Source organism: Corvus moneduloides, chromosome 6, assembly GCF_009650955.1.
Source record: "Corvus moneduloides isolate bCorMon1 chromosome 6, bCorMon1.pri, whole genome shotgun sequence".
NCBI classification, from domain to species: Eukaryota; Metazoa; Chordata; class Aves; order Passeriformes; family Corvidae; genus Corvus; species Corvus moneduloides.
The window spans coordinates 19,313,636-19,385,724 of record NC_045481.1 but is presented as its reverse complement, the minus strand read 5'-3'; the positions used below and the strand labels follow the sequence as shown (position 1 = coordinate 19,385,724).

The following is a 72,089-nucleotide window of genomic DNA, read 5'->3' as shown; positions in this document are numbered from 1 at the left end:
GCTTCCCAGGCCTGGATTCAGATTTCTAATCATGAGCTGTGGTGTTGTCCTTGTACTGCAGTTTTGTTGTTTGGGAAAACAGTTTTGGGAAAGAAGCCATATATGTTCTTTGTTCTTGAAAATTATGATATTTGGGGCAAAACAGGAAAAAGAGTCTAGAGGTGCAGGGGGTGACAACATGACCCAAACCAAAAAGACATAGGAGAGTAACCCTAAAATTAAATGACCTTAAAATTAAAATGCTACCTTTTTCATTCAGTTAAAATAACATATAAACTGATTGAAGTTATTATATAGCAGGCCAATGAGAAAAAAATTCTTCAGTCTTCTCACCAGAGTAGAAACATCGAAGAATGAAATAATAGAGCTTGTTATTTTTAATGTTCATGTCCCTTTTAAAATGTCTTGTGCAGAAAAAGAGAAACACTAAAAATTTCCAACAGCATAGTTGAAGTTTATTTGGCCGTAAAAATTAAAATGTTCAGTAGTTTGGTACTCCTAGTATTTGTTCTTAATTTATAAAATAAATCACAGGAGCAGAGAATAAGCTGAGTTGGAAGGGACTTACAAGGATCATCGAGTCCAACTCCTGTCTCTGCACGGCACTATCTCAAGAGTCACACCATGTCCTTGAGAGCATTGTCCAAGCGCTTCTTGAACTCTGCCAGGCTCATGCTGTGACCACTTCCCTGGGGAGCCTGTTCCAGTGCCCAACCACCCTGTGGGTGAAGAACCCTTTTCTAATATCTGACCTAAACATCCCTTGACACAGCTTCAGGCCATTCCTTCAGGTCCTATCACTGGTCACCACAGAGAAGAGATCAGTGGAAAGGAGATCATGTTTGATAATAAGGACTTTTCTCTCATGAAGCCATGCTGGCTGTCAGCAATGACTGCCTTGTCTTTCAGGTGTTTTTCAATCTCAGGCATCACCAGAATAGTCTTTTCTATAACTTTACTGGGCACTGAAGTGAGACTGAGAGGCCTGTAGTTTCTAGGGTCATCCTTCTTGCCCTTCTTGAAAATCAGGACAACATTTGCCATCTTCAGTCAGTGGGGGCCTCTTCAGGTTCCCAAGATTGATCAAAAATCATTAAGAGAGGTTTTGCAATGATAAATCTACATCTAGGTCACCTTGTATGTTGTCTAATAGTTAAATTAATTACAAAAAATATTTCTGGGACAAAAATTCTCTTCTGGGAGCAAAATAACTGATAACGGCTCTGAAACTCCTCTTTGTCTCATGTTCCCTGCACTCCCACAAACTCACTCAATGTTAAACTGTATTGAGGATCTCAGCAGTAAATTTGAATCTCTTAATATTGATTTCAGGGATACATTTTCTGCAAACAAACCTAGCTGGCCTGAATTGTGGCTATATCTCTTCTTTATACTTGTCTTTCAGATGGTTCCTAAAAATGCAGATTATGGGATATAAATAGAAAAAACCCCTACTCAAATAATTATATATATTTAAATATTAACCAGTCATTAAATAGTGCTTGTTTGCATTTTTTTTTCTCAATTTGTAGAACAGACATTAAACTGTGTGAAATATGTCGACTGATGTTTCTAAGGAAACAGCATCTAAATAAACAAATTGAAGAATTCGAACACACCAGTCTGCAAAAATGAGCAGACCATGAAATCAAATCTTCTTTGTCTTTATTGGCTCAAGAAGAGTGAAGTGTGGCAGCAATCAGTGATGGGTTTATTGGAGTCTTTGCAGTGGCAAGTGTTTTTTGGTTTTTGTTTTTTTTTTTTTTTTACTTAGACACAATAATAATAAAAATAATAATAACAGCAGTAAAAATGGCTCTCTGATTTCCTGTCTTTACACCTGAACTATATGGAGACACGTTGATCCTAGTCAGCTTGCAGCCTGTCAGAAACAGAAACCAAGTTATGTGAATATGAGATGAGAAAAAATTGTAAGAAAGCTATAATCTGTAACTTTTTGGCTCTGAATTACCTTGTTACTTAACAGTTGCTTATATTGCTTGGGGTAAAATACTGATCAGCCTGAATAAGGTTGGGAGAATCTGGGGTCATTATCAGGGGAACACTTAGACCTTCTCAGCATCCCTGTTATTTGACAAGGAAGTAGATTGAAAACACTGAGAATCTTGAATGGGAGTTGCATCAGTGGGTCACTGTACAGATCTCATGCATGTTCTTTTTCACACACCTGGAAGACTAGGAGGAGGTTCTACCTTCATCAGGGAAAGAACCTAATGGAGCAAGGTTGTGACGCGTCTTGTGTTGCCATCTAAAACTCAGCTTTAAAAACTAACAGTGAAATCCAAATTTCTTCCCTTCCCCTTAAGGGCGAGTCATCACGCCTAAATAGGTTGGACTTGATAATGTCAAAGGTTTTTTCCAACTGAGTTCATTCTGTGATTCTGTGATTCTGTCTTGATTTTGGATGCAATTATTTTTAAAATAGGTAACTCCATTAAATGTAGATTTCACAAACCAAAAGCACTTCTGCTGTAGACTTCTCATCTGTGGTTCAGGAGAGCATGTTGCAACTCCTGTCTCAGTTGGGCTGATGGGTCACACTTAGGCCTCTGAGTGCAGTTGTCTGCACTGCTCTGCATCCTTCACACTTGGGGGTGGCAAGATCATAATGTAGAGAGCATTACCCTAAGCTAAACCCATATTTAAAATGCAAAAAAAAAGCCATGTTAGCTTTTTGGTGTGCCCACACTTTGTCTGGGACACCATTCATAGTCACCAGCATAGAATTATACCATATAGCCTGTTAACAGCTCTCCTTTGTTCCGCATTCTCAAAACTAGACAGAAATACAGTGTTTAAATATTTCTTCTTTAGATAGGACTGTATTGGCTTTCAATCTGATATATATTCCACGGTGATGCTGTCTTAAAAGCAACAGAAACCTTTTCTGAACAGTTAAATCTTCATGTAAGTTTTTGAGTTCAGTTTGATTCATGGTGTGAAACCATTTCCTCAAATCAGAAAAAGCCTTTATAATAGAAATAAAATACCATCACCTTCATATTAATAAGTTTAAAAGCTTAGATTCCATTGCTATTAATCTCAGACATAGGCAATTTGGATAAGTGTGAAGAATATACCTGATGGAACCTGATGGTTTATTCAAAGTATGCAGAACTCAATGCTTGCCCTAAAAGTTGCAAACATTCAGCCATAAAAAATTTGCTTTGTTTTGCAGGGTTATGTTGTAAATGGAACTTTTATTTGAATGTTTTTGAGGGAGAGAGTGTTGGTTGATTCAGCACCAAACTGATTGTAGACAAAGCTCTGTTTACTGTACAGTTAGAAAGAACATATTAATAATCTTAAGAAATCATCTAATAGTAAGAAATCATCTCATCAAGCCACTTCCTAGAAACTTAATACTTCCTCTCTGGCAAGTTAGACAAGGATGGCTCAAAAGAATCAAGGAATAAGATGTTCAAGGGTTTATATAGACACACAAAATAGTTCTCATAATTTGTGGTTCTGTAAAAGATAAAATTTATAGTACACTAAAATAAATGTTTTTTGTCTTGAAGGGGAAGAAACAAATTGCAAATTTGCAGCTGATGGTAACTGGAAAAAAGAAAGTGGATTGACCCAATTTTGGAGGGAACAATAAACAACTATAATATTTATATTGACTGTCTCAAGAACGACTGCTATGTATACTTTGATGTCGGGACAGTATGATGATGTCTTCTCTTTCTGCTAACGAATTGTAATAAACCACCACCAATAAACACCACCACCACCACCACCAATAAAATAACTGTATAATTGTTTTCCAGTTTCTTTAGAAAAGTTCTTTCTTCAGCTTCCTGCTTAAATAAGAAGGAACATATGAATTTTGCTAGAGATATGTCAGAACACAGAAATTACTTCAATTCTGTATACTTGTAGCCTAGTAAGTTCCTCAGAGTTTAGACTATATTTTACATGTCAAGCAAATAAAATCATTCCCAAGTTTAAAAAAACATTTTTTCTTCCTTTTGTGCCTTTGCCTATGCAATGTTGAAACAGCAGCTGATGTTTAATATTTCGACTGAACAAACTTGTTATGGTTTTCATCTGTTTTTTCATAATTTTCTACTTAATATTGCCTTTAAAATTGAGTTTTGAAACAGTGAATGGTTTGAAGTAAACTTGTTTCACAAAACTATATACCCTAATGGCTGGAAAGGAAATGTACTCTTGACTGTAAAAAGTAGGAAGTAGGAAGAATAATTTTTTGATATTTCCAAAAGAATGTTTCCCACATTGCATAGTTTGGGAACTGAGGGCACTGTTAAGCAAAGACTGTAAATATGGACTTCAAAGGAATGATTAAAAAAAAATTGTCTATTGAAAAGATACATAACCATTGTTCTCATCCTGAATATTCTTAAAAGTCATGGGTTTATAATAATCTAGTTAGGTTTGTCATGCTGTTTATAATATCAGTTTGTCATGGGTATTTCTCTGGCTCACTGCATTGAATTCAATGCCTCAAGAAACTCCATCTTTTGTTAAGATGACAATCTTTTGCTTTGTCCACTTTGAACCTCAACCACTTTAATTTCCTTATCCTTGCTTGTTTTTTTAGTTGGAGAGCTCTTCTTCAACTTTGAAATTCTACTTATTTTTACATATATACAGAAGTCAAGAGTTTCAATATGTAGATGAGCCAATAGGAAGACTGGATACACAGTAGGTTTTTAGACGCATTAGGAACTGTAGAACTTTATGGACAGAGGAACCTGAGTAGAAGGAAACCAGATGCAGCATCCTCATAATGGTAAAGTTACCCCAAAACCAAAATGCCCGAAAGGATTATTTAAATCAGAAGTTAATAGAAAGCCAGTTGTTGCAGAAGAACAGGAGTTTAGGCTGAAACAGTCTGCAGAAGTGATATCAAAACTATTGCTGAGTGTGCCTCTCAAAAGGGAGGAAGGAAATTCATAGGGTAAGCATAGTGCTTTATGTATAGAATATGCAACATTAGTCAGTGAAATAAGGCAAAACTTAGTAGTGCTTCCTTAATTATGCTGGGAGCCTGGAAAATAACATGAGGAATTATTTCAATTCTTGGAATCTAAACAATTACCCTAACATACCAGGTAACTCAGAGACTTGGTGGGAAGAGGATAAACCATGGAATGCTGTGTTGCCAGGCTTCGAGATTCATAGGAATTCTAGACTAGGACATAGTGCAGAAAGAATGTCACTGTGTGATGTATGAAACTTAAGGAACATTAAAATATTATGATCATAAATTAAAAGCATTATTCATTTTGGATGGAAATCTCATGTTATTAATAAAAATGTAGAACTAGTGTGGAAATATGCCTGCCCTTATCAGAACAATAAAAAATGCTGAGTGAGATGGAAAAATTTCCAAGTTTGGGAGAAGTACTAAGTGTGAGAAATTCTGATTATCTATCTAGAAATCTGATAGGGTTAAATGGCATGAGATGTAAACTTCCTTTTTTGCTATGATGAACAGTTTATTTCTAGAACAATATAAAGTCTTAGAATTCACAGGAAAAGATTCTGTTAAGAATTTGGTCTTGAGCCAGGAGGAACCATTTCAAGAGATATTATTAGGAGATTTGTTATGTGATAGTGACCATGCCAAAAGAAGTTTCAAAAGCAGGAAACAGGCCAAAAAAACCCCACCCCAAAATATGAGTTTTCAGTTTTCAGAAAGGAAGAAAGCTTTACAAAACAAATGGGTGAGCAAACCCTGGAAAAAAACCCCAAACAAATCAACCAATCTGCCAAACCAAATGTAAGAAGAAAACCCCAAACAACCCCCTAAAATCCTCTTTTCATCTTGAATTCTACCAAAAAATTATTACAGTGGAAGTCCAAGTAAATTAATGGGAATTCAAAATAAAGCAAAATAGACCTCAAAATCCTACATTAGTTCTCTAGCTCAAACTACAAGCTAACAATGATACTATAGATAAAAACTCAGCATTGAGGAAATTAAAAACACACTAAATACAACTGAACCAATAAAATATGCAGAACATAGATGAGCAGGAAACTAAAAAACCCTCAAAAATAATTTGAATAGCAGCTGGAAAAGTGTGCTTAGACTGATAGTAAAACTGTCTCTAAGCACATTAAAGCACTTCTGGTAGGGAACTGGTGAGACCACATTGTGACAAAATTGTGAAAAAAACCTCAGCTGTGACAAGGCTTTAGTAAATAAACACAATGAGTTCATTGAATTGGTCCTTACTGTGGAAGACATTGAATATATTCCCACATCTAAAGCCCTTTTGTAGCATATAGGTCAAAGGAATTCAATCACTTCTAAAAATATACAGGATATATTAGATAAAATATATAAATTAGGTGTTCATAAGTCAGCAGTACCAGATGATATTTCACCATGGTGTGCAACATCGTTGTGGGGCCATCACACATATGGTACAGGAAGACTGTCAAGATTGTCTATCTGTGATAAGACATCTAGCTAGGATAGTGGGAATTACAGGAGCAATGAGTCTGAGTCTATATGAGAAAAATAAGATCTTTAACATATCAATAAACAGAGTTGTTTGGGAAAGAGTCAGCATATCTTCTGTAAAGGGAAAGCTTTCCTCACTGACCTGCTGCAGTTCTGGAAGAATGACAATAAGCATGAGTATGAACAAGAGATAGTTGAACCAATGTATTTAGATTTTTTTAAAGGTTCACCAATGGCTGCTAAAGAAAATAAACATAGCATAGGATTGGATTTAACAGTTGCTTTCCAGGATGGGGAAGAATATGCAATGGGGTCCCATAGGGTAGGTGCTGGGACCAGTTCTTTTCATGATTTTAGAGACATGGAGAAGAAACTAACAATGAATCTGCAAATCTGTGGCTGCTACTAATCTCTTCTGTGGTGAAGAACACTGGTTTGGGATATTATTAATCCTGAAAACTAATAAGAAGCTGTTGTGTTAATCAAACTGCAATATTAGAAATAAGGGTTCTTCAAACTAGATGGAGGTTCTTTTCAAGCAGATAAAACACAGCCCTTCTTAAAACAGCAAGTAGCAAATTTACAGAGCTTACTGCACTATGTAGATAGAGGCACTCAGTAAGTTGAAAAAGAATTAGATGCTCATTTACTAAAACATCTAAATAAAAGGTACCATTTAACAACAGCCTGTGGCCATTGACAGAGTTTGGAGTGCAAAAAGCAACTAGATTGGTGTTCTTTCTCTAAACATCTGCTGCCTGTGTCAATGATTGGGCTCTAGGCTGGATGGACTGTTTGTTTGACATCATATATTCTTATGTTTTTAATTAATGCATGTAGCCCTCTTCTGATCACCTAAAAATTCCTCTGTGAATTCCTGCAATACCTGCCTAAGTTTCTGCCATGTGGTCTCTGCATAGGACACACAAGGACAATCATAGCTCTGATATCTTCTCACTGTTTGGCATTTTTCAGAAAATACTGTACGGCTGTGTTTTGACTTGTGCCTGAAAGTTAGATTGACATTTCCGGAAAACATAGTTTTAATGTATATTTATTGAGGAAATTATACCCCCTTGTCCAGGCTTTCAGAATTCTGGCAACCCACTGAAAAGCAGCTTTAATTAGGATGACAGTAGTCCAGGAATGACAGAAAGTTTAAAAATCCTTCAGTTCCATCTGAAATAAATTTACAGATGAAAGTAGATTTGATGAGGCCTGGGTATACACTTGCTGCAATCATTAAACACTGAGTTCTCTCATGATTTTGTTAAAAGTCTTCATCTGGACTGCCAAATTCTTGACGTAAACAAGAAATTGTGTTCATAGACACAGTAGGCATGTTGGGTTCCTTATTGTCCTTGTATGTGACCCATCCTAATATTTAAAACAAAGTGTAGCTTCTTTTTCACCTTAATTTTACCTTTGTGTTTTGGGGGTTTTTGTTTGTTTTGTTTGTTCATTTGTCTTTTTTTCACATATACACAGGTGGAAAGTGGACCAAATACAAAATTACCTGGTCTCTTGCTCACAGTACCAACATTGTTGTGCTACGATACTGAGACACTAATGTTGTGATCAATCTGACCACTTCCTGACCAGTGTCTAGGGAGAACAAACATAAAATCCAAACCCAAAGCCTAATATACCCGAAAATGTGTATTTTAAGGCAAGAAAACATTGTGTGCTTGTTATTTATTCTATCATTTTATATTTTGAAAAAGAACCTTCAGTAGCCATTGGAACAGATACACTTGAGTGTGCCAGTGGATTACAAAATTCAGGTTTGTCATTCTAGTGGAATTAGGGTAAGATCATGTTCTGTTCAGCTTGCATACAAGATACAGATTAAACTTACAGATGCTAGACTTTTTTAATAATAAAGGCAGCTGTCAAATTATCAAAGATGTCAGAGCAGATAAAATCCCTGCAGCCATGCAGAGCTCTGAAAAGGTTTTCTTTTGCTAGTATGCCATTGCCTCCTTCACTATCATACTACATAAAACTTGAAAGACATCAATAATTTCCATTTGAATGATATTGTCTTTGTTCTTTTCAATAATAAAATAATCTTTTTTTTTTTTTTTAGACATACCATTAAAATAGTGCAATAGAGCACATTCTCTACATTTTTTTTTTTTTTAATTTAAAGCTCTGTTATAGCAACTAAAGGGTTTGAAACATGGCCCCTGCAGCACTCAACTGGAAACATTATACATGGGCTATTCAGGCTTCTTGCATTAGCAGAAATCAGCTTTCCATTCATTTAGCTAATTTACACACACTTCTTGATTTGCTTTTGTCTAAAGGAGAGTGTTAAAACAATGATGACAGTGATTTCCTAGCCCACATGGAGAGGTTAAAATGCTTAAAAGAAAACTCTCAGGTAAAGAAGAAAAGGGTTTAAACATTGCAGTTGGCAAAATATGTTTAAGCCATTTGCTCAAAAACAATCCAGGTAATTTACAACGGCAATTAAAGCCCAGCCTCATACCGAAACTTCACCACAGCCCTTCACAGGCATTTACTAACGTTCTTGTATCAAGAAAAGAAAAAAATGACATCAGTTTATTAATTTTCATCCAGGTGGTTTGAAGCAAGCAAGGACATATGTAAAGAGTCTACTGAATTTTTAGAGAAAATAGGATCAAGAAGAGACCTTTTGTATCATAACCTGTTATAATTTCTGTAGTGGTGGACTACTGCTTGGAGTAATTCACTGCTTTGTCTGTTCTAAATAAAAGAGGCTCCAAGCACTTAGGAGAATTCATTGTTTACAGAGAACAAATTCTGTCTCAAACAGGTGTGTTTGAGTTTTTTTATTTGTGAAGTTTGGGGGGTTTTGTTTTTTAAAGCTACTTTTCATTGCAAATACCAATTTTTCAAAATTTTAATTCATTAGACCCAGTTGTCTATCATTAAGACAAAGACAAAATGACACATAAACACAGTATATACAAGAAAAATTATTTGTAAAAAAATATTGGAAATTCTGGAAACATGAATATTTTCATGTAATGCCAACATATAAATTACAGGGACTAAAATCCAAAAACCACTTCATCCAGTGACCTATAACTCAACCTTAGAGAAATAGGATTACATTATTTGAGCAATCCTTTGTCAAACAGAAAAAAGTGTTCATTTCCACAGATGCTAACAGAACTTGGAGGAAGAGTTCCTTCCCACACCTCTCACTGGTTCCATCACCCTCAAATATAATCACATAGCAATTTATACTTTTGTTGGGAACATATGACTGTGAATATAAGAATAACTAAGACCATTTGTATATAATTTGCAGGTAACTACTGACAGGTATTTACTGACTTGTATTTCAGAATGTAATATTAGTTCTTGAGGGGTAGAAGTACTGTAATCATTGAATAGGTCTGACTATTATTTACCACTGGATTGTAATCTGAATGTATGGTCATCATTATGCGATTACACAAGAAGGAAAAGTCCCTACTTAAAGCTACAAGGCTAATTGTACAGTCCAACACAGAGGACACTGCTGTAGTGAGGCGTTTTGTTTCATTGGACAACATTTTTTTGTTTTCTATCATGAGCAAAACACAAAGTGGGAAGACAGATGCATACACCACAGCACAAGGGAGGAAAACAGACCATTTTGAGGAGTTTCTCTTGTGTGCATACTGAAGAGAGAGAGAGAGTTCATGCACTCACAGTCATACAGAACACTAAATAAAATGACTCCTGCACAAAAGCCCTCCTTGAGATAGCATCACTGTCCTTTGGGCTCTTGACAGTTTTAAAGGCCATTACTAACACCTCCTCTGCAGTCTACTCCTCTGCATCATATAAGTGTCAGGGAATCAAATCAAGCAAAACTCCCATTAAAGTACATGAAAGTCATGTCTGCATAAGGGGCAAATGTAAACTCAACAAGGATCTTTTGGTTTGGCCTCGAGCTCAGGAGCAGCCTCAGAGAGAAAGGATATGCCCCATAAATAGTGCTCTAGGTCAGATACTTCCCTGGCCCCATTAGGTTAAGTTCTTGAGAAGAGAGAAGCTAATAATACTTTGTTCTCTTAGGTATTCATATAGACAGAAAATAAGCTTATGATAATTATACCTTAGAGACTTAAAAAGATACACTTATGCATGCATCTGTCTGTAGTTATGATGAAGTACTATTTCAGTTCTGATTTCCACTTAGAAATTTGGACAATTACATATTTTTTCATTATTTAATGGAGAGAAAGGTATTTTACTGTTTTCAGGGATGTGCAATGCCAAGTAAATTGCTTGAGTCTGATTAAGGTTGAATTTTGAGGGAATGAGAAATATAAAATTTAAATAGCATATCAATATATTGTTTCCCCAGTTAGACATCACAAAAGAACCTAGAACCAAACACAGGAACTCAGGCAAAGCTAAGGCCTCATGACTGAGGATAAAGTTTGCCTGAACAACAGGAAGTTCTCCAGTAGAATCAATCAATAAATTTATGATTTTCCTATTAGTAGTATTGTTATTTCAATGAATAGGAATTTGTGAATCGGAGTAATTCTTCTGGCATACTTTGGTTATCCTCTTTTCATCATCTGGTGAATAACAGACATTTCTCCTTCTCCATCCCAAAATTAATAAGGAAACACAAATAAGTAGGTTACTGCATTTGTTACTAATAGTCTGTTTTCAGAAATATAAGTAGCAACTCCCAGATATATACGTGTTTTCAAATGTCACTATTCTTGTTCTTTAATATATTTAAAGAATATTTATGCATACTACAGTAAGGCAGGCCATACGAGAAAGAAAATGTTCCTTTTTTCTTTTTCCCTGTGAATTGCTACTGAGACTACTGATATGATGCCTTCCTGCATTTGTTGTAAAATTCCATTGTGCTTCAATGACACATTTCTGAACCAAGAATATTTTCAAAGGTGGAGGGTCCAGGTGATTGAATAGCTTTTTGCGTAAAAAAGCCAAAGCATTGAATTTTATGTTGTATTTTACACACTTCTGAGACTACACATGAATAAATAAATAAGACATATGCCAAGATAAACTCACAAAAGTGTTTCAAAAGCATAAGTGGTCAGTGACACTGAACATTTTGGTTAATTGTTCAGGACCAGAAAGTGCTAACAATACATTAACAGTTAATGAGATTGGTCTAGAGAAAGGGTTAATTCATACTTAGATATACACCTCTTGTCCACATGCAGGGGTTAAAATATAGACATTTCAAATGATTTTCCACCCACATATTAGGAAGCATTTCCCAAATTCTAAGTATGGTACTGCTGTACATTGAGCTAAGCTGTGTCTTATCTCCTTGTATAGAATTATCTCTTGTTAAAGTTATGATTAACATGAAAGTTAAAATATTTACAGAATTTAATCCATGTTGCTCATGTCCCTGTACAATTTCCCGAAGAAGAAAAACCCTCTAACATTGGAAAAATAAAAAACCAAAACAGAATGGTTTTTTTGGTGCAAACTGCCCCAACCAACACCTGGAGTAATTTACTTTTTAGTTCTGTGGGGTGTAGTTTGGGTTTTTGTTTATTTGTATATTTGTTTAGGGGAAAGAAAGAAGAAGAAATATCAACAGGTGCTAATGACTTTTCAAAACTTGAGAAAAAAGAAAAGTGCACCTTAAATCCCATGTCATATTTCAGCCTACAACAAATTACAATGCTGCAGTCTTAGGTGGCATGGATACACATAGACAGGCCTTTCACCATATCCCTGCTGTAGTTAGGCAGGTAAATAATGGTTTGAATTAATGGAGGGTGACACTTTCCAAGCTTTTCTGCTCACAAAATTTCATAGAAGCATATATGGACACCTCAATAAGTTTCCACAAAAACCCGCACTAGGAAAGAACTGACAGAGACCTTTAGTCAGTTTTGGAAATTCAGCATCAGATGAATCTCTCCTGCTACAGTGAAAATTTCCAGCGGACCTACTACTAGCAAAGAGACATTTCATGGATATTGTCACTATCTTCACACATGGAAGGGGATGTTTATAACTTTATTTTCATAACTGTAAATCTCTGACAACATATGTTTTCTTCTTTGGTTTTTTTTCAGTTCTGTCTTGGTTTAAAACGTGACCAGGATAAATTCCTATTAGCAACACACTATTTGTTTGAATTTTAAATCAAATATTGCTCAATGAACACCTGTAAATTATTTGGCACTAGTTTTAGACTGTCCTAAAATGTTGGTCTGAGAACAAACTGCATCTTGATAAAAACCTATTTTTTTATCTTGTTCAGAATTTAGAATTTAAAACCTTGGATTAATTTCTACAGTAAAGCAAATGTTTGTCTTTTGTCCTTTTCATGCACTATTATATTTTTTTCCACTGAGAAGTTTCACTGTGTGTATTAGCCTTTGGTCTACACTGGGATATTAAGGAAATAAGTAACCCCATGTTTTGACTTTTTCAGGCACATTGCATATGCAATGTATGACAGCACCTTGAACCTATTATCCAATGGTTTTGAGGAATATGTGTTAAGTACATACAATACTTTTTTCCCCTCCATTTCTCAGTATACATTTCAGGAAACAAGATGAAGAACAGGAAAGGCCTTAGTCTACAGGAAACTGAGAATGAAAGAATGACAGCAATAAGCACATTAAATACAATAACACATAAGAGATATTCTCTTTAACCCAGAGCTATACCAAAATGTTATAACTAAATTCTAAGGGTCCAAAGACATGTGAGTCAAAGTACTGCTGTGTACTTTTCATATTGAGACTAAAGTCACTGAAATCAGTGATTGATCCTTTTGGATCTTTTTTATCTTACCACTTAGGAATGAAATGTTGAAGCTAACTGCCTCATTCTCTGCAGTCACCATTGGTTTACTTGTGCAGCTTTGAGAATTAGTTTTTTCTCAGAGATGATGACAAAACATCTATCCACTAGCTAATACTTATGTGTCCTCACAAATGCTGCTTTCTGTGCCAGTAAGCCACACAGATAAGTTTAAAATGTTCAGTACATTCAGCAACAGGGAAGTGGTAGGGCAGGCTGAAAGTAACTTTGATCATGGGCCTTTTTCCTCCACCATTCAGAATAAGACATTTTTCATAAATAAACCACCATGACCTTATAGTCATGATAAAATTACCCATATTCTTCTGCAATACTAGATGCTACATTCCATTCCCAAATAAAGGCATCTTCTGTGTGGGTAATCATTTAGCTGTTAATATGCTTTCAATTGCCAGCCTTAATTTCTAGAGAATTAACTGATCAGGAATCTTCATTTTCTTATCTTTTTACAGATTCAGTCAGCAACTGGAAATTTCTGTTACAGTCCCCTAATTATATCTGCTCCCACCTTTTATCCTATTTATTTGCTTAGCTCAGGATCATGTGGGTTATTAATTTGGAACAACTTTCTGAATTTAAATGTGAATATTATTTTAGCACTTCTATAGACATTAGACTAATGGCTAAGTAGTTATTATTTCCAGATGTTGTTCCTTTCTATCTACACCTAGGTACTGCTCAGCTGTGTTTGAAGTCAAGGAATCTATTTGCACAAAAAAGACACAAAGAAAAAAAATCCACATTGAGAAATGTTCCATACAGCTGAATTGTAGACTCATAAATTCCTCACTCTAATGTTTACATACTTCTGAGTGGCTCCAATTGCTACCAGCCAGGGGCCTGGGTGTTCTGCTTGCCACAAAGACATCTGAAACCTGGAAAAATTTCATAAACAATGGTCCTTAACCAAGAACATATGCTCACCCGGCCTCTATGTAAGGCATTAAACATCCAGGGAATATAAAGAAGGGGGAAAGGGGAAGAATAAGAAAAATACTGAATGCTTTGTTAAGTGAAGTAGGATTGTCAGTTAAAGATCATTACTGTTCTACTTTAGGAGATTTTGCACCCTCAGTGTTTCACCCAATATACACTTTCATTTTTTTGTCTGTCTGCAGCTAACTGCTATGAAACATTTATGCTAAATAAACATGCACTATAAAGTATCCAAATTTGCCTTTGCTGCAGTTTACCTAGTTTACTCACCTTTTGCACACTGAATTTTCACGCTGATAAGTCAATTTGTCACACCAGTAGAACATAGAATCTCTTCCCCCTTACTACACATAAATTAGAGTCCAGAAACAATGTTTAAACTGATTTTCCAGCCTTCTTAAACAGTGAAAGTTTATTTCCCCACAGTTTAAACTATCACCAGCTATTAGGATTCCACAGTTTCCTTTCAGAAACTATTTCACAATCTAATAGAGTCCACCATGGGGAAATTCTTCTTATATGATTGAGTCCACATTTGCTTAATATGTATTCTTTAGCTCGAAAAATGAATAATTTTTGGTTATGGGAGGTTAATCCTGTGGCTGTGTCATGCTTTCAGATTGCAAGTTCCGCTCAAAAAGTGGAGAAATGATCATAAAGCATAACATTTTTTTTTTTGGAAATATGATGCAATGTCTTGAACTTTGATGGTTTCTTTTGTTATTATTTGAAAACTCTCTATGTTTCTCTCCTTGGGAAGGAGCCCCCATAGAATTTGCACAGCTTTGGCAGCATGATTAAGAAATGCTGAGGTGATTTGACCCATTTTATCCTTCCATCACTGCTGCACAAGCAACATCATGTGCATTGAATGTTTTCATGCCTTAACTTATCAAGAGACTGTGATTGTAGTTAAGTGTATTTAGATGGGAAATATAAATCCAGAACTGAATAATGCTTGTTTAAGAGCATAGATAGTTTAGCAGTAAGATATCAGACTAGCTAATATGTCATTGTAAAGAAAGATTCAAGATCAGTACCCAATATATGCCCCATTTTACCCCATTTCATGTTTCAGATGTGCTTTTAAAATTGATGGTGCACAAATGCCTAAACAACTTCTGTTCAGAGTCTGACGTATAACTATAAAAATCATTCTTACCTAAGAGGTACACACATCTACACAGACGCATGTTTGCAAAGTGAGTTCTAAGAGCAGACATACTGAAATCAGTTTCAGGTGTTCAGCAGGAGTAAAATTCATAAGGAAAAAAAAAAAGCAGGAAAAATGTGTAGCAGTATTTTCTTCCTGTTGCTTTAGTAGGATCTGATCCATCTTGCTTACATCACAGGTTCTTCTATCAGTTTTGTCACTTGGACTCTCCCAATGTCTTCATCCACAGAACCATATTCTTCTGCTAACCTGGGGCTTGCTCTGCTCTGCTATGATTGTACTACAAGTTTCAGATGTACCTTGTTGGACCTCTAGCGCTTGATGGATCTTAATGAATGAGTCTTGACAAATACTTTGTGCAAGCTATTTCAAGAAGAGTTAAGAAGAAGGATTCAAGTAAAGTAGGGAGACAGACCACTTAGAGAAATAAGAGAAACTGTAGTCTCATCTTCTTCAAAGAGACATCTGAAAAGAAAATGTGCTAAAAATACTGTTGACAGACAGCATGCAAAGAAACCTGCTCACTCAGGCTAAGCTGCAGCAGAATGCTGCACACAGTGTTCTGAACTCCAAGAGCAACAAAAATTTGTCTGTTTTCATTCCTCCATGGTTTCTTAGTTTGAATACTCCCATATACTGATACTGCCATATTTCTCTCCTGAAAGTGGCACTCTTGAAAACACCACATTCAGGCTCACCTGTACCATGTAATGACAGTACTTACACTGCAAGCCCTTGGTGACACACTGGTCTCTCCACACCTCTTGTGATCTGCATTCCATTACTGTTACAACTGAAGAATAGAGGAATATAGTGCAAAACGAGAATGAAGACGCATAGCTTTGACTACTTGAAATAAATGTGGGGAACAGATGAGTTAGCTAAATCCAAACATGGATCAAATCAGGAATATAACTCTCTATAGTATAACCATGGTCAACTTGTCCTCTTTCCCATGGTTGCAATAATGTGTTAATACAGAACAGTCTTTATGACATATATTTCATATGCCATTATGCATGAAAATGAAATGCAAGGAAAAACAAAAGAACTCCTGCATTATCCAGAATTGTTTTATGAACTTCAGAAAGACCAAAAAAATAAATTAAACCCCATGAATATATTGTCAGGAAATTATAGAGAAGGAGACATCTTTTACCACTTATCTACTAACATTATAAATGTCATTCATAAATTCCAACACAGGCAATTTATACTGGGAAATTTCTAACTGATCTTATATATGAAAGCTAAAGAAGAAAGTATTGTTAACCATTATAAATATGCTTTCTCTGTCCACTTTTTGAAAAGACAGATAATCTTAAATTACATACCTGAATCCTCCAGCGAATACTGCATGTACATTGTTTGATCTCAGACAGGTCTTTTAATATATCTACAGCTCAGCATTCTTAAACATAGATGAAGAATAATTTTATTTATTCTAATTGTAAGGAAAATATTCACTGAACAGAGACCTTATAAGATCCTACAATACTTAGTTCATCTGAAATTTCCATGTGCTGCTGTGGTGCTGAATAATCTAACTGAAATTTTTTATGTGTTTATGTTTTAACATGATTTATATATATACAGCTTGTTAAATGTGATCACTCGAGTATATGTGGAAAGTAAATAAAAAACTAGGCCTATAGTGTAATTTCAGATAATTTTATCGTGTCTTAATATATCTAGCATCAAGTTTTATGCTGCTGAACATACTTAAGCAAAGGGAAACTTCAAAATGCTCAGAAATAGCATAATTATGCTGTTTGATCAAGCCTTGAAGGATCAAGTATAAACTGATTGATGTCACTTTAAAGGCTGACTGAACAGTCAATGGTTAATATTATGCAGTATTTCTTGATAGCATAAAAATGAAGAGAGAAAGGTTCAGATTTTGTCTGAAAAGGATACTACAGACTACAGATTATTTTGTGTGTCTTGTTTGCTTGTTTGTTTTCATTATCTCACTTTGTGAAGTGACAAGAAAGAAATACAGTGGTTTTAGGAACAGTCTATGGTGAGGGAAGATAAAGGGGCATGTTCCGACTCTTCCTGCTATTGTGAGCAATTTTCTTTGTTTATGCAAAGCATCTTGGTATAATTTGCTTGAAACCCTGCTAACAGTTGAAATAACTCAGATACTCCCGCTTCAGGCTGCCAAATATGAACACTGATGTCTTGCAGTTGTCACATATGAACTTGTCAAGCTTTTGTCTTTCTTGCTATAGGGCCAGCAGTTGGTCTCCCAAGGGAAGGAACACTCATTTCTATGCCCTAAATGCACAGCTTTGCTGAGCTTTGCATTTTTGCAGTCTAGGTAACCCTGAGAGTTTCTGTTAAGGATAGCCTGAATGCCTACTATTAACAATCATGCATTTAGTAATATAGATTGTGTGACTTCCTGAAAAGAATGTCCTAACTAATTAAACTTCGAAATTACGTTTTTGTTTACACTGATCTGATTTTCCTTCTCTAATTTGCTTTCCTACTTTGCTTACTGGTTTCAAATTAGGGTTTTATTTGTCTAAATAAGTAGTAGTATCATCTTTAGATCTAATCAGGCTAGTCCCATAGTAACTAGTAGAAAAATAAAATTGGAATAAATTATTGACCTGTAGCTTATCGTTATATGCATATGTTCATGATAAGACTATTATTAGAAATTACCGTGCAAGACGAGACCACTTTTTTATCTTATTATTGTTTCATGGTGAGCATCAAATCTAAGTCTCAGCGCTTTAGCGAATAACTGTAATTTGAAATATTGTATGTTTTACTATGTAATATAACTCTGATTGATCTGTAGAACTCCTACTATGGTTTTACATACTTTTGGTGTGCCAAGGACCTCACTCCAAAAAACATTTTGGAAACATTTGCAACACTTTCTTGTATACTTCATGCAATCAAAAGCCTTGCCATCAGTTATAAAAATGTGTATTCTTGAGTTAGTTAGCTTGAAATAAAATCCCAGTGCAGACAAGAGTTTATACTTCACGCTACAAGCATGCAGTCAGGTCAAGAAAAATTGAAAACTTCCCTGTAGTCTTTAACTGAGCATATGAATCTGGTAAGAATTACATTTTTCCTAGTCTTTAGTAAAATTTGACATTGTGAATAACTCGTGCTGAGAATACACCTTTTCCTCTCTCACAGACAATACAGCTGGACAGATTTAGGTAAGATAAACTTCCCAAATTAAGTGGAAACCCATGTACGTCCCCTTTCACAGTTTGGCTCACAGTGCAAGTTATAAACTGTAGTAATTTGATGGCACCGTTCATATTTTTTTGCTAGTTGTTAGTTAGGTAAAGCTAGAGGGCAATTTGTCGTGATTACTGTTTTCTGATCAAAAGAGTGCAATGAGTGGGAAAATGGAATTTTTGAGGTCTGGATTAAGGAGTGTCCACAAAGACCTAGAACCTAAAGATCTGGAATAGCAGATCTTGCCACATCATCTAATGATGGAATCACAATGTCAGGTTTGTGTGCAATCCCAAGTAGGAAGAGAACAAATATGCCCAGACCTCATGACAGTTTTACAGTCATACTTCAGGAGTTCTCTTAAGGATTGTCAGTGTTTGAGCAAAATAAGATTCTTATTTTGGCTGTTTTCTTCTGCTTTATTGAAAATGGGCCGTAACATTTTTTTACTTTGTTAATTAAGAGGCTCTTTTATGACAGATCATGGTGGCATTGACTCATGTTTTACCAGTGGTTTGAAGTAGGTTGGCTTTTTTTGTATGGCGATTCATGCATTTGGCGAAGATCATATGCCAAATTATTCCAAGTAAATTTTCATATTCACTAGAATTGTTTCCATGTTAATTATTTTCTTTTAAATTTAGGTAAATTTGTATTGTAATAGCAAAATGTAAGACTTTGAGCCTAATAGGGGTTTGTTTTACTTTTAAAGCTATTTTTCAAAGGTGAGTTTTTTCAATCCAAGGAATGAAATTTGACTTCTCAGATCTGCAGTAACATGTTGTGCATGAAGACAATTAGACAATTTTTTTCTTTCCTAAAACATTCCAACATTTTACTTTCTATCTACTGTATTATCATACTGTGGGTTTTTTTTTTTTCCTTTTTTTTCCACTAATGTTTGGTAATATTTTTTCTTATTTTCTCCATGGGATTTGTCTTGATTTATTTTCTCTGTGGCAAAGTCAGTTTGGCATACATTAGCGTGTTTATATACTCTGGGGTATTTTTTATCTAGTCATTTAATTAATAGAATTTGATGGCTCTTTATTTAAAGGGAAAATAGAAAAGCAAAGAACCTAACAATGAGGAAAAAGTCCAGTGTGGTACAGGATAGAAAATCTGTTAACAAACATTTGATATTTCAGACTTAATGAAGGACCATGAGCACACAAGGTGTGTGGCTTACTAAATGTTTTAGAGTATCAGGGTATAAGTTTTGGAACACTAAAGAATTCTCTATTAAAAAGACAAAGCTGCAAGAAACAATTCAGTACTGTGTTCCAGAGGTGCTTCAAGTGACTAAGAGAGTGAGAACATGACAGTCTTTAGATCAGAGTTTCACAAATATATTTTTTGCCTTTTTTAATGACTTGTAAACTGGACCTCTATTTAGCAAGGAGATAGGTAAGAGAAGTTTTTAAATTCTTTTGAGGTCTTGCCTTTATCTTCTTCCACAACTTCTCTTGCTGGTAAAAGCACTGGCTTGTATCTTTATGAGGATAAAACCATTCTAAAAAGGGAAAGTTTTAAAATATATCCCTACTTTCTTTCTTTCTGAAGTCCAAGAATGCATCTGATTGCAACAAATGGGATTTAGTGAAGAATTGAGAATTAGGGTGTCATTTTTGATAATTATTATTAATATGTCAACAGTCACATTACTAAAAAAGTTTGGAATTAGCTTATATGCTCTGTTTGGGAGCTACATTTCTGTATTTTTCTACCTTAATTATAAAATCTCTAGCAGCTCATATGTAGTTATATAAAATCCTATTTTGCTATTTAAAACTAACTAGTGCCTTGTTCCACATGATGGTGAGATAAGTAGGCCAGCTAGATATCAGCATGAAGATGGAAAAAACCCCAAAACACCTTCTTTGTATTATAATCAAAAGATACTTAAAGTTCACAGCTGACGTGCCTGGTCCTTTTCTCAGTGCCCCAGTGATGGTTACAGTGACAGAGAGATGTGTTAATAAGGAGATGTGGAGGACAGTAGGCATTAGGAAGAAGTTTAGCTAAGATTTATAGCTGAAATAGAGGTAAAAAAAACAGTCAGAGATGTTTTACAAAAAAAATCCAAACAATGAAAACAACCAACCAACCAAAAATAAACCCACAAAAAACTATAACCAAACAACCCTGTGCAATTAAGTAGTATTAAATATGTTATGATTTTTTATTTAAACTTTCCAAAGATTTCAAGGCATTATGTTTAATAACCTGAATTATTGGTGTATCAATAATTATTGCTATTGTGGAAGTATAGAGCTTCAAGAGGGTTGTACCCCATATAGCTTATGTATGGCTAATCCCTTCTATGATTCAGTGGTACTGAGAAACTTAAAACAGAGCCCTGATATCCAGACCACTTCTCTCTTCTGTTCACAGTAATTCCTTTTGACCTGTCCAGAATTAATTACCGTCTGTGTAATGGTGTCTTCCTAGCTGAAGGTGAACTAACAGTAAAAACGTGGAGGCTGCAGTAATGCCTACCAGCAGATTTCATTGGGTTGTTGCCAAATAGACAGGGTCCCATCTGCTTTGTGAGGACATGTTGCAACAAACTCAGGTGCTCTCTTTATGACCTGACATAACTATTTAAAGGGATGTTTATGATTATAATATACTGCTCTCTTAATTACAGCAGCACGGATTAGCTCTCTCCATGCTCTTATGCTGTTTGATTTTCTTGCTGCAGTCTTCTTACTAACTGCATCACCATATAAATTACATCACATTAGATTCTCTTAAATCAATCCAAACTCAGATATGGTGCTTGAAAGAGTGTAAGTTTTCATTTCTTACATGAGCGCACACCAGAATGGCAGTGGTCCTCTTCTCTCCATAATAAATTGTGTGAAAAACTTTACTGTCCTAAACTCAGTTTGGATGCTATTGAATGCATAGAGTATAGGGGAAAATGAAATCCATGTGGCTTGAATTTATTCAAGATTCATCATTCCACTGTCAGTTATGATGAGCTAAAAAAGAGGTGCCTGCATGTCACTTAGTAAATGCAAAATAGAAGGCATGTTGGAGGAATTTCACTCACTTTGGTAAGGGTTTCTGCTCCTAATTTTGTTTTTAGCTTTAACATCAGCATATTCTATATTCTCAGACAGAGAGAACTGAGAGAGACATAGCAAAACACAGTTAAGAGCTAATCACCAACTTAGAAAATACATGCTGTAGGAACTTTCTGGGCATTTTCCTTCAATTTCTACTTTGCCATTTCTGCCAATTGGCAGTGTTGGTACCTCTCTGAAACCTCTTCCATGATTCTGAGACAGTTATACCACTGGAGTCAGAAATGCTCCCAGAATTACTATCCATTAGCCATTTTTTGATGATATACCCATCAATGACTTTAAACTCACAGTTCCTTTCACACTGCAGATCTACGAGCATGGCTTCTGATATAGCTGGAACATAGACAAAGGCTATTCTGTAGAGCCTGTGGAGCCCCACACTTCTGTGGAACCCCACACTTGAGATTTCCAACACCTTCATGAATTGCCAGACATCCACAGGATACTTGTGAGATAGACACCTTGATGTAATATGGGAAAGAAAAGGTGTCCCCAGTTAATGTTTGTTCTGGAATTGCTCTTTCAGTGTAGTATAAACTTTACCTCTAAGTCTAAGCTAATGAAATTGAGCCAAATTTGGAAAAGCTGTTGTTCTGAGAAAGAAAACTAATATTTTTGTCTCTGTCCTAATAGCATAGTAGGTCAATTCAAGCAGCACTGATTGGAAAACAGGTTTTCAGTCAGTCAATCAGTCAGTCAGTCAGTCAAAAAAATAAAGAAAGTTCAAGCATTAAAAGTATGTCATAGTATCATGCAACATTTCCTTTATATCTCATAAAAATCTTCAAATTCTCCATGTGTAGTCAAATTAAATTTTTTATCCCTTGAATCTTCATCTGGCTCTATCAGTGACTCCTTTTAGCCTTCATGTGTGGAATATGCATAATTTGTGCATATTCGCAAAGCAGTGTGTTTCAGATTTATGGTGTCAAAGAGTTGTATTTATTCTCCTAAACAAAGTCCTGTTGTGAGTAGCAGCATTCGCATTTCTATAGAGATGTGTGCATTCATGTGAGATTATGTATTGCCAAACTCAGCTGCACAGTAGCTGCAGGTGTAAGACTGCCAGCATTGGTAAACTCTAATGACAGAATGTGTCACCTTTTCCCTCTCCATATTTTAAAATAATGTTAAATGGATTTTTCTTTCTGCAGGTGTTATTATCTTTCCAATTCTACTTTGTGTACATGGACTAGCCTAATAGGAGAAATAGTCTCATTTGACAGCCATCATTTGCTTTCAAGGAACCATCTCTAACTACAATCTCTTGTTAAATAGGAGATGGAAAGGAAAATCAAAGAACCAAAATTGTAAAACTATTTATTGGGCCTCAAAGGGTCAATTGTCTTTCATTTTATGTGCTTGTAATTAACTTGTCTGTCTGACATTTCAATTGAGACAAAGTCTAAAGTCCTCTAACCCTTTTTTATATTGTCTCTGTGATATCTTTTCTTAGGTGTCAATTAAAAAAAGTGTTCTCATCATAGACAGAGAGAAAGAGAAATGAAAGGGATGAAACAAGTGTGAATGTAACTTTCTTATAATCCTATAATCAGAGAGACAAATTAGCCTCAAGACGAGACAAAGTGAGAAAGGACATCTGTACAACACAGAAATATAAAGACGCTGGTATTTCATTAGTTTATTGGCTGCAAGGAAATGGAGCGTGAGAGAAAAGCACAGCTTTGTTGAAAAGAGGAAGTCAGTCATTTATTATTCCAAGCCTTACAGACTCAAAATGTTTGCAATCTCAAATTCACCTTTCCCACCCAATTCAACTTTAGAAACCTTTTTAAAAATGTAACTTTACTGCTGCTTTGCATATGATGGACTCTCTACCTGACACTGTGTCTCAGAGAAAGAAGAAACTGTTTCGTTTATTTGCCAATACAAAAACTATTTCCCTCCAAGATTGTTCTCTCTCTATCCCGTTCCCTTTAATCAAAATGAGTTTATGAGGCTTTCCCCTCATCTCCCATAGCAACAATATATAATTTTTTTCTGATCCGTGATATGATGCATCAGTATGTTACTGGTCATTACTAGATATCAGACTTGCTGTGAGTCAGGTGAACTTGGGGAAGCACCAGCTGAATACAGGATTCCTTATTACAAAGGTGCCAGCCAAATGATCATCTGAAATTCCCTCAAGTCATTATTATTGTGAATTGTAACTCAAGTATAATAATTAGTCTCCTCAATTTCAGCTGGAACGCCTTTTATTGTTGGACCAGATGACTCCCCAGATGGCACAAAGTTAATCTCACACATTTACGCTGGGTCCCAGGAGGTGTAATCCAGGCTAAATCCTAATGTTATTCTCAAAATTCCTGACACTGCCACCATCAAACTGTATCTGATTTTTTTTGTCTAAGAGGAAGAGAAGCCAGCTAGGGAGTGCCCCTCACAGGTGAGGTTTAGCTATATTTGCCTACAATGTGAAAGAAAGAAGTGGTTAGTAAAAAACTATCTGAGTTTCTGCAAATAATAGGCAAAATATTTGGAAAGAAGTGCCTGTATGGAAAATTCATGTTATGTTTCTGTGACAAAATAACTGGTACATTTCAGTTACTGGACATTTTATAAACTTTTGTCTAAACATTTACATCTCTAGATAGGGATATTTTGTATGTCACAATTTTTTTTTTAAGATCTCGTTCACATTACAGTTAGGAATTTTAGATACTTTGTATTCTAAGATGCTTCTAGACTCACAGGACAGTTTGTATCTCTACTGTGTCAAAATATCAAAGTCCAAATATCACACCTTATAGAGCTTTCTCACTGCCTTCAAAATTTAACTTATGGTGTTGAAATGGAGTGGGGTGGGGGGGAGGAGGCTGTATGTTAATTCAGGAATTGATTTCATAGAAAAGTTTTCTTAACCAGTCATTCTAAAATCTATGGTCACCCAAAATCAGCAATTGCCATTCTGTGTGGTTTCAATAAGCAGCTTGTAACAACTATATGAACTTCCTTGACTAAAATGTTTTCATGAAATATGTGTATTAATTAATATATTAAATTGTTATGGAAAGTAATTTTCAAAGTAGGAAATGCTTCGTGTTGAAACATAGTAACGAATTACCAAGAGAGAAAGGGTAAGATTCATTATGATTCATTTGCTAATCAATAAAATGGAGCAGGTGACACCTTGTTAAATTATAGTCCTCATGCGAAGACATGGCATAGCTACAAGTTGAAGACATTTTGGCAGTTTGAGATCTGTCCTTCCTTTTTTATAAATTAACAGGTAAAAGATCTTTATTCTCATTAGAATTGCATGCTGATACCACATGGATCAAGAGAGATGGTTTTAAACATCTAAAGGCAATTAAAAAAACTCTTTAGTAGTCAGGAAGAGATTGGGGTACATGCTTAAACCTCAACAGTCTAAATGTGTGCATCCCATGGATTTGTTTATCAGTGGTAAGGAAGATTGACCACACATGAAGAAATTTGATATCCTGAATAAGATTAAGTGCTATTTAAGAATGACTTTTACAGCAGTGCTTGATTAATCCCTTCCACAGTGGACTTTCTTTTTTTCAGACAAACCCTTCCTTTTCAGACAAACCCTTTTTCAGACAAACCTTTCCAAGCTATAGCAGACTTGTCTCAGCTGCATGATCTGTTTTGCCTGTAACAAATAATAAAACATGCTTATTCAGTAAGATGTTGCCTTCTGTAGATAATGATGTCACATGTGACATAAACCTATTCAACCTTTTGGTAGTAAAATGAAATTAAATATGTGAGAGATGTGTGAGATTCTCTTAAGAGCAAGGGTATGGCTTCTTGTAACTACCTGCAGTATGGACAGATTGATGAATATCTTAACTATCCCAGAGACCTGACATTATTGTTGGATATATTAGTAACTTCAGTTCCAAAGATTTTCTGCTGTCTCCACAGATGCCAGAAGCTTCAGGGGCTAGACAAGAGTCCTTTTCAAATTTCATATCATCTTTAGCCTTTCATGCACCAGCTGTGAAAATCAATTAGCCTTGGTGAAACTAAGCTGCTGTATGTTCTCAATAATGAAAAATACCAACTGTGCTCTGGTGATATTCTCTGTCTGTAAAAAGAAGAATGGTGCTTCTGAATTTCTTTCTCACATTTTTCCTCCATACAACTGCCTTTTTACTTCTGCTTTTGAAATTTACCAGATGTGCCAGACAGGTTAACATAGGACACTGTTTAAAAAGGAAAGAAAGCTATACTGTAGCCCACTTCTGACATTTGTGATTCCCTAAGGCTAGTGTGAAGCCAGCTCTCAAAGTAAAAAGCATCTGACTGAGTGCCAAAATTGACTTACACTAATTCCTTGATAATATTATGATGCCCAGCAATTCCTTGGGAATTTACAAGCTGTCCTCTTACAAATGTCTTCTGCTTCTTTCTTTGCTTAGGAGAACAAGACAGCATCTTTGAACTTGAGAAACTTGAAGACAAGGTTTGAAGAAGAGGATAGGAAGAATCTGTCTGCACTAATTACAACTTTATAGACAAAGAGAGAGGTGCATTCATCTAGTGTCTGACATTACTGATTTCAACATAAATAAGAACATGAATGAAAAAAATCCACTTTTAAGGTTCCAGTGCTTATTATCTCTTAGTCATTTTGGGTTTGAATTTGTGAGTTTATCTTCCCTTTCTCTCTCCCTTCCCCTTCCCCTTCCCTCCCAAGAGTCTCAAGTTTCTTTGGTTCCTTCTACTGCTACTACTTGTAGTAGCCTACACAAATCTAGGAACAAATTAGGAATGGATCTGATTTAGATACAGAGTTGGAATAACTCACTGTGTAAAAACCACGCTTTAGAGAATTTTCTATACTCATTAAGCATTTACTGATTTGCTGAGAAGCACCTAAGTGCACTATTTCAGAGTGAACAGTGCTTTTCTTCAGCAGACAAATTAAATTTTGAGTTAAATCCCCAAATGTGCATGTTAGCTTATAGTATTATATCCTGGCATTTTTCTGAGCTTTTATTCACACTTCAGTGATATCAGTTACCTGTCACACCAAGGACTGAAATACCATTGGCCCAGTCCATTGCTCCTCACAAAATACCAGACAGAAGAGGTCCTTTCTGTAATTTAATTTTCTGAATGATAATCCCATTATTTTATTCCTCAATTTGAAAAAAAGCATATCCAAATACAATGGTCCCACCTTTCCTTAAAATCTGAACTACAGAGCCACAGACTTTATTTGGCCAGGGAAGGAGTACGGGGAAAATATTGACAGTAAGTGTATAAAACCTGCAATCTTGGCAGAAGCAGTGTAAGGATACTTTGAGTTATCATTTTATGCCTGTCTTCTGATATGAAACAATTAGCAGATAGAAACATCCAGGTTATGCTTGGATTCTATGCCTGGACATGGAAGGAAAAATAAAATATAAAGTGGCCTGTCACTAGCTCTGACTTTGGATAAATAATAGATATTGAATGAGATTTTTGTCCTCATGGTTATAGGACTATCTTTTTATCAGTAGGAAATTCAGTGAAGTGAACTGAAAAGAGCAATGCAACCAATTCTGTGGTAATTTCACTTCTTTATTAAAATAAGAAACTAGAGTGGTGTAAAAAGTGATGATTTGGTTACTTCTAACAGAATAAGTCCTACTTTTTCTTGTACCTCCTAGGTATGTTTTGCTTCTATACCACCTTCATAAAATAAATCAAACCTGAATATATTATCTGTGAAGCATATTCAAAAAATTGAGTTGTTTATAGTGCTTACTGAGAAAAAAATTTGTAAGGACTTACAAATTGCATCATAGATCACCTAAAAATGAGTGAATCAGGGGCTTCTAATGTTTTGTTTGTTATTTGGTAGTGCAAGGAAATATATTGGAAATAGAAAAAGTCAGGGTTAGTTAGACATTTAAAATATATTTTATTCATATTGCTATAGTGTGTTCAAGGGAGACTATAAAGAAAAACCAGAAGAGATGTTTCAAGTATGTAAATCTTCTCTTTCATCTCACATTTCTTGAAGGTTGCTCTCAGTGATGATTTCCTTAGTTCCTAGATATGAGAAATAGACAGCCTATATGAACAGTGATTTTACTTTATATGGTCTTCAATTATTTTTCTCCATTTGCAGAGGCAAGCTTTAGTGTACAGCAGAATAGGAATTGACCTCCAGAGTTCTGCATCATTAAAGTGAACAAAAATAAAAAGATATACGAGATACTACATTAGTAATTAGCCTTGAATATTTTTGCTGCTTTTAATGTACTGATACAGTTTCAAACACCTTTCTTAAATTATATAGAGATATGTTTTATGCACTACAATTACGGCAATTATCTGTTCTTTCAATAGACAATGATTTTCTGTCAGTCAGAAAATTCTACCAATGGAGACAAAAAAACCCCCAAACAAACTACAGAAACAGAATTTGACCAAGTAGGGATTTTCATTAATTTTGGGCCAAAAGAACTTAATGGTATCTGATGTTTTTCATCCCAACAAAGTGTAATGCATCAGCTGCCTCTTTATTGCATTTTTATTTTCTGGAGTCAGTGTCAAAACAATTCTGAATACACCCATATATTATAACATGTAGCATTACACTAAAACATGCATGGCTTATTCAAACTGCCAGTAAGCAGAGAAGAGTTACTGTCTTTAGGCAAAGTTACCCAAGATCAACTTCTCTTGTGATCGTGTGTCAATGACGTCTGATCAAGCGGCACATTAGCCAACTACAACCAGCACAGTGCAGTTCCATTAACTGCCGACATCCCAGCCCAGCTCATATATCCATCTAACATAAACCTGTCCTTCCTAGATCAAGTGACAAGGAGCTGGGACACAACATTTCACTGCAAAGCAAGGCCAGTCTACTAGGAACCTAAGGAAGGCATGTATCCAAGTACCACTGGCCTCAAAGAAGCAGCCACCTCCTCTCCATCTTTAAAAAGTCCTTGTCATCACCACAGTTTCAAATTCTCAGCCTGATGAAAAAAGAGTATAGAAAGGCTAGCACTGTGGAAGTCACAAAGATATATTTCAGGAACAGAATAATTCCATACGTCAACAAGAGCAAAACCGAATTTGTGGGCCAAACTCTACCAGCATAACTGTCTCAAAAGACCATCTGGTTAAACATTATTCTTAGTACTTCTTATTTATCTGGCCCTGCAGTCATCCAGAACCATTACTGAGATAGGTTGTTAGAAGTTAAGGACAGCTTTATATGCTGTTCTTTTGCCAACTTGATTCTCTATACACTAGTAATTTAAAATTTCCCAAACCATTCTTATCAATTATTGTTTTGTGCACTTAGTATCAAAGATGAGTCAGAGAAATTAATGGTAAATACTTTTTCTTGTTCCATTGGACATCTCACCACTTTGACATAGTTTCTAATAATCACAGTATTTACCTTGGTAAAGTCCAAAGAACGGCTCCTTTAAAAAAGCTGATTCCTGTCCTGTTCTCATCAGCCTTATTTTTCCAAGGCGCAAAGGATTTTTTTACTTTGAGATGAAAGCTTTGATTCATCTTTGCAACTCAGGCTGAAAGACTTTTGTCCATATTAACGCAATTTTACCTTTTCAGTTTCTGTTCCTCCACTCCAGCTGATGATTACATTCCAACCTTCACCTGAAAACCAAAAGCTCTACCAGCCCCACTGAAGTCAAGAGATGTTCCAATAACTCAATTTTTCACTTCACACTACTGGTTTAAACAGCCTAGAGAGAGAAACAAAATGGAAAAGATGTGTACTTGTCAATGTGAAACCAAGTAGAAAGCAATAGATTTTTAGAATAAACCCCATATTTTACTGAATAGCAATGTTATGGCAATAAAATTACAGCAACTTGTTTTACTAAATTGATAATTTAATTCCAAGATGAACTTGTTAGCCTTTAGGATGAGGAAAGAAAATAAATTTCAAAGGTAATGATATCCTCAAATCAATGTAGAATGTGTGGTCCACTTACTATGAATTTTACTGCTTACTCATAAATAAAATCTTCAGAAAGGTCTTGTGTCCTAATTGAAATCACACATTTCCAATAAAACTCTCTAAAGCTACCAACTGAAGGAAACTAATTAACAGAAACCAGTAATTCTGAATCTTAATGTCATGGTCCTAAATATTTATTTTATTCCTAAACATTTAATTTAAATATCTTTATCTTATTATTACTTTGAAACAAGATGCAGATTGGTTTTGAAGCACCTACTTCTGCAAGATTTCTTCAAACAGTAAACATGTCTTTTCTTTTTCCTTTGTTTTTGCTTTAAAAACAAGAATTTTTTAGGGTTTTCTTTCTTTTTTTTCCTGTTTATTTGTCTATTGCACAGTAAATGTGAGTTTATAAACTGCAAAACTCCCCATTAGATGAACTTTCAAAAAAAATTTTTGAAATTTTTGATAAGCAGTAAGAAATGTGTATTTAAAGGTACATCTGCAAATCCATAGGTGAAATATAGAGTTATTCAGAGAGAAGAAAAAATAATTTGTAATATGTAATATGTGTTTCCCTTCCTACATGATAGCATTAAGCAAGATCATTTTATATAGCTTCTATACTCTTTTTCAGAGAATCACTACATATCAGACAATAGAATCCCAGTATCTGCTACCTTCCACACTTCCAGAGAAGTCTTCTATGCCTTGAGTATGTTAAGTCCATACTTTTCCTTTTGAACAAAAATTTTAGTCTTTTATAGTAATTCACAACCAGAGGGCACTGACTGAGATCCTCTCTACATATGCTACATATGTTTTTAATACTGCACTTCATGAACTCTGGATTTCAGGGCTTCATTTCCTTTTCTCATCCCCTTTCTTGGCTCAAGGGGGAAATTCAAGGCATCAGAGAACATCAAATTCATCACTTGAAAATGCAGTGAGACCTCAGGACAGACTTACTGCTTTACAAATGAATTTAAATAAAAGTAATTAGTTAGTGTTCTTTACTAAAAAAATAAAGACAATTTACCTCTATAGAGAAATTCTTCTTGAGATGCAAGACTTACTGGAATTATCCCTGAGGGTGATTCAATAGCACAAGAGTAAATATACCATTAGCCAATTACACATAATGACTCGAAAACAAATCAGTTGTGATGTCATTCAGGTGATTTATTAGATTTACTTCAAAGAATCTAATTCTAATCAGTATTTATTAGAGAAAACATTATAAGTATGCAGTACATAATATGTAGTTTTAGATCTTGCACCACAATACAATAATTTCAATACTTTCTTTCTGAAGTGAGGAAAAAGTGGACCTTGAAGACAGTCTGTACTACATAAAAATTATATCAATGACTTCCTGAATTTTCCCAGACTTTATGAGTTTGAGGCCTGATGTGATTATGGGATTACTTTAAATGAATCTTCAATTTGATTTCACTTCTAGTATTATCTAACAGAAGAAACACAAATGAAGATATATTTTAGTGCTAGGATAATTAGATAGGAAGAGAAAGGAGAATGGATGTGAAGGATTGCTTGATCATGTCCTGGAGCTAAATAAAAGTGTATTGTTTTTACCTTGAATCCAAAACATTAGAAGACTTTTTTTTTTTTTTTTTTTGGTACTCAAAACCTCAGAAGTGCAAGATGAAAAGTTTTTCTGAAAAAGGGAAAATCTATAGTGTCATAAACAAGCACTTTCTCTCTCTCGCACTCATCACTATTGCAATAAATACAGAAATCACCTTAGCACAGTTCTATGAGAAAGTAGCTTTGATGCATAAAAAGTCAAAGAAAAAAATAAAACAAGACTGAAATCACCTAGCCAACATAATAAACTACAGAAGGAATAAATGACAATGGTATTCATTTATACAACATGGTTCTTTCTAAAGCCACAAATATACCTGTGATGTTACATTGCATCGGTGACAGTTTTCATGACTTTTTTTTAAAGCTGCGGCTATTGGGACAAACTACTCATAGGGCCTGTATGAGGAGCTGCTGCATAAGGAGCAATTCTAATGTTGGCTGGGTGGTCAGAGACCTGCCTGTTCCTGTAGTAATGAAAGGCATTCTCTGATCAGGGCTTGGAGGTGCTTCCTAGAAAGTCTTCCTTTTCATCTACAATCTATTTGTTTCTTCTCCAGATTTCCTTTTTATCTATTTCATGCCTACAACCCTGCTCCTTACCTTCCCTCCTTTCTCCATGGATTTTAGCTTTCATCAACAAGTACATCTTGAAAAAAAAAAGTTTAAAAAATTGGGAGATTCCTTCATTCTTTCTGGCATTTTTTATCTTGGTGATACTAAGGATGTCCCAAATTCTGTGCACTTAATGTTAATTTGTGATCAATACTCTATGAAAGGAAATTAACTTCGATTGCCTAGCATAATCAAGTTTCACTGTTTATTGGCCTCTAGGTGATGTCCTAATAAAAACTAGTAAGACCTGCAATAACCCATGTTCTTTTCTTAGTTGTGCAGCTGTAAATTACTACAAATTACAGTTATTTCTGTAACTAAGGATTTATTTTGGTTTTAGTATAAATCTCCTCAGAAAAAAGTTTATTTGATTGCTTATTTATTTTCTTTTATTACTCCAATTGTGTGATGGGCTAAACAAGTTCCTCATAAGTTAGTGTGGGCCTCATGTTTTTGGCATAAATCCAAAAATTCATTTAAACCTGAAGGACACTAAAATGATGAAGAATTTAATCAGAGTTCCCTGATTAAATGAATCATTGTTAATAATTATTGCTTTTCTCCAATACTCAAAAGAAAAGGTAAAACAAGGAGAAATTGCTCATTGCTGAGAACCCATCACCAAGATATTAGTGCAGTTAAAAACTATGAAATTACGCTACAGTCTCACATGTTTCATCTTTGAGACAGGGCTACTGCAACTAAAGAAAAATCGACCAAAAACATACTGCATTCTCAAATATATATTAAAATGTGTCTGTAGTTTATCAACAAAATTTTATGTAATTTTTAAAAAACATATCCATGATAATATCTCAGAAGCTTGATCTCTTTATGATTTTTCTTCACAATTTATTTATTGAAGTTGAACTTCAGATGAAAGAAAATGATATTTTCAATTGTTCACTATAGCAATACAGTGTAACAGCAGAAGCAACAAAATGTTCCCTTTTTATCTGTCATGTACATGTGCATAACAAATGTGTTGTCAAATTTGTGCTCAGTTCAGAAACTAAAAGTTAATGTCAGCTCTTCAGTCTATATAAACAACATTGCTTGGATGTTTCAATGCTAATTTTCACCTGCAGAGGAGATATGAATTGAAGTATCTACAATGACATAATTTGAAGGGAGAATGCAAACAACACAAAGGATTTGCCTATTATGGGCCACAGGGAGCATATGAGTTTAATGAAATATAGTTTTTATTTTGCGGGTCTGGCTTAAAATCTTATCAATATAAAGACCTGATATCTTATCAATTAAGAATAAATTCAATAATCTATTTTGTTCTGTTTCGTTTTCAACTTTGCCATACTTCTGTGCATCACAAACCTGCAGATATATTTGTTGCATGTTTAGTCTTGGTTTGTTTAAGAATAATAAACCAAATTAATGTAAACAGATAGTGTAATAAAAGGGTATAATTGTCTGACTGATATTATTGGGTTGCCTATTTTTGAAGAAAAGACTTAATTTTTCCTAGAAAGTAACATATCTTTGCAGGATGAGATAATCTCATCCTGCAAATGTGATTTCATGTTTACATTTAATCATAACTAGAGTACTTTTGGGGCAGTGGAATTTTTTATTAAAATTAATTCAAAGAAATGTGTGAATATGTATGACACAAAGACTCGGAGACAATTTTTTTGGATGTCAGAGAGAAACTGGACTGTATTTAGGTCAGATAGAAGGTTTGAAAGTCAAGATATAATGAATTGCTGCTCTGACCAATGTGGTATCACTAGTGTTTCTACTTCAAATTAATGCAGATGTCCCCAGATTAATTAAAATCTCAAAAAAACCCCTCAAGTCTAGATCTTTCCAGAAATGGGATATCTATATTACTCTGCACAAATAGAATAACTTAAACAAAAAATATCAAATCAAGTCTCCTGATAGGAGAAAGATAATCTTGAGCTTAAGAGTACTGAATTGAAATTTGATGTATTTGGATTTTTACAATTTTTACCTTTTATTGTGATTGAGTTTCTATGACACAAAGCAATCACCATGGATAAGAAAAGCTCTCCTCAGATAAAATGGAACAATGCTATAATTTAATCTTTGGGATCTGCAGCTTCATTCTCCTACACTGAGATTTTGATCCTTCCCCTTTGTAAAAATAAAAATAATAAAAAAAAAGATTAATTTGAGAGTAAGGTGAAATCTAGAATCCTTTGAAACCATGAAAATTTGGTGATAAAATTACCTCTACACAACTACATAGACAGATGTAACTGTCTAATTTGTTGTCTTCTGTGTTGAAACAGTTGTGAAAAAAACCACAACCAAGCCCACCTCTTTAGTACAGTGTCAATGTCACTGTGCATTATGACTACTAAACTAATAAAGACAGAACCCTAATCTGCACAAGGAAGTTGGAGATTGCAACAAGGTTCCCCACAAGGAAGGAAGCATTTTGATCAGTTTTGCATGCACATCAGCTTTTTCAGTGTCTTCAAACTTGGAATGTGTTCCAAATAATTATTATTTTTCATGGATTTCTAATTCTACTTGCAAATTGAGCTGCTATCTTAAAGAAATCCGGAAACCCATTCTTTCAAAATAACCAACAGCTCCAAGATAACTTTGGATCATAGTTATTTGATTTAGTTTACAACAAGAGCTGAGGTTGAGCAAAATGACTGGCTGTTTCTCATTGTATATTAATTAGATCACCCATTATCTATTTCATTCATGGAGACTGAGAGCCTAAAACAGATCAAAAATGTCAAATTTTTATCAACTGCTAATGAAATTCTGCTCATATGATTTGAGATACTGCTGAGAGGAGATGAAGCAGCCTCTGCTTCATCAGTAATTTAAAGAGCCCACAGGATAATATTTCTGTTTCCACACAGCAAAAAGCAGGGTTCTATGTCTTTGCAAACAAGAGAGATAAAAAATAGAAGGTATTCTAATATTAGTGGTTTTTTTGCTTTTTACACTGTGTTTTCCTGTTCTTTTACTTAGTAACTTTACAACAATCAGAACTGAAATCTCACAACAAGCTGCATATTATAACTGCCTTACTGGAGTTGTTGTTTCTGAGAGCTCGAATTTCAAAGAGCGACGGACACCCACCTTGATAAAAGACAAAAGAATGTTGTTGTATATCTGGTTTAAATTTCTTATCCCTTATTAAGCAAATGCATTGCTTTGTGAATTTTGTAACAGTGTTCTTGAACAAACAGACCTCATCTACAAGAAACTACTGAAGTTTCACATTTTATTTCCCTGTAAATGAATTAAGGATGGGAAATAAAGTCTTAGAGTTTGAATTCATCAATAAAAATATCTCTCCATGACCCACAGGGCTCAGTAGAAGTTTTGGCTTTTGCTTTCCACTCCATAATTTCTGGTGGGTGATTTTACATGAGTTCTGCTAGTGATTTGGAAAAAAAAATCAAAGGAAATAAATCTTTGTACATTTCAAAATATGTTAATATATGTTAATATATTCAAAGTATATTAATTGTGGCAAACATTTTGTTGTTGATAATGGCGTAATACTAATCAGACCTGTTAGAAAGTGATTTAGCACAATAAAAAGTGCAAAAGAACATTAAAAGACAGGTAAAGATAAAATTACTGGATTAGACAGGCTTCTTCTAGGTCAAAGCAGGACACAACAATAGAATACATCTTGTCCTATCTGTCATGCTGCAAATATTCCAAAAAGCCTACTTCTTCAAATATTTTCTTTAACATTTTGGTTGCAAATAAAAATTTATGCTCTGCTTCACAGAAGGCACTACATTTCATGCTAACCAACTCCATTCTGCTTTCCAGCATTCCCATGTATGTTCCTTCTGATCTCCCTTGTTTGGGATGACACCGTTCTGCATTTGTGCAGAACGTGACAGAATTAAAATCTCTTCTGCACCAGAACACTCCATGTTGGACAGTGATTCCACAAATAAAGAAATAAATAACATTGTAGAAATGAGAGATATTTTGTACACATATACACCAGCACTTTTCCATGAGTTTAATAACGCAGTGGTGCTGGAGCACAAATTCTAGTGTAAGTGTCTCACTGGAGTCACCACTTACCTTTGCTCGGGGCTGGCAAAGCCTGTGTTCCTGTGACTCTCATCATCTACTTCCAGTGATTAGGGAAGAGATTTGAGTAAACAATGCAGGCTGATGAATTCATATTTATTGGGAATGGCAGGCTAATTAGAAGAGATTAAATGTCTTGTATAAAATGAAGAGACTTCTATAGCCCTTCAGTACATGAATTTGCCTAAAAAAATTTAAGATCTCTTGTCTTTATTACAAGGAAAATACATGCATTTGATTCCACAGCTAAATTTGCACAAATCTGATAGACACCTAGAGAAAAACTCAAATATTTCACATATTTAATCTTCAAATTAATATGGAATTTAAACAATATATTTGGGGTTGCGTTTAGTTTTTTTCATAGGTTCATTTTAGTGGTTTCAAAGACACTGTACCAGGTATTCAAATGAAGCTGAAGGATGAACTAGTAGTTCTAATGTACCATATTTTTCATTTATAAGCAGCTGATACAGCCTAGAAACTGCTGGGATTTACAGTATATCTTCAATGTAAGATGAAGGGAACAGAAACATAATTTTAAAAAATATTCACTCCAAGGACCGTGTACCCTGTAAAGAGCATCAAAGACTGCTGTAGATCAAGAGGTGAACAAGGCCTCATAGTCTAAAGCCCTATGGGGAAAATCAGATTATTTATTTTGCAGGTCCAGTAGTAGGTAGAACCATACAGATAAGTATTTCAAACCTGAAATAAACCTTTAGGTTTTTGTTGAGCCCAATTAAAACCTGATTATATTAAAAAATAAGGATGCATGCCTAAATCACTTTGAAGTCTCTTGATATCAAACTTTGATAACTTTATTGAAAAAAAATCTCAATGTAAAATTCATACAACCCAAAGTAACTCTGTATTGAGCATGTTCCACTTACAAATTTAGACTATAAAATGAGAAATGCAAATAGATATGACTGAAAAATATTAGATCCTTAGAAGATGAATTCTCAGTTCCTCATCTTCAAGGTATTGAAATCAAAGCTTTGCCTTCAATGCTACCTACCCATCAAAGCCAATCAAGAGCTCTGTTGTCTGTTCTCTCACTAAAGAAGTGGTACTAGGCAGGCATTGTCATAATTTTCATGTGTTACAGAAGTGGTAAAGTTAGGAGCAATGAACCTGTGCTGTAATAACAGTAAACAGTTAAGAATTATTCATTCCCTAAGTTAGGTAAGATGAAAGAATTTAATACTTTTTAAAATAATAATTCAGTTTCACTAGCTATGGCATATGGAGTTGTTTCAAATCCATACTGAATTAATATTAATAAGTAATAAATTAACTCTTCTAGTAACCCAGAAATAAACAGAAGTTTACTTCATTAACTTGCCTTCCTCACTGCTGCCACCAAATTTACTCCAGTTCAGCGGAAAAGAGAGAGAAAGATGATAAAGTATCTCTTGCTGTCTTTGAAAGAGAATCCTTGGGAAAATAAATATGACAGGTTCTCATCTGGTGTTGGTTTTTAAAAGGTACAAAACCTATCAAGAGCTCCAGAGGAAAAAAGCATTAAGGTTAATAATTCATACTGTAAGTCCCAGATATCTCCAGAAGAAAGATAAATAAGGAAATAACTAAGAGAAGAAAGTTAAAAAAACTAGGTCTCTGCAGTAAAGATGTTATGTTGAAAGGGAAAAAAGGAGAAGCCGTTTCAGGAAAACGTAGTTCAATATCCAATAGTGTAATTTGGAGATGTATGGCATCCAAACTGGATGTTAACCAAGTCTAGGCTTAGTGCAGTAAGTGAATTCAACCAGGCACAAGCCAGACTGCTCCTCTTAATTCTTCTGTTAGCAGATTCCACTGAGATGACAACAGCAGCCTCCAGGCTGTGTGTGCCCCTGGGGGAAGCAACCTGCCATGTTGCAGCAGATACAACCATTTCAAATCTCAGGGGGAGACATTTGATTGTTTCAGGAGTGTGTGCTCTTCAAATAGAAATTGCTTGTCTTCCCCAGGGATAATGCAGTGGGTTACTACAGCATTTGTAACTGCCACCACCTTGTCAGCAGCATGTAATTATGTAAAAGAAAAAACATCTACAGGAATTTCCCAGTAGACAAAAAAAACTTAGAGTGTCAGGTGTCTTATTGCTGCAAAATGATTGTTTCCCTCTTTAAAGTCTTGAATTCTATAATGCATTGGAAAGATGCCAGATTCTGTGAGTATGGTATTAAAGATTTTGTGGCATTTTGAGTGACATGATTTTAGAAAGTCACGCCTCCTAAAACTATTCTTACAGTCTCTATCTGTAAATCCAGAAGGATGACACTCCACTCTGGGCTTGGGTTTTTCAGATTAAGTGTCAAAGGGAGATAGAAAGGGAAAGGGAAAGGGAAAGGGAAAGGGAAAGGGAAGGGGAAAGGGAAAGGGAAAAGGAAAAGGGAAAGGGAAAGGGAAAAGGAAAAGGAAAGGGAAAGGGAAAGAGAAAAAACATCCAAAAAATCCCGGATAGAAGTCTCTCCTGAAGGGATAAGTTCTGTAGAAAATTCCATGACAGTTCAAGAATGCGCAGAATCCTAATACAACTGTAGTAGAAATGAAAGAACAGATTAAATATTAATATGGTTTTACTCACTCCAAAGTATGTATGAATTCTTTAGTTATTGTATGCTGTGTTGTTTGAAATCATAAAATTCATAGTACATTTATGCAACACCTTTTCTATAGATACTGTCTCAAAATAGACATCCCAAACCCTCAAACCATTGCAGCATGTAAATGAGGTGTTTTAAGTAATTGATATTATATCATGTTTATTATAAGTTTTCTAAGAATTCTAGTCACTTATGACATTTATAATATTTTTTTATCCTCTAGAAAATTCTAAATTTTAATATTTAAACAAAAAAACAAAAACAGGAAACGAGAAAAATCCAAAGATTTCCATTGTCAATTGGTTATGGAAGCAAACCGTTTGCTGTCACTGAACCACAGCTCAAGTCCTGCCAAAATGTTGGTCACCAAGTGGGCCTGAAAAGCTGCATGATAGACTGCAGCTTTTCAAAAGCTAACTTATTCAGACTCATTAGATTCAGAACATCCTGCATGGCAGCAGCTGTGGGGATTTATTTTTCACTGTGTTCTTAAAAAGATTTTGTTGTTTGCACATTCAAACTCTTTTCTGAACTCCAGAAACCTTTGAAAATTCTTCACTTAGGAAAACAGAGAAAGGGCATGTCTGTAGGAAAAAGAGTGTTTTTCTAACCCAGCTTCACTAACCCAAGTAAATAAAATCCGTCTAATGCAGCAGTCAGACAAGTTATCTCAATCTTTGGTTGAGTTAAGCCCTTAAAACTTTCCAATGCCTGAAATGACTCTGTACAACAAATGACAGTATGCAATGTGAAGGATGTCTGCAAAGCAGTTTACTTACTCCACCAGTTTTGGTTCAAAGAGAGCCCATAGCTCAGCTGGAGCAATTAAAATTGCTGTCTTTACTGGTGTATTAACTTTAAATGATCTGAGGCAAGCACATTTAAGTTAAGAATACATTTTTTCAGGGTGAAGAAATTTTGTCCACTTTATCTCTAGGGTGAACACATTTTGGAGTATGATCAGGAGATCCAGGAGATCCAGTTATAGAAGTGGAAATCAACAGCACACACCAGTCCTTAATGTCATAATGGCACATATGGCTATGAAATCCCTCTTAGGACAACAGAAAGTCATCACTGGCCTACAGCTATCAAGGTTAAGGGAATCTTACCAACTTTAAAGGCGTTACGTGCTGTCACCACAAAGTGTTCTTCTGTAACATCCTCTATTTTGTAAATAGAGCTCCTGAATTCTGAGAGGTCTGAAAAAGATCAGAAATGAAATTAAAGAATGGGTATCAATCTCCTCTGAAACAAAGATAATCACAAAGTTGTTTTTGCTTAATCAGGTTGCATTGCATCAACCATGATGATATCATATTATGGGGTTATCCCCTGTGTAGGTTCTGAATACAGTGACTCTGTACTGTTTACTAGCTATCATTCAAGCTTTTCTCATGAGTCTGTCAAATGTTTGAGTTATATACTTACAGCAATCAAAACCAAAGATAGCTCTTATACGATTTCAATCTGCTTTGAAGTGCTTTAATTAGTAAATTACAAGCAACAATTTTTTTAAAATAAAAAGTTAAAATTTAGCATGAGAATAAGCAAAAAATATTATTCTATTTAGAAGTATCCTTTGTTGTTTTAAAATAGATTTATTTTTAAAATTATCTTAATTTTCTGAGGTAATTCCAGCAAAGGAAGAGAAATAAACGTGATATTCAGAAGTCGAGTTTTGAGAAGTGTCTGTGTAAACAACCTGATCTCTTCAAAGGACTATGGTCTTTTTAACATAAAATTCCCATCACAGAGAGTTGAAGACAGGTCTGTCAAAACTAGTTTTAGCCGTATCACAATTGGCTGCACAAACAGTATAAATGGCTCCATAACACACTCTTATCCAAGAAATATATTTAAATTTTTTACTCTTTTGTTGACATATAGCAAGATCTAAAGAGAGTAAAGCAATATTTTTTTTTTCTGATAGAATAAAATTTAGAGAAAACTTTAACACCTATAAGACATGATGACTTATTATATGGCTAGTAAAAAGCATGTTTCTCTATCTGGCTTCCAATTAAATCCAATATATTTTATACACTCTATATTGAGTGTCCTGTGAAGATAAATAAATAGTGTTTCTACGTAGGAAATCAATTATAGTGTAAAAAAATCACAGAGCTTTCAACTCTAAGTGGTGTTAAAATAATAAAATAAATGTATTGGTGTGATTTTCTCTTTTCTCAGAATACTTTGACTTACCTAAATAAAGATTGCAAGATATAAACTTGAAGTTGTCATCACTTGAGAATTAGTGTTAATATAACCAAGAGTGTCTATCATTCCCGTGGTATAAAAGCAGATTCTTTATGTCACAATACTTGAAGCACAATGTTTTTTGTTACTACTGCTGCATAGTAATGACAACTTGAACACGTGAAGTCACTCAGGCAAAACCCACAAATATGTAAACTCTCCACAATGTTATCAAAATGCAGTTTGAAAGTGTTAAACGTCAATTTCATTTCCTTTGGAAGTTAGCTGGTTGTTTCTTCTGAATCTCAAGGATTTAGACTGATGTCTGTGCAAATTTCCAACTGCACATTTCCTACAGTTATGCAGATACTTTAGTGATGGTGGATTTTGGTGAAATTGGGACTGTGGTAGTGTGAACTGATCTTTTTATACTATAAACCATGCTTTTGAATATACTGCAGTTTTAACAGTTGAAACTATTCATCTTGTTATTCAAAACTGCAACAAGCTTTTTTCTTGTTTTTTTTTTTTTGAGAGGTGCTCAAGATTGTATTTCTCACATGACTCCTGGTGAAGTGATTTTTTTTCTTGAAAATGATGAAAATGTTTTCAAAAATAGAGATGAGTCATCTGGCCATGTTGCAATGCAATTTTCCCCAGACATTTTTCTTTGCAGAAAAACTAAAGCAGTAGTAGACAGAACAAGTGGCTAAAAAGTCTCTGTGTTCTCTGTATTTCCCTTTGAACTGTCATGTCAGTTATATGGGTCTACTTTAAGTTTGGAGAAATGCCGAAAAAAGAGGATAAGGAAATTTATAACTTTCAGCTATATTAAGCATCTGAATATGTATAATGGAATTTGCCAAACAGGTGAGGAAACTGAGGAAACAAGTAGATAATAAAAAACCTGACAACTTCTGAAATGCTGGGGTTATACATGCTCCTCAGTAAAAAAGAACTATTTGTTACCAAAGCGCTTCCAAAATATATATTATTATCATCATCATCATCATCATCATCATCATCATTATTTTATAGTTTTATACCTTTCCAACTCAGGTAATTTTTTTCTCTTTGGTGAGCTCAATCATGCATCTGCTTCTCTTCTGTCACTTGCATCAATACAGTGCTCAGTAAAACAAGCTGTATATATAGGTCCTGGAGTTGTTTATTTACTGACACCTCACGGATTTCTTTTTTAGAGGTAGCTGTTTTGCATATTTTTCTTTTGTAATTTGCCTTCTAGATATTCAGCAGCCAAATAGACTGGGATGCCAGAGTGTGCTTCACATTTATATTTCATGGAATCATGTGTAACCTAATAACTTTGAGAGCACATTCTATTTACTTAGATGACATCATCCACAGTAAAATGAGATATATCCCAATATTTATCTCTGATTTGTCTAAAAAATGTAAAGATACAGAGTTTTGAAATGTTTTTCCTGTAATCAGTCTTGCAAACATTAGTTTGGAAACATTTCTACCAGTGATTAAAGGCCAACTAGATGCAGAAAAAAACAAGAACTCAGCCATTTATTGTAAAATTTTTAAAATTAGATATTTTAATGATTTGAGAACAATTTTCTAACTATTTTCATAATAAAAATTATACCACAATCAACTTCTACAAAGGTACTTAAACAGTTCCAGAAGGATATCTGGTTCTACAACACACAAAAGAGTGAAATTTTGTATAATAAAAAAATTAAATATATGGGATTTTTTCCTGTGTTAAAAGAAAAATTAAATAGTAGAAAATGTAGCACAGACAAAAAAAAGAAAAATAATGTTTCTCTATATATGTTTCCATGTATAAATGCACATATGTAAAAGATACAGAAATGTTACTGCATTTGTTGAAAGTGATAAAAGAAAATATTTATTTGTTTTTTTTTTTTTTAGTGCAGAATTCTTTTTACCCCATTAAATGTCTCTGGTTTCTTGTCTACACACCATACATTGCAAAATTAGTCCCTGTTGGATATGCATTAGTACTTTGTCTAGTCTAAACATCTTGAGCAATGGAATGTCCATTGGGAGACTTATTTTCCAGAGTCTAATACATCTCACTGTCAGAAAATTGTTTCTGATATTCAGCCTAATTTTTTCCTCCCTTAATTTCCTCCCATTGCTCCTAATTACATCTCCTTATGCCACCCTAAATCATTTGTCCCCCTGCTTAGTGTTTATGGCCTTCAAATACTTGCAGAATGTTATCATATCCTTGTGAGTTGTCATTTAGCCAAATTCTGTGTAGAAATTTATGTAAATTGGCACTACTATATTGATTTATGCTATTTATACCACCTGAGGATAAAAAGCATGACATTTGATTCCCATGGGAGGGTATTTTATTCCAGTTTGTGTCATGACTCACACCTGCCTAGAAGGAGAAGAAAATTCTGCTTCAAACTTTATGTGTTTCATCTAGTCCCCATGGCCTGCTACTGTTGCTTTAGTCTGCAAAACTGTGATTGGATTCAAATACATATATATGTGTATATATATATCTATATATATTATATATATCTCTGTGTGTGTGTGGGCATGTGTATTTAATATACCTCAAATACACAAACACTGTGCAAAATCTCTGGTGCCAGCACTGTTAACATATTTGAAAAAGGGATGACCCTAATAGGGCAAGGTTTTAGGCTTTTTCTACGTGCAATTAATATACTTTTCTTCTGGACTGGTAAACTTTGGAGGAACATCATTGAACCCACTCAGGGTTACATTACCATGTTTATGTCCCAAACAGAAAACTCTTCTGAAGAAAACAATGAGTCCTTGAAGTACAGTAGGTAGCTCCTTCTGAACAGTCTTTATCCTCTTACCATCACCCTTTCTGATCAGACAACACATGGAATTTGATGACAATTCTGAAACACCACCAATTGCTGGAATAAATCATATTTCCTGGCAAATTAGTGATTGCTTTTCAGCAAGCTCCAGTTCTGCACTTTTTCATCAAGTTCCAGTTCAGCTAACAAAAACTTCCGGTGTTCGCTGTACCATATAATTATCTAGATACATGTGTACTTCAATCAGTGGTACAAGATGGATTGGGTTATCACAAGAGAGATTTGTGTGATTTTCATATCATTCAGATTATAAAATAGCTGATAACCTGAGAAGTAGCTTCCCAGCTCTATGAATTTTATCACCCTTGTTCATTCTGTAAACACTTCTTAGAGGACAGAACTGAATTCAGCACAGATGTAATCTTCTTAGCACAACTGCAGTTTCATATGAAGAAACACATAAGCATAACAGTAGACAGATAATAAAGATTCCTTGTTGCCTCTTCAAAACAGCATGGGTCTATACCAAGCACACGACAAGGCAGGTGGGTTTCAAAAAAAGAGCATCTCAAAGTGTCTCTCTGACAAGCACACTTCCCACACATGGCTTCTCAGTGTCAAAACTCTCACAGCAGGAGCATTAGGAAACCATGCAATGTGACCTAGGAAAGCAGTATAGGATATAAAATGTGGATGTTAGGATCTAAGGTTGTTGGGGTTTTAGTTTAGTCTGTTTTTTTCTCTGTTAAAGGAATTTTCTCCCATATGCATGTTGCTAGGGGACAAATAGCTGTACTTAAGAAAGACAAAAGGGGAGTGGGGCGGACCTGGCTACTCCTTTGTCTACACCTGGGTGTGAGTTCAGTTCGCTCTGAACGTCCGGAGAGAGAAGCTGCAGAGAAAGGAGCTGCTGCTTCTTTCTTTTTGGCCGTTCTTTCTTCCTGCTGGAAACAACGCCGGGACCCCAAAAGCCGCTTTCCCTGCCCTGCTGGAGACCGAGCTGTGGCTGCCCTGCTCCGCTGCTGCTTCGAGCTTTCGCTACGCTGTAGCCCTGCTCGCCCTGCCTGCCTGGGCCTCCGTGGGTTTTTCCCATCTGGATACATCTCGTCTGCCACCCGGGATTTGCGTTCGTCCCTGCCATTCCAGCCTGCTGTTCCTGAGAGCCCGGGATCAACTGCCCAGCGGTTTGTGAAGCCTTTGTTCCATCCCTTCCCGGGATCCCAGGGCACCGGTGCCGCGTGTGTCCCGAGCTCGCTCCGGAGCGCCCCCTGCAGCCGCGGGGGAACCATCGCACCTGCCCTGCTCACCGGGAGCCGCCAGCGCCCCTGCCGGCTGCGAGCGGAACTGCACCCGAGGGGAAATAGCCTGACAGCCGAGAAGGCTGGCACTGGGTTTGTGATTGCTGTTACTGCCATAGTTGTTGTTGTTTTGTTTGACTGGTTATATACACATATATATATATAGTAAAGAACTGTTATTCCTATTTCCCACATCTTCGCCTAAAGGCTCTTGATTTCAAAATATAATAACTTGGAGGGAAAAGGGGTTATATCTGCCACTTCAAGGGGGGCCTCTGCCTTCCTTAGCAGACACCTGTCTTTCAAAACCGAGACAGATCTTGGCGCCCAACGTGGGGCATAAGGGCATTAAGAGATAGAGGTGAAAAAGGAATAACAGTTCCTGGATAACTTTATTTTGTGTGCTGGATATTGGAACCTTGTTAGGCAGCACTATGTGGTCTAGTTTACCCTGGTTCGGGTGGCATGTGGCCGTGGCTATATTCTTCCCCTTTGCAGCTCCTTACTTGAATATGGGTCCTCTGACTAAGGCTACCATTGCTGTTATCCAGCTTGCGTTATGGGTCGAGAAGGTGAGGAATTCATGGGTTTTTAACTTCCTCCGGAATGTGGGCACATGGATAAACAGCTATCACACACTGAGCACATGTTTTTGGGGTTATGTTAACAATGGTACCTTCTGTGAGGAAATGACACCAGGGGAAGTTTTCCCCCAACCCCTCAACCAGTTCTTTGGGCCCACCCCATCAATTTTCGAAGGGTTTAAATTCCCTCTGAATACTAACCATCTGCTGCTGATAGGCCTACTCTATTTAGCATTCAAGGATAAGTTGAGATTGGCTTGGATATCTACCCGGACACCAGCCCCAGAGACTAGAGATCCTACCCCAGAGCCTGATCCTGCCCCAGAACCTGACATGGCCCCAGAGAGTAGAGTTCCTACCCCAGAGCCTGATCCTGCCCCAGAGCCTGACACGGCCCCAGACACTAGAGATCCTACCCCAGAGCCAGAGCCTGCCACAGCCCCAGACACTAGAGATCCCGCCCCACAGACTGATACTGCCCAACAGTCCACCTCAGAAATGGACTACCCAAACTGGGTGGGGGTACTGGCAAAAGGGATGCAGGAGATGTGCCAAGAGATGGGTCAGGTGCGCCAGGGGATATGCCAGGAGATGGGTCAGGTGCGCCAGGAGATATGCCAGGAGATGGGCCAGGTGCGCAAGGAGATGTGCCAGGAGATGGGCCAGGTGCGCAAGGAGATGTGCCAGGAGATGGGCCAGGTGCGCCAGGAGATATGCCAATTGCTAAGGGAATACACCTCCTCAGCTAGTGAAAAACCCTCTCCCTGCCCCAAAGAGGGTGAGTCCGATGGTGCAGCAGTGGAACCCACGGATGTTACAACCATCCAGGCTTCAGCTGAACCACAAGGACAACCACAGCCAGCAGCAGTCGCCCCTGTGCAAAGGAGGAAGTATAAGACCAAATCAGTACGACCAGTCAATGATGATGGGCAACCAGGGCCCTCACAACCAGCAGGAGAGCCAGAGCCAGAAGTCATCACTGAGTCCCTGTCGCACGACAGTCTCCGTGCTATGCGAAACGACATTGTGCGAAGGGGGCGTGAGCCTTATACCACCTGGCTGCTTCGGGTTTGGGACCTTATGGGCACAAGTGTGCAACTGGATAGTGGTGAGGCAAGGTATCTGGGATCGTTGACCCAGGACCCAGGTGTGGACCAGATATTTGTGAGGGAGCCAGGGCCTCTCTCTCTTTGGGAGCGGCTCTTAATGAGTGTGAGAGAAAGGTTCATTCACAAAGAAAGAATGCAGGAGTATCATCATAGAATGCAGTGGAAGACACTCGAGCAAGGGATCCAACAGCTAAGAGAGGTGGCAATATTAGAGGTACTCTTTGGGAAGGATGGACAGCATGATAATGACCCCGATAAGGTCAGGTGCACAGGACAGATGATGTGGAACCTGGCAAGGCTAGGGCCATCACAATACACCACCTTCATTGCAACGATTGATGCTGACAATACCCGAGAAACAGTGGGCTCTGTTGCCAACAGGCTCAGGCATTATGACAGCATGATCAATGGCCCGCTAAAAGCTCATGTCTCTGCTGTGGTCCAGGACCTCAAAGAGGAGATGAAGGAGATGAGGGAGGAGATGAGGGAGGAGATGAGGGAGGAGATGAGGGAGGAGATGAGGAGGGTCAGCGTGGCACCAGTGCGAGTCACAGGCCCCCAAGTCAGAGCCCGTCGTCCCCCTGCGAGAGAGAGAGGGTACACCCCACGAGCTGAGCTGTGGTTTTTCCTGTGTGAGCATGGGGAAGACATGAGAAGGTGGGATGGGAAACCCACCTCTGCCCTGGCAGCGCGGGTGCGTGAACTCAAGGAGGGAGGCACTAACCGAGGGGGTTCCGCTAAGGTGAAGGTAGCCTCAGCCTCCCGTGACCGAGCTGCCAGGCACTACAGAAGGGAGGATGATATGTCGGATCCCCTTGAAGGTACCTCGAGCATGTACGCCCAGGGAAAGAATGATAACCAGGGCTAGAGGGGCCCTGCCTCTAGCCAGGAAGAGGCACGGGAGAACCGAGTTTTCTGGACGGTGTGGATCCGATGGCCTGGCACATCAGAGCCACAAAAATATGATGCATTGGTTGATACTGGAGCACAGTGTACTTTAATGCCATCGGGACATGTGGGGGCAGAACCTGTATCCATTGCTGGGGTGACCGGGGGATCACAGCAGTTGACCCTTTTGGAAGCTGAGGTGAGCCTGACTGGGAAGGAGTGGCAAAAGCATCCGATTGTGACCGGCCCAGAGGCCCCGTGTATTCTGGGCATAGACTTCCTCCGGAATGGCTACTACAAAGACCCAAAAGGACTCAGGTGGGCATTTGGGATTGCTGCTGTGGAGGCAGAGGGCATTAGGCAATTGAACACCCTGCCTGGACTATCTGAGAATCCTTCTGCAGTTGGGCTCCTGAAAGTGGAAGAGCAACGAGTGCCAATTGCCACCTCGACAGTGCACCGCCGGCAGTATCGGACAAATCGAGATGCTGTGATCCCCATCCACAAGATGATCCGTGAGCTGGAGAGTCAAGGGGTGGTCAGCAAGACCCACTCACCCTTCAACAGCCCCATCTGGCCTGTGCGCAAGTCTGACGGGGAATGGAGATTGACTGTGGACTATCGTGCCCTGAATGAAGTGACTCCACCGTTGAGCGCTGCCGTGCCAGACATGTTGGAGCTCCAGTACGAGCTGGAGTCCAAAGCAGCGAAGTGGTACGCCACTATTGACATTGCCAATGCATTTTTCTCCATTCCTCTGGCAGCAGAGTGCAGGCCTCAGTTTGCCTTCACCTGGAGGGGCGTGCGGTACACCTGGAATCGACTGCCCCAGGGGTGGAAGCACAGTCCCACCATCTGTCATGGACTGATCCAGACTGCACTAGAAAAGGGTGAGGCTCCAGAACATCTGCAGTACATTGATGACATCATTGTGTGGGGGAACACCGCAACCGAAGTGTTTGAGAAAGGAGAGAGAATAATTCAAATTCTCCTGCAAGCTGGTTTTGCCATCAAGAAGAGCAAGGTCAAGGGACCTGCCCGAGAGATCCAGTTCCTGGGAGTAAAGTGGCAAGATGGACGACGTCAGATTCCCATTGAGGTCATCAATAAGATCACAGCAATGTCTCCGCCGACCAACAAGAAGGAAACACAAGCTTTCCTAGGTGCTATAGGTTTCTGGAGGATGCACATTCCCGAGTACAGCCAGATCGTGAGTCCTCTCTACCTGGTTACCCGCAAGAAGAATGATTTCCACTGGGGCCCTGAACAGCAGCAGGCCTTCGCCCAGATCAAACAGGAAATTGCTCACGCCGTAGCCCTTGGCCCAGTCAGGACAGGACCAGAGGTGAAGAACGTGCTCTACTCTGCAGCCGGGAACAAGGGTCTGTCCTGGAGCCTCTGGCAGAAGGTGCCTGGTGAGACTCGGGGCCGACCACTGGGATTCTGGAGCCGAAGCTACAGAGGATCTGAAGCCAACTACACTCCCACAGAGAAGGAAATCCTGGCAGCTTATGAAGGAGTCCAGGCTGCCTCAGAAGTAATCGGCACAGAGGCACAACTCCTCCTGGCACCTCGACTACCGGTGCTGGGGTGGATGTTCAAAGGAAAGATTCCCTCCACGCATCACGCCACCGACGCTACTTGGAGCAAATGGATTGCCCTCATCACGCAGCGCGCCCGAATTGGAAACCCAAGTCGCCCTGGGATCTTGGAAATAATTACGAACTGGCCGGAAGGTGAGACTTTTGGGTTATCTTCTGAAGAAGAAGAGGAGCAGGTGACACGTGCCGAAGAAGCCCCGCCATATAACGAGCTACCAGAGAGTGAAAGACAATACGCCCTCTTCACTGATGGTTCCTGCCGAATTGTAGGCGCTAGCCGGAAATGGAAAGCCGCTGTATGGAGCCCCACACGACAAGTTGCACAGGCTACTGAAGGAGAAGGTGGATCGAGCCAATTTGCTGAGCTCAAAGCTGTCCAATTAGCTCTGGACATAGCTGAAAGAGAGAAGTGGCCAAAGCTCTACCTCTACACTGATTCATGGATGGTAGCCAATGCTCTGTGGGGTTGGCTGGAAAGGTGGAATAAGGCAAACTGGCAGCGCAGAGGAAAACCAATCTGGGCTGCTGAAGAGTGGAAAGACATTGCCACTCGGGTAGAGAAGCTATCCGTGAAGGTCCGTCATGTAGATGCTCACATCCCCAAGAGCCGGGCTAATGAAGAACATCGTAACAACAAACAGGTAGATCAGGCTGCGAAAATAGAGGTGTCGCAGATAGACTTGGATTGGCAACATAAAGGAGAACTGTTCCTAGCTCGATGGGCCCATGATGCCTCAGGTCATCAGGGCAGAGATGCCACCTATAAGTGGGCACGAGACCGAGGGGTGGATCTAACCATGGACAGTATCTCCCAGGTTATCCATGATTGTGAGACATGCGCTGCGATCAAGCAGGCCAAGCGGGTGAAGCCTCTGTGGTATGGTGGGCGATGGTCCAAATACAAGTATGGGGAGGCCTGGCAGATTGATTACATCACACTGCCTCAAACCCGCCAAGGCAAGCGCTATGTGCTCACAATGGTAGAAGCCACCACTGGGTGGCTGGAGACCTACCCTGTGCCTCACGCTACTGCCCGGAACACCATCCTGGGCCTGGAAAAGCAAGTCCTTTGGAGGCATGGCACCCCTGAGAGAATCGAGTCTGACAATGGGACTCATTTCAAGAACAGCCTTATAAACACCTGGGCTAGAGAACATGGCATAGAGTGGGTGTACCACATCCCTTACCATGCACCAGCAGCTGGGAAGGTTGAGCGGTGTAATGGACTGCTTAAAACCACCTTGAAGGCACTGGGTGGGGGGACTTTCAAAAACTGGGAGATGCATTTAGCAAGAGCCACCTGGTTAGTTAACACTCGAGGTTCCACCAGCCGAGCAGGCCCTGCCCAATCTGAACCCCTACAAACAACAGACGGGGATAAGGTTCCAGTGGTGCACATGAGAGGTATGCTTGGAAAAACTGTTTGGGTAAAGTCTGCCTTGAGCAAAGACAAACCCATCCGTGGGGTTGTTTTTGCTCAGGGACCAGGTTGCACCTGGTGGGTGATGCAAAAGGATGGAGAGACCCGATGCTTACCTCAAGGGGACCTTGTTTTAGGGTGAACTACCCATGGCTCTGTACTTGTATCAGTATCAGCATGTATATTTGTATATAATTTGGGTAATGCATAGATTTATATGGTTAAAAAAGTTAAGTTTCATGTAACATGTTAGTATGGGAAAAAATTCGGGGTGGATAATGTTGGGGTTTTAGTTTAGTCTGTTTTTTTCTCTGTTAAAGGAATTTTCTCCCATATGCATGTTGCTAGGGGACAAATAGCTGTACTTAAGAAAGACAAAAGGGGAGTGGGGCGGACCTGGCTACTCCTTTGTCTACACCTGGGTGTGAGTTCAGTTCGCTCTGAACGTCCGGAGAGAGAAGCTGCAGAGAAAGGAGCTGCTGCTTCTTTCTTTTTGGCCGTTCTTTCTTCCTGCTGGAAACAACGCCGGGACCCCAAAAGCCGCTTTCCCTGCCCTGCTGGAGACCGAGCTGTGGCTGCCCTGCTCCGCTGCTGCTTCGAGCTTTCGCTACGCTGTAGCCCTGCTCGCCCTGCCTGCCTGGGCCTCCGTGGGTTTTTCCCATCTGGATACATCTCGTCTGCCACCCGGGATTTGCGTTCGTCCCTGCCATTCCAGCCTGCTGTTCCTGAGAGCCCGGGATCAACTGCCCAGCGGTTTGTGAAGCCTTTGTTCCATCCCTTCCCGGGATCCCAGGGCACCGGTGCCGCGTGTGTCCCGAGCTCGCTCCGGAGCGCCCCCTGCAGCCGCGGGGGAACCATCGCACCTGCCCTGCTCACCGGGAGCCGCCAGCGCCCCTGCCGGCTGCGAGCGGAACTGCACCCGAGGGGAAATAGCCTGACAGCCGAGAAGGCTGGCACTGGGTTTGTGATTGCTGTTACTGCCATAGTTGTTGTTGTTTTGTTTGACTGGTTATATACACATATATATATATAGTAAAGAACTGTTATTCCTATTTCCCACATCTTCGCCTAAAGGCTCTTGATTTCAAAATATAATAACTTGGAGGGAAAAGGGGTTATATCTGCCACTTCAAGGGGGGCCTCTGCCTTCCTTAGCAGACACCTGTCTTTCAAAACCGAGACAAAGGTGCTCTTTTATCAGCACAATAATCACCAAATTATTCAGCAAAGAGATTAAATTTGTCTATGTAATCCTCATACTCTTTTAACACTCTTTTTAATGCCAGTGTTAAGTCTATTCATTACAAAAATGAAATTAATCCTTAACAGTTAGGAATATTATTTCTAGGCATTACGACAAACATTATAAGAGAGTCACAGTAATACAGATTAAAAACTCCCTTTAAGAAAATGCCTGTAATGCAGTTGACAATGATCTGAAAACACTTTGGGAGGGTGTAACTGCTGCTGAGCAGGACAAAATGAGCAGGATGTCCTGTGCCCCTTGCTGCAGTCTGCACGGCACCCATCTGCATCTCTGGAGCTGCACATGAGGAATATGATCATGAATGAAAGCCACAAGAATACATAAAAGTGCCTATTTTTCACATGGCTGTTTCCATGTCAGCAGACACTCAGAAAAACAAAAAAGGGGGAAGAAATGCTATGTTGCAATGGAGAAATAATCACCCATTATCAGTCAGTCCTAATGGACAAAAAATGATACTTTCATTGCAGAAAGATCCCCTGAAACACATAACTTTTCCTCCATTAGAGAAGCCTTCAGTAGGCCACGAGAATTAACAACAAAAAAGTAATTTTGCCTAGAGTAAATAAGTAAATAGATAAATTTTCTGTGCTACTAGAATATCAATGAAGGCACTATTTCAGCTTAAAAAAGACCACACCACAGGGGATTCACTAAAGATTAGTTTTTCCAAGAGCACTAATTACTCTGAGAAATAAAATACCTCAAAAATTCCTGCAGTCAGTTCTTCCAGATTTCCAGTTTTCAAAGCTGCAAACTGTATCAGTGTAGATGTGGTAGCGAAGGGGCTGGGATTAATAAAACTTCTGACAAAGGTAAATCACGGGTATCTGGCAAAAGCTGTCACCCTCATTATCTGCCATGTGTTTGCCTAAGCATATTCTTCTTGAATTGCATTACTAAAATTGCAAAGCTTTTTCCTAATGATGTTTGGTACTGTAAACTTTCAACTCAATCTTATTTCTTTATCTCACCAGGAGTCTATCAAGTTTACACCCTTCTGGAATTTTCATTTTAAAACATTTCAAATTGCTCCTGTTTAGTTTATTTGTACCTTTTCTCTTTGATGGAGCCCCACTCTGTTTCGGTATGTGTGCATGTGTGTGTGCATGTGTGTTGTTATTTGTCCCTTTTGAATGTTTTCTAGGCTGAAGAATGTAATAAAGAAAAATAAATAATTGTTAGGGCCAAAAAAGGTCTGTGACATGCTTCCAAATTCATAATTTCTTCTCAGTCTTGTCAAATTGGGCATTACTAGCAGAAAACTGCCTTTCTTATTGGGAATAAATACCATAGCAGCCTGAACTTTATTATTACTGAGTTCTATTCATCACTATTATAAGAAAATCTAAGTCAGAGAATTTGCATAAAATGTTTGATGTGGGAATCAGGTGTACTGGTAGAAAAAAGGGGTACAGTGATCAGGTTTCACCCAAGATGTGCTCATGTTGCAGTTTTGGTGAATATCTACATAATCCAGTTAACGTGTGGCTATTTGGTGACAAATGCCAAAGTTTTTTCAAGACTTCCAAGTTTCCCCACCTCAGGGGGGCGCGGGGGGGCGGGATAACAATCTTAGAGAATGCTGGGTGATTTTCTAGTGTAAAGTCATTCAGCTACTTGATTTGTGATCTTGATTTGTGATCTTGATTTGTGATCTTTCCATTTGGTCATGTAGATACTCAGATACAGATGAAAACTGAGCAAAGTTTAAAAAGATATTTTCTTTCTGAACATAAATTAAAAAAAATATGTAGAATACATGAGTTCTGATTTTCAGAATGGTTTTTAAAATTAACTTCTGGAGAGGAAATATGACTTTGTTGAAGGCAATTTGGGCCTTAGCTTGAGATTTTCAGTATAGCATCCTGGCAAACTAAAGAGTATTTAGTCATTTAGGAAGGTCAGCTGTAGCTGTGGGATGCTAACTCCCTTCTTTTTTAACAGGAACAGAGATGTTATTTCATAAGATGTTTTACAACATGAATTCAAATATTCTGAATGTTCCTCAAAGCACAGGACATTTTTCCCTACACTAACTGTAGCAGATGTCTAGCAAGACCAGGTTTTTCAGGCTAAAGTGAATTTCCAGATATCCAATTTATTTTCTCTTTCTAGCCCAACTTATAAAATTAATTTTCCTAAATTCCAGCAATATTTATAAAGACAAAAAAAAAATGCTGAGATATATCACTACATAAGAAATTTAAGATAAGGTTCCTCCAAACTTACAAGTACAAAGTGAGAAAGAGATGAAGGTCCACAACATGTTTAAGTGTCTAATTTATGGAATTTACTGGAAAGTTCATGGGCACTCATGACTGTTCTGATGGAATCTCCCAGCATGAGTAAATCATGTGCTAGTGTTCCATATGTAGTGTTAGGCAGGTTGAAAATTGAGCCACATGTAGCATAAATTTTGACTATACATAGCAATAGCAGAAAAACAACTTTCCCTGTGTTTAATTTATTCAGCTTTAGAGAGACATAGAAATATTGCACTTATATTGCTATAAATATATCCTTAGCAAGTCAACATCATTAAACCTGGACAGAGTACTTTTAGGAATGGTAAAACAGAGGCAGATTGATCAAAGTCTGTTGTTTTATCCAATTCAACAGAAGTCATTAAAACACACAGTTTTCACTTAAATTTTCAACTGGAAAATATATAAAATTTGTATTGTCACACTGAATGTAATAATTTCTAAATGAATGCAAATAAAAAAAGAAAAAAGCAGAAATTGAAAGTGAAAGGCAGTTGGTGTTTTATATTAAAAAACAATTAATTTCCTGACAGTAGTAATTTTGATAATAGGTCTAAAGGAACTGAATTAGAAAAAAGTGGTGCTTAAAACTTGCCATGAAATACATAGGTAGGTGCAAATGCATCAAAATTTACATCAATTTATATTTATTTATATAAAATTAAGAGTTTTAATTTTTTTGATAGATTATATTGATGTTACTGTACTAAGTTTAACAACATGTTAGACCTCAAATAGTTTGCCACTGAAGTAAGTGATAATCTTTCTCTTGGCCACAGTAGATTTCAGATCAGAAATTATGTTTGTGACAGGGAAATTTGTGAGTACCTCTTTTTCGTATCAGTGAATGATCTGATAACACCCCTGATGCATTTCACAGCAAAGAACCAAGTAAAGAAAATTACAGGCTTTGGCAGTCTCCATTTCATTCTTGCTTGACTTGCAGGTGTTCCCTTGCTTTCAAATACTTGTGGTCTGGGCATATTTTCAGCGTAGACGAAATTAGGGCTTTCCTGCTATTGAAAAGAAAAAAAGTAATTAACATTCCTTCTTTACAGTGCAATGGATAGTAAAGAGAGTAGGTTATTGCTAGGATTTTCCCCCTTTTTTAAAGATGTAAATTTTTACATCTGTTTTATAACTACATGCAAAATCATTTTGTTCTTTCTTGGCAGGGTTACACAGTGTTCTTTTTGCTTTCTTCACATTTTTGAATATCACAAACAAGCAAGGTTTGTCTCCCTTTGATGAAGTTTTTCTCACATTCTTGTCTTTTAAGATCTTAACATCTTTCTTTTTAAAAAGCAAAAGCCAGACTCTGTATTCCTTTAGGATAAGTAGGAAACATTTCCATTTTTTTCTATACATTCCTCACATGTCTGATTGTGCATGGTACTGGAAAGCACGTACATGCAATGTTGCCTCTAGAGTACTGATATCTTTTCTTCACTATGCTGTCAAGAATTTATGCCAGTACCTCTGACTTTAATCTGAAAAGGTCAGGCTGTTAAATATATAGAAATAATATAGCTCTTCTTAAGCTCTATCTGAGAACAGATAGTAAATCATCCTTAGAAAAACAGAGATTTTGGGGTTTTTTTGGAGATAGGCATTCCTGAAAGTTTCTTCAAGGCTGATTGGAAGAAAGTGAAACATAAGCTGGTATTCATAAGCCATGAGAAGGTACTCCTTGTGTTGTTAAATGCCATTAGGGCAGTTACAATGGTTAGATTTGGAAAAAACAATAGAGATAAGTAATCTATTAATCCATTTCCCACCTTCTTTTCTGCCTGCACATTGTCTCAGAATAAGCTGTTCCTCAAAAGCTTATTATAAATCATTCCATAAATGTTTCTTTCAAAATTAGCATTCGAAGTAAGAAGTCTGTAAATGCATATACATTTCACAAAACATGGTTATGCGATCTGTTAGCATAGGTGGTAAATGAATATTTGAAACTAATTTTCCATAGATATTGTAATTCATAATATTTTAAAGTTACTGTTTCTGTATGTGTATGTATTTTCTTACATTTTTATTTTTCTTTATCTCAGAAGCTAAGTTCCTAGTCCATCTGTCTTTTTAAGATTTGATAAAAGTTTAATGTCCAGTTTGAGGTACCAAAGGAGGAAGATTTGTGGCTTATACATATCAATCTTATCAAAGTTTCTGTTCACTTAACATCATTAATGCATCGTAAGTATTAGAACAACAGGAGGGATACAAAGTGTCAATTAAAAAAACCTGTTTACTATTTATAATTAACTGTTTTTCTTTCACTTACCCTGTGTGCCTACAGAAAATTCTGACTGTGTGCTCTTGAACTTTGGGGTTGATAAAGTGGTACTAGGTAGAAAGCCACTACAACAGCTTATATATATATATAGAAATTTTTAACTCAAGGTATGTAAATGCTTTGCACACATCTCTTGTCCCAATATCACAGATAACAAACAATGCTACTTTTCACTAATTTAGCAAATTTGAAAACAAATGGCAATGCCACACTAAAGTTCTGAGAGGCAGAGCCATTTTTGAACTCCAGTCTGCTGACATACAATGTGCACCAGTGTTGACCCCCATGCACAATACTACTTTTAATAGTAAGACTGAGACAACACAGTTACAGAATATCAGAGAAATAAAAAATTGGTAGTGGCAAGTTGACTTAAAACTGTACTCATATGGGAGGGTGAAAGGCATTAACTATTGTCTGATAAGCAAATGACAAGGATGCACTGCAATGACAGGGAAGGCATCAGTGTCTTATTACAATCTTTGTACAGAAGAAGATTTTATTCTGCTTTTCTATACTTTCCTCAGTTGTCCATATTTGCTGTCTCTTTAGCTTCCAGAAATGATAAGGAGGATTGATTGTACTGTTTAGTGCAGTTTTGATCAGTCTAAAGCACAAAACCTAAACTGTCAAGATTCAGTACAAGGATAAAAAAGGCAGTAACCAGGAAAGAGGTGTTTATAAAGGAACATATATCGTAAAATCTTTGCAATAGACTGGGTTGTAAGGAATTTTGTTCTTTAGTATTTAGCATTACTTTTTCTTCTTTTTTTTAGCAGTGTAAAGAAAGGATGGTTCTATAGGTAGATCAACTAGGTCACAAGAAACTAAGTTAGAAATCCAAGCCCTGTTATAATTAATTCAAAGGTATCTGTTCGGACAAGAGAATTGGGAATGACTGCTACTATTTTAGGCATCTTTATGGAGATAATAAGGCCCTCTACAATTGTGTCAAAAAACGAATTTGATATTGGGAGACTTAGGAATGTGAATTTCCTGGTTATGAGAATAATTGACAAATACAAATACAGGAAAAATAATGTCCTAAACTGCTGTAGAAACACTCTAGAAAATGGTCCTTCTGCTATTTCTTCTGTCTCTGTGTTCCAAGACATACTTGAACTGTCTTAGAAGAAAAGGATTTAGGGCAAACAGGAATGGAGGATATATTTATCCAAAGCCTTGTCTCATATTTCCTATTTGCTGGTTTTAATTTGTTATCTTTTAGCACCCAGACTTCTAAATTTTCCAACATTTTGTCTGTTCAATGTACAGGGAACCCAGCCAATGGATTATATTCACAGATGGCTATAAAGAGACTGTACACTGATACGTCACACCTTGAGTACCCAAATCCTTTGTAGACCCTACACATCCTCCTCCTTTGCCTCTTGCTTTTAAAATGTGTACAATAGCACGTTCTTGCCTATTTAGGGCAATGGAAGGAAAAAAACATCAAGTACAAGGGATACAGCTAAATAATTGTAAAAATACTGCTCTCAAGTATCTAACTCAGATGCAGTAAACATTACACCAGACTTCAGGCTGCCAAAGACCATCTTTTTCAGTGATCCCCCATAACTTTTAATGTTTTGCCAAGGAAAAGCCATCATACAAAATGAAAGCACACTTTGGTTCTTTCATATCACTAGCATAAATATAGAATTTCCTCAATGCGTTTCATCTCCCTTTTCCTGCCAGATGCCAATATCAGTGTTTCAGAGTGTTGGTGAAAAAATTAGAATGCTAGAATAGTGAAAAAGATGTTTTGGAAAAGGCTCAGATATTTCCTTGTAAATAAGGATGTAATGTTCAAAGAAAACGACCAAAATGGTGATGTTACATGGCTGAACTCTCATTTAGATGGTAACATTAAATATCCCTCTTAGATGTGTTCAGCATTTCAAATTGGAGACAGAATGCCAGAACTCCTATGAAAGTTACTGTAAAATACTTTGGTTCATAGAATGATGAAAAAATATCAAAACTGGTAAGTAGTAGTATTAAATAAGTATTGCAATTGACATGGTAGCACTGCAGTAATACCAAAGAAGATGAACCAAATCACCCAAAAAATAGCTGCATAACACTGTATGACAATGTGTGGGCAGCTGGCATAAAGAATTGAGACCTTTTGAACTGGCGTATCCTGTCCAAATACATTCATTATCTTCATTGCTCTGCTTTGTGTTTTACATGCTGAACAATGATTCAGTCTCTACGGTTCTCCTATAAGATTATCCTTTGGAAGCGGGATAAGAACAAAGCAGAGGGAAAGGAGAGGCTTATATGGAATTTTGTCATAAACTCAGAAATACCGACACTGCTTGTTGAAACCAATGCCAGCATATTCTCCTGAGAACTGAATAGAACAGCAATACACACTCAAAACCTTATTTTTGGAACGTGTTGCAAACTACTGTCTAAAAAGTCACTAACCAACACCTCCTACCCCCCCCAAAAAAACCCCCACCCCATCACCTCTTCAGCAATTCTCCCAGTATGGATTTTGCTGGTTTAAAGTCAGAGTATTTAAGAATATAATAAGCAGATATGGATTGGAGAATATTTCAGATCCAGATGCTGAATGACTTTGAATCAAAAGAAAGAGCTGGATCTGAAAGAAATTACAATAATGTAGCTTGGAACCTTGGGAACACAGTAAATTGATTATGTGTCAGACACCCTGTAGAAAAAAGTAGGAAAAGAGAAATTACGTGAAGGATGTACCCAAAGAGGAAGCTCTTCCCTGGTTATGCAGTGAACAAATCTGAGGCAAAATATTTGACAATGAAGGGGTTACACATATATATAATATATATATGCACATGTGTATGTGTATTTGCACTTTTAAATTTATTAAAAAAAAAAATAGATCAATTTTTTTCTGATATACTATCTCTTTATCATGATCCTGTTAGATTCCAAACTATATTGCTGTGATTTGTTTTCCTTTTATGCTAGTTATCACAGTTTTATTGCCACCTTTACTTTCAGTTGTCCCTCATATTTCTCTCTTTCGGTAGGTGCAATATCTGTCTGCATAGGTAGATTTCAAGAGGCAGTGTGTCTATATCAATGCTCTCAGGAGCGCACTTTCAAAGCAAATCTCACAGTTCTCTTCACATATCTTTGGTTCACACAGTGGAATGGTCCAGACTCAAAGAACTGGATTCCAAGAATATGTGGCCTAGGGGTACAATTATTTCATTCCTACTACAAATAGGCATTAAGATTTTGGTAACAAACAAGAACAAATGCAAAGGAGTCTAAATTATAGATATTCTTTTGCTACTGTAGATACTAGTTCTTCCAATATATGACCTCTTGAGCCTTCAGGTTCTTCAAGGAACAGCATAAAGAATAAAAATGACTAAGAAACCTGTTTCACTTCTGCTCACAGGATGTGCACATTTTACAACTGTATGGTAAAGATTTCTCGAAATAAGATACCTTAGCAATGAAAGTTTCTGCTTTTTTTCTGTCCATAGATTATAAATCTGTGAACACCAAGAAGTCTTAGTTTCAGAACAGTTCATAGACAATTTTGAAAAGCCTAGATTTGCTAATCATCATTATTCCATAAAAATGTCAACCTCTCCTCCAACTCCAATCCCATATGCTCTTGATCATGATCTTCTGCCTTTCATCAAATGCGGCCCTAAATGAACTCCATTCAGTCTTTTCACCCCAGCACAGTTCACCCAAGTTCAGTGATAAATTGTAAAAGGCAAAAGAAGAAAATCTGCATTGTATCTGTATCTTTCTTAAACTTAAAAATCCTTCCAGCCTGATGAATTAAAAATTGTTCACAAATTTACAATCTCTTTGTGTTAGACAGAGAAGAAATGTAAACCCTTGATGTTGTGTTTAAGTTTCCTTCTAACTATTTACTTTCAAGAAAACAACAGTTTCATTTTCATTTTACTTGTTTTTTTTTTTTTTTTTAATTATTATTCCCAGGATAGTACTAGGGAAGTTTAAATTTGATGGAATCAAAACCTCAAAACATCAGAGATCTGGTTACTGAGTTATTAAAAGCAGCTCAAACATGGTGTGAGCAAGAAACTAAATTAAATACTGTGATTAGTGAGAACAGAAATTATATTTGTACAATTACATCTATTCTGAAACTTCAAAGAAACTCAGGTATGGGTCTTACCACCCTCAATCTTCTCAACCTATAGAATCATAGAGTTGTTTGTATTGAAAGGAATCTTTTAAAGATCATCTAGATCAACCTCACTGTTGCTTCATTAGATCAGGTAAAGTCAATGGCTACACATGAATTGAGACAATGTGCTCTTAGCTCTCTCCCCTTAAAAATCTTTCTTTCTTCACCAGTTGTTTACAGCCCTCATTACCTATGACATGCTGTATTTAAGTTTTATAAACTTCTAAACAAGAATGTGAATTTTTGAGTTGTACTTATATTTTGGTGTTCCTTAGGAAATATAAAAGTAATATTGGTCCATCTTCTCTGATGGCTTAAATCATCACAGCAACACTGATTTATGCCAGCTGAGACTATCTCACAGTAATTCCATTCTCTCTCTGTTATATGCTGTCTGTATGTCTTCTGCACTGGTGAGTTAGTTTAACCAACATCTACGGGGACTTTCCATTTTTTCAATTAAGAGAGAGGTCATTAGGGGTAGAGTTTTGAGAAAATACAGAAAGCTATGTAAGAAAAGGTCTTAAGCTCATAAATGTTCTTAATTATATATTGTGTCCTTAGTGTAAAGAATTACCTTCAGGTCATTCTGTCTCTTTTATCAGAATAAATCACCATCATCATCTATTCACTTGTGCATTCAATTCATGACATAATAGTGTCAGAGGTGGCACAGAATATACACATACATACTCAAATTCCAACACAGTGACCCAAATTGTGTCTACAGCTGCCAAGCAGACTGCCATAGACATTTAACAGAAAGGGCTTGTTTTGAAGAAATATTTGTTCCTACGAAGGGAGGCAAATGGAGCAACGGCTTAGTGAAACAGCCCAAGAAACTAAATTCAAAACACATTTATCTCTTAACTGAAAATAAGTTTGAATACCTCGTGTTAATGGTCATATTCGAAAAATACCACAGTATATGTCCTAAATGACAACTTTTACTTCAAATAGAAGACACTGGAAAAGAACAGTACTAAATTAGCAGTGTTGCATCAGTACAATTTCATGGCAGAAAACAACAAGTACAAAAATTAGAAGGTTAAGTTTACTCTGTATTTTAGCAGTTGGGTGAAAAAAAATTATTCTCCATACAGAAATATTTAATCTCAAATTTTAAGTGTGTACACATCATTTCTCAGGAAACTCATATCCTTGGCAGCCTAATGATTATGGACAGTAAAAATAGTCAAAAGTTTTAAGTTCAATGACTAGATTTTCTGGAGAATTTTCTGAAGAATTCCTATGTGACCACATATCTGTGTCATATTTGCAAAACAGGAGAATTCTACATTTGCACAGTGCAGCTTTACAAGCTTATTGGGAACTGCGAAGGCTTGGGCAGAACAGCTCTGGTATATCTGATTTCACAGTGCATGTAGCATAAAGTCACTCTACAAGAACAGAATAGCTTTCAGGTGTTGGACTTGCTGTGTACCTGCAGATCAGTTGCATAATATGTGTACATCCAGCACGCATATGTTCCTGAACTCACCAATCACTGCCAGACATAACCTGAAAAAAAATGTAGTTATCTTGAGAAAATTTCTCCACTATCTTATGGATGACAATCTGACATTGAGCTTCAATTTCCACATTATGGATATGTAATGATACAATACCTCCAGTCAAAGAACTTAGGAAACATAGATCATGAAACACGTACCCATAAAAAAACCATCCTTCAGCAAAAGGTCTTAATACAGCAGGTATTTTTAAAGCAATAATCTCTTTAAAAAAATAACTAATTTACTTACTTTTTTTTTCCAAACTGATCCCTTAACAGAAATTTGGGAAGCAAACAAACAAAAAAAAAAGAGTACATCACCAAGTATTATAACTGTATTTGATGTTTATGCAGCTCTGTCTGTCTTTTGTTTTGCTCCTCAAAAGTCATGAGGAAGTAGTTTTCTTCTTGTCACAAGCTGTAAAGCAGCATGTATTTAAAAACCAAGCCAGTTTTCAGAAATTTAGTAGGATGATAATATAGACAAGTATTCAGCATTTAAACTGGGAATGTAGTCTAAGATTTTTCAAATTTAGCCTATTACTTTTTAAATTAGAGTAAAAAGAGAAAATGTAATGAGCAGTTTGAGATGACACCTGACCTCTGTTTCTGAATAAGTCCCCAGGTTGATAATTAATCCTCTTTAAGTTCATAGACATGTAAACAAAAAGCTATTAATTTAAGGAAGAGTAATTCCTCTTAATTAGATATAATTGACACAGAACTGCCTAATCAAAAAAAAAAAAATTAAATTCATGTAAAATAGGGCTTACTTCAAGACAGGAATTTAGGTTGGGCTTCTGTTCTTAGTGAATTATCCAAACCTTAATTACATCAGTGGGAGTTTCCACATTTGCTTCATTGCATCAGGCCATGGTCTCCCCAAAAGCAATGAGCCATGATAAAACTTGATTCCAACACTTTCAAGTTACTTTTTGAAGTGGCACTGTAGATAAATTTAGACTGTTCTATCAACATCTTGAATATGAACTGTAACCTCATTTCAACTGAGTGAGCTTATAAAATATATTTTTGTGATAGATGATTTTTATTTCTAACAATGACTGCTTGATAATATAAATGTACAGAATTTTAAGGTGTTCTAGCCCTTTTTTGACATTCTATTGTTTGTTTTGCAGGATTTGTTCTTTGATAAATGAGGACTCAGTCTTGGGCACTGGGGAAAGGAAAGCTTGTTTTATTACATGTTGTATGTAAAGAAAGTTCAGCATCAGGACATATTGTCCCTTGCTTCTCAGAACATCTATCTTCTGCGTGTGCCAACATGGAGAAGGTTATGATGGTTATGTCCTTTGAGTTCCCAAAGTAGGAATTTACCATGGATTTTTATACTTTTACTAGTACAGACGAATCTGAATCAAAACCACCCTTCAGATCCTACTCTAACCAAAACTCGTTTGTGTCAGTAGTAGGGTGTTCCATAATGCACTATTCTAAAATAAGGACATGACCTTTCCAATGCCTCGGTTCCCTAAGTATTAACAGCATTTCTGTGTTTAGAAAACTATCATCAGACCTGTGCGTGACAGATATTATCTGTAACTTGATATAAAACATGCTGAAATTGTCTCCAAGTGAATAAAATAATCATTCTCCTAAAGAAAAAATATAACCTGAGCTGAGCTGGGTAAAATGTGTTAACTACTGTAAAATATTCTTTGTGAAAAGAAGAAAAATCACATATAGACTGTTAGCCAGGCTGCCAATTTACAATCTAACAAGATTCAAAGTAACAAGGACATAAATGGATGTCCCATCAAATGATGTTTTTAATGGCCAGGAATGTGAGAAGGGTGAAGACCATGTAGGATGGATTAGTCATATAGCAAAGCTATTTAAATCCTTTGGTACTTCTAGGAAAGCTACAACTATGTATGTCCTAGAAACATTATCTGATATTATTTTCATCTTTGACAGGGGTCTGTAGAGTTAGTACATTAGAAAGCAACTGATAAAAATATTATTATAGAGATTTGCTATGCTGTGGAGAGTTTATGTTGTCCTAGAGTTCTTGTGAGTGACAATGTCATGTATCAATTTTGTGTTGATGTCAAATATTCAGTGGACTCAACAACTCACCTCAAGAGGTTTGATTGACAAGCAGAAAAGGGAATCAACCTTCAGCTCTGAGGTTTTCTGATTCATGTGTTCTCCTTGTAGTAAACTCACTGATTGAAGTACAATATTTGAATGTTGTTCAGACTTTTCAGAGTCCAATCCATTGCAATAGCCAAGCCCTTTTCCACTAATCACACCAGCCATACACAGAGAATCCCTGCAGTGATGCAAGAGATTCCCAGCTGTGCAACAAGACTAAATCAAAACAAAGCATCCATCAATTTTTTTCTGAAGGAGAGTAAACTACAAGACTACTTTTAGCAACTAAGGGACAATTAAGAAGATATAAATCATGAGCCAGTTCTGATCTTAGTTTGCCCATCTTTGTTGCCAGCATGCAGGGAGGAAGAACTCGCTCTTTTTTTTTCTCTTTTACTTAAAAATATTATATTACCCCATTTCCTTCACTAGGAATAATTCTCATGATCATCAATCTGTAGTAGAACCATACTTATCATACTTATCAGTCACAGAGAAAGACAGAAGACCTATCTTTAGGCAAAAAGCAGAAATTCAAGACACTTTATTATCCATCCAAGTAACCACAGTGGAAGGTGTTGGTGTCCCACTCATAGTACAGTGTATCAAGGGTGTGTACGTGTAACTGACAACAAGCAGCAGCACAACTTTGATCTCTGAGCAGGCTTTTGGAGTTACATAATGTTCCATTACTTTCAGGAGACATTGAATATGGAATGTTCTTTCAGTCTACAGGTTTGCTTAACTTTTTGAAAAGACAGTTACTTTGCAGGTCTGACAAAATACTTAGATATCCCACTTAGATATGTGTTATGACTAGCACATTTAGCTGACAGTTTGAAAGAGAGGGGGACAAGTAAGTCCTAAACTCTGATGTTAAATCCTAATCCCTTTAAAATTAAGAAGATTTTATTTTGTTCTGTTTTGTTTTTCAATAATGAGAATGGAACAAGGAATATATCCTTGACTATGCTACTGATGGACTGTGAAGACTTGGGTGAGTAACTTAGTTCCACTGAGCAGTAGTTTGTCCATTATCAAGTAAAATAATAAAATAGAAAGCATTTTGTTGGCTTAACAAAACTAGTGGTGCTAATGTTCTGTGAGTTTTCTGGAGAAAATACTTTTGCAGTTATTTGCCTTTTTTATAACTCTAACACTCTAGTGTGTGTGTTCCATTCAGCAGTTCAAATTGTGTAATCCTTATTTTTCAAACAATCCATATGCAACATAATGAAAGGCACTGTCAGAGAAATCTTAGGTAGATAAGCAGACACAAGATAGAGTTTAAAAAGCAGAGTCACAGCAGTGCATTTTGCTGCTATTGCTGAGAGAGGTTCCAAATCTGAGCATCACAACATAAATGGTGGATAGGGGTAGAGAGATGGCTTAAAAGTGTCTTACTGATTCGTACCACCTTTGGCATTACATTTTTAAGTACTGATAAGTTTTTAAAACAAAGACAAAACACAAGCCAGCTTTATGTTAAAGCAGATAGTGATAAAATCTGCCTTCATGTTGCAAATCAGAATCATTCCTAGTATAAAACCTACTGTCTTCAACAAAGTTTATACCAGATGTGAGATTGGTCGTGGATGTTAAAAGCCATGGCAATACAAGATGAAAAAGTCTTTCTAAAAGATAACAATTTTGTTTGCATGCAGAAGGATGGGTAACAGACATTTGGACTAGCAGAGTGAGCTACAGCAGTGGCAGCATGAGCAGCGAATTTTGTTATTATTAGCAATTCAAATGCAGGTATCAGATTGATTTTGTGTTTGAATCATTCATCAGGGTTTGCTCCAAGGCTGAAACTTGCTTTCTGGAAGTTCCATAAAATTTCATTCAAAACACTTCTTCATAGAATGAAATAGAAGGGAAAAGAATAGAGAAGAACACATTAAAAGAGATATTCCAAGAGTATTAAGATTTTTCTTGATTTTTGAAACATAATTGAAGTATTATTTTCAATCTAAAAATTCAGTGCAGTCCCAAATTCTATAGAAAAATCTGAAATAGGTTTCTCTTGGACAGTTCTCTGACTTCTATGTATATGTGAAACTTTCAGTGATTTACATGCTTGGAAGAACCACCAGCTTTTTTTCATCTTTGTTATTAACACTTGTCGTGGTTTGACACTGGCCCAACACCAGGCACCACGAGAAACACTCGCTCACCCTGGGGAAGGGCAGAGGAGGGAAAAGGAAAAAGAAGTTAAGGAGCACTTCGTGAGTGAGATAAGGACCAGGAGAAACACTTCAAGGGCAAAACAGGCTCAGCTTAAGTTGCGAAGTGAATTACTAGCAGAATTTATAATAATATAAACAATATTAATAAACAGAAGTTTATTACTAACAGAATCAGAAGAGGATAATGAGAAGTAAAATAAACCCTTAGAACACCTTCCCCCTGCCCCTCCCTCCTTCCCACCGACAGCACAGGAGACAGGGCCTGGGGGTTTGGTCAGTCCATCACCGGGATTTCCTTCCGCTGCTCCAGGAGAGGAGTCTTCCCCTGTGAGGCCGTGGGTCCCTCCCACGGGAGACAGTTCTCCTGAACTTCCCTGGCGTGGGTCCTCTCTCCCGAGCAGCGGCCGCACCGCCCCTGCTGCAGCGTGAGCCCCTCCCACGGCCCCACAGCCCTCCCAAACTGCTGCGCCAGGGCTCTCTCCTTCCTCGGGGTGCAGTCCCCCAAGGACAGGCTGCTCCAGCCTGGCAGCAGGGCCCTCTCTCTCCAGCGGGTCTCCCACTGGATCACAGCCTCCTCCAGGCATCCACCCGCTCCGGCACGGGCACCTCCCCCACGGGCTGCGGGTGGATCTCTGCATCCCCCGTGGATCCCCACGGGCTGCGGGTGGATCTCTGCATCCCCCGTGGATCCCCACGGGCTGCGGGTGGATCTCTGCATCCCCCGTGGATCCCCACGGGCTGCAGGAGCACAGCTGCTGCACCATGGGCTGCACCACGGCCTGCAGAGGAACCTCGGCTCCGGCGCCTGGAGCACCTCCTGCCCCTCCTTCTGCACTGACCTTGGTGTCTCCATGTTGTTTTCCCTCACATGTTCTCACCTCCTCCTATTCTCTGACTAGAATCAAAACCTTGTGACTTCGTTTTGATTTGTTCTTAAATACACTGAGGCATTACCAACCTCTCTCATTGGTCCAGCCTTGGCCAGCAGCATGTCCATCTTCAGAGCCATCAGAGATTGGCTCTGCTGGACATGGTGGAAGCTTCCAGCAGCTTCCTCGCAGGAGCCACCTTTGTTGCCCTCTGCTACTTAAAACCAGGCCGTGCCAAACCAATACAACACTCTAGCAACCGTCTTGTTAAAAACCCTTATTCTGTTATTACAATGTGTAGACTTCCTGCAAATGCCTCTTTCTACTTACGTAATCATCTTTCAATGCTGCATCCTACTAAGGCAGTCAATTACTAGCCATTCTGCCCTGTCAGAGCAATGAAGCATTTATGTACTTGAGATATTCATGTCTGGAGCTTTAGTTTTAAATCTAAGAGCTCCCATCACCTTCTGAAATTCTTTGCTTTATCAAGTGATTTTGTTATATAAAGCCATTACTGAAGGAAAGACTGTTTCATTATTCATCACTTGCTATCACCAGAAGTCTTGAAAGTATAATAGAAAACAGGCTCTGTTTCAGCATTCAGCAAGGCAGATAAACCATTATCTCACTACATTAGGAGAGACACAGACAGAGTACATTGCATTTTTAGCATCCCTGAATGCTTGAATAGTGTCATGAAAATCTAGGGCCAGATATAGATAGGTAACCAGATAAATGTTATCACTGAAACGTGGTATGGTGGGTAGTCAAAAGTTTGGTACCACACTTCCAAACCATCAGTCACTATAACTTGGAGAGCAAAAAAAGTATAGTCATATGATAGTCTGAATTAGTTTGGAGACTTGACCTGGCTGGTTACACACCAAAATCATTCTATCACTCTATCACTCAGCTGGAAGGGGAGAGAAAATTTTATGAAAGGGTCGTGGGTTGAGATAGGGACAGGGAAATATCACCTATCAATTACCATCACGGGCAAAACACACTTGACTTGGGGAATTTAATTTAATTTATTACAAATCAAATCAGTGTAGGGTAATGAGAAATAAAACTACATCTTGAAACACCTTCTCTTCTGCCCACCCCTTCTTCCCAGGCTCAATTTCATTCCAGATTTTCTCTACCTTCTCCCCCCTAGTTAGTGCAGGGGGATGGGGAATGGAGGTTGCAGTCAGTTCATGACTCATTATCTCTGTCTTTCCTTCCTCCTCAAGGGCTGGTGTATGACATGTCTGGGAAACTAGAGTTTATTACCAGAAACTGAATAAATATGAAAGAAAAAAAAAGCCATTACTGGTCCTCATGTCAAGCTTCTGAACTCTCTTGATTTTTTTTTTTTTTTTTTTTTGGTGTTGAAAATAAATGTCATGATGTTATTAGAGGTCTAAATAATCAGCTTAAATTTGAGTCACATTCATAGTTTTAAGATTTCCACTGTACTGAAGAACTAAGAATTGAATTGGGGAATGCGCAGGGGAAGGAAAAAGGAAGAAAAAGACTGATCCTGGGAAAAAAACCAAAAAGCTGAATGTTTTAAATAATCTACCATTATTTTTAAAATTTCAGGCAATTTTAAGCATATTTTATGTAGGCTTTGACCTTAACACAGAAGTGAAAGAGTGTCTGAGTTATTTACATATTGACAGTTATATCTGTTCCCCATCTAAGGAGAAATATTCTTGAATTAATTCAGCTTCCTGCATCTCAGATAGTTTTGCTTTCTACTCCACCTCCAGATACCAATACTTATTACAAGGCTTTTCACAAGTCAACTCCATTCATGCATAACATAGTATTACAACAAACAAGAAATATTTGCCTTCCAGTCACTGTATTACCATGTGTGGGCTTTGCAGTACACTTCCACTGTGACATACTTTACCAAATTGCTGAATCTCATCCGCCTTCAGAAAAAGCTTGAATAACTCGCCCAGTGTGATCCTCTTGCTGCTATAATGGATTAATATGTGGTATCCTTGGGAAAATATTCAGGCATATTTTACACAGCTGTGTTTTGGTGGAGCTCTCACAAAAAACAAAGATATGGTTCAAGGAATTATTTATAGCAATCTTTTATTTGGAATTATATTTTTGGTCAAGAAACAAATTAATATGGATCTAGCACCTTGGCCACACTTCTACCTCAAGAAATAGCTGCTTAAATGGGAATAAAGGTGTCTGCCCCAAAGAGGGTAGGAAACCTGAAATAATACTGGGGTATTGCAGCTCAAGAATGAGGCACCTTGGCAACTAGTAAATAGACTTGTATTGCTACATAGCTTGGCATATAGTCAAAAAATGAATTTGGTCACTTTTTTCTGTAGTACATCATGTAGTCCAATAAATTGAGAATGAAGATAAGCAGAAAATCTACCTGGTATTTGTAGCTCTTCACTTGCTTATTCAGCATATCAACAGCTAATGCCATTTGTTTATTGATTGTTATTTTTATTTTATTTTTAAATAGAAGAAATCAAAGTGCTCTTTTGATTTATCTTCCTTCCAACAAGAAGTTTAGTTTCATTTCTGAGCTCCTGACACTAGTTTTTCTTAAGTTGCAGTTTTCTATTTGTACTCTATAGGCTGTGCACAATAAATACCTGTATGGAATAGGCTCTGGGAATTTTGCCATAACCAAGTAAGTGAGGACAGAACTGTTATCTCATCCTTCCAGTCACCGTACTCAATTTCTTCTTTAAAATGTGTTACAAATACCTCATACTGCATTAAAAAAAAATCAATTCTAGCAAGTGGACTAGCTTGATTTAAAGTCTCCAAGAAGAAAATTTAAAAACAAGAAAATAAAAACATTATATTTTTTCTGATCATGAGCTTCCAAGCAGCCTCTTTTATGGCATTCCACAATATTGCTTTTGAACATGTACTAATTAGATTAATCACCATGTTGTTTTCTCATCTCCTTTCAGATGTGAGAAACTCACCTCCCAGACCAAATTTTTACAAAAAGCTCAAGTTAAAAACAGAAGGATCAAAATTATTGAGTAACTAAACCAGTGAATATGGAATTCTCATCCTAGGATTCAGTATGTTGGGGAAAATTGATGACAATAAAGACTTTTAGCAGGAACAAAGAGATGTCAGTGTCACTACACTACGATCAGAAAAAAAATCGTGTTAAACTGCCAGGATCCACATAGCTTTTGTTGCAGGAAGTTCAGACCAGCCTGAAAAATATGTGTTTGTCAAACCCTTTGCTTCAACAGACTTCCACTCTGTGTTTAATACCAGACAGAGTCAGTTTAAAGCTCAATTTGCTACACTGACAGGGTTGCAGCTGTACCTTTACAGTGTGCGGCTCCAGGATGCCCTGTGAGACAGAAAATCCCAGAGCACACAGTTATGAGGCAACAAATCACTCAAGGAACCTCCCTGATGTACCTGTGTTTACATTACTAGCTCCATGCCAGAAAAAGGGAACACCAGCACAAACCTTTTGTCAGCATGGAATTATGTTTGCCATGTGGCTTTTATTTCAGAGAGGGTGCCAATAAACAATGGAATATTGAATTCACTGTACACACACTTCACCTTTGCAATAACGTATCATGTATTAAAAAAATATATAAAAAGAGAAAACACCGTTACCATTTTATCCCACAAGAGTGGTACCTATCTTCTTTTGATAACAATAATAAAGTTTTGCCACTGTTTCCAAAAAAATCCCCCAGTTTTTCTTTTGATTACTCTCAGAAAATAAAATATTTTCAGAATAAAATATGTCTGTTTTGAAGGTCACCTTCTCAGTGTAGCTCTTCAAAGTTATCCCTAGTTACAACACAATTTTGACAGTACCATCTCTGAGCTATCAGCGAAAGACAGGAAACACAAGATGAAAATAAGTTTTTTTTTCAACCCCTTTAGAATTCAGAAGCAGTAACAACTGTGAGCTTCTGCATTGCAAGAATTGTGTTTGTTTGCTAACCAGGAGTACAGCAATCATGGTTATAGTTAGAGACCTTGAATGAAGGAATTCTGTATTAAAAAAAAAAAAAAAAAAAGAGGGAGATAAAAAAAGAGAAATGACTCAGTTGGAATCTGCTAAGGTTTTAACAGTTGGGTGGATTCCCCACCCCTTTCAATATCAGCCATGGGATGGGAAAATTGCAGATTTTCTCTGTCCTTCAGTCAGACAAGCACAAAAAGTGTTGCTTTTACATGACTGCTTGGACAATTTGCATGATGGAGATGGTAACTGCCTCTCTGAAACACAGCAAAGTACTTAGAAAATTGCTTTAGGAGTAGGCACAAGAGAAAACGGAAGGTTAAAAAAAAAGAGAGCATAATGTGATTCAAGCTCTTTTTACATTTTTTCTCTACTCAAAAATTTGTTCTTTCTGTATCAAAGACATAATATTTCTGACTCACAACATTGCACAAATATAGCCAAACAAATATGCATTTTACACTGTCTTGCAAAAACTGCCTTCAACAAACAATAGTAATCTAAAGGGCAGGAGGAAATCTGTGATATTTTCCTAAGGTAAATACTACTTAATTGAAAACATTTTCACCTTCTAAACTATAGACACTGTCACACTGCCTTTTTGATTAGAGTAAGAAGTTTAGGTCCAATTCTGCTGACATGAATTAACCAGATGGAATGAAGCCCGTTTTACTAAATCACTAGAAAATAATACCTTTAGTAGGACATACTTTTTAGGCAGAAGAGACCCAGCCACTATAGTGTTTACTGCTAGTAATTACTGAACAATTTCAAAGGGATGCTGATGCTGGGATGCAACAGAGGTGTCAGAAATGGGAACAGCGCCAGTTTGAAATCTGGCTTGTGTGCTGTTAGGCACCAGGGATGTCCTTAGGCAGAGCAAGAAGTTGCCTAGGGCAACAGCATGATGAGATTTTGATGGCAAAATCTGCAGAAGTGGCAGAGCAG

At 37.1% G+C, this 72,089-nt stretch overlaps 2 long non-coding RNA genes across 4 annotated transcripts; both read right to left on the bottom strand.

Moving 5' to 3' along the window:
* Positions 1–27,594: 27,594 nt before the first annotated feature.
* On the bottom strand, positions 27,595–32,203 carry LOC116445935. The gene is made up of 2 exons (XR_004240957.1): positions 29,280–32,203; positions 27,595–27,745 (listed from the first exon to the last, which is right to left on the bottom strand). It is a non-coding gene; the product is annotated as an uncharacterized LOC116445935 (long non-coding RNA).
* A 42-nt stretch (positions 32,204–32,245) lies between these two features.
* Positions 32,246–67,214, bottom strand: LOC116445934. 3 transcript variants are annotated; one of them, XR_004240955.1, is made up of 5 exons: positions 67,124–67,214; positions 61,909–61,985; positions 54,900–55,010; positions 39,664–39,753; positions 32,246–37,445 (listed from the first exon to the last, which is right to left on the bottom strand). It is a non-coding gene; the product is annotated as an uncharacterized LOC116445934 (long non-coding RNA). The 3 variants fall into 3 exon arrangements; XR_004240953.1 differs by lacking the exons at positions 32,246–37,445; positions 39,664–39,753 and having other exon boundaries at positions 54,165–55,010; positions 67,124–67,204; XR_004240954.1 differs by lacking the exons at positions 32,246–37,445; positions 39,664–39,753; positions 67,124–67,214 and adding an exon at positions 64,078–66,481 and having other exon boundaries at positions 54,165–55,010.
* Between the last annotated feature and the right edge of the window lie 4,875 nt (positions 67,215–72,089).